The 72,089-nt window shown below is 38.6% G+C and overlaps 1 protein-coding gene across 1 annotated transcript; it reads right to left on the reverse strand.

Moving 5' to 3' along the window:
• Positions 1 to 45,188: 45,188 nt before the first annotated feature.
• LOC149159374 (putative leucine-rich repeat receptor-like serine/threonine-protein kinase At2g19230) lies at positions 45,189 to 54,721 on the reverse strand. The gene is made up of 6 exons (XM_089434279.1): positions 54,600 to 54,721; positions 53,183 to 53,667; positions 52,892 to 53,018; positions 52,722 to 52,793; positions 45,595 to 45,666; positions 45,189 to 45,471 (listed from the first exon to the last, which is right to left on the reverse strand). The coding sequence occupies exons 1-6, from the start codon at positions 54,719 to 54,721 to the stop codon at positions 45,189 to 45,191; spliced, it is 1,161 nt and encodes a 386-aa protein (XP_089290405.1).
• Positions 54,722 to 72,089: the final 17,368 nt, after the last annotated feature.

The following is a 72,089-nucleotide window of genomic DNA, read 5'->3' on the forward strand; positions in this document are numbered from 1 at the left end:
TTATCTTTAATAGTGAGCTTGTTGAGCTCCCTATAATTCGGACACATGCGCCATGATCCATCCTTCTTGTGCACCAATACTACTGGAGCAGAGAAAGAACTTTGACTCGGTTGAATTATACCAGCCTCTAGCATTTCTGCAACCATACGTTCAATTTCACTCTTTTGGGCATAGGGATATCTGTACGGCCTGATGTTTGGAGGAACACTTCCTGGAATCAGATGAATAGCATGATCATGATCACGAATAGGTGGGAGACCTTTGGGAGTCTCAAATACCTTGGAATGATTGTCCAAGACTTTTTGGAGATCTGGAGAAATAGATGATTCCAATGTGGAAACATCTAGCGAACATAATTGTGCAATTACACCTCTTTGTTCCTTTTTTAGAAGCTTTGTCATACCGTTAGAGCTGATTATCTTTCCCGGTTTCCCTGCAATACCCCTTAATTCAACTTCCTTTCCTTCCACAAAAATTTCATGAAAATTTCTTGAAAATTAAAAGCTATTGTACCCAAGGATTGTAGCCATTGGACTCCTAGTACAACATCAGCACCTCCCATTGGAATGGAAAGCATTGGGCTAGTCAATACATATTCTCCCATGGATAGCTTGATATTATGGCACTTTCCAGAGCAATTTATTGTTCCTCCATTTGCAACCATCACTTGACACTCTGGTGCTGGATATAAGAAGCAATTCAATTCTTTTGCTACCTTACAATGAATAAAATTGTGGGTACTTCCTGAATCAATCAACACTATTACCTTTTTCTTCTTGATTTGTCCTTCTATCTTGATGGTTTGAGGAGTGGTAATTCCCGCCAATGCATTACAAGATATGGTCGGATTCATTTCTTCTTTATCTAGGCTTTGTTCCTGGAGTATATCCTCTTCTTTTGACCTTTCTTGCTCCTTTCTTCTTCCTCTTCACAATCTATGTAGAATAATTTCTTCTCAGCACACTTATGACCTTTAGTGTATTTGCTATCACAACTGTAACAAAGCCCTTTTGCTCTTTTTTCTTCCAATTGTTTTGGTGTCAACCTTATAGGTTGTGGAAGACTAGGGGCAACAACACTTCCATCTTTATAGTTGTGAGTGGTATGCTTCCTGGTTGCCATAATTTTGCTTTCCATTTTTCTTGCTAACCTGAATGCCTTCTCTAATGAATCAGGTTCCCAAAGGCGAACATCATGTTGGATATTATCCTTTAAAGTCCCTATGAACACATCAATCCTATGCTCCTCTGGAATATTTTTTACCCTTATGTTCAATTTTTGGAACTCCTCAATGTGCTCCATTATTGAACCCTTTTGTTTGAGACTTATCAATTGGCTAAAAAAAGTGTTTCTTTTTGTATCCTCATAATGTGCTGTCAATTCTTCCGTAAAAATTGCCCAAGTGATAATTTGTTTACGAGAGCAAAGCCATTGATACCATACAAACTGATTTGGTTCCAAATATAAAGTTGCAATACGTACCTTTTGTGTGTTTTGCACATTATTGAGATCGAAAAATTGCTCCATCTGTAATATCCATGTTGCGGGATCCTTGCCATCAAACTTCCTCATATCGATTTTTGGAATATGGTGTGTCTTTGATCCAACATTAGAGTCTATGGAATCATGATTAACATTTCTTTTTTTCTCATCATGAGTTTCCTTTACTACCCTTTCACCATTAGTGACCATTTCTTGTAGCAGCTTATTCATATTTATCTTCAATTCTTCCATCTTATCATCCATGCCATCAATTTTAGCGTCCATGCCATTCATCTTAGCTTCCATGCCATCCATCTTAGCTTCTACGCCTTTCTTTAAACAATCCATCTTAGCTTCTACACCTTTCTTTAAACCATCCATCTTAGCTTCTATATCTTTCCTTAAACCATCCATCTTAGATTTTGTTGCTTTTTGTGCAAGTGACACTTGTTGCACTTGGTCTCGTAATTTTGATATATCATGTTGCATTTCTTCCTCTTCTTCATGAGTCATGCTAGAGATTTCAGGTTGCTTACTAGGTGTTTGCATTTTCTTTCCTCGGGGCACCAATTACCGATTCAAACTAATTTTTAAAACCAAGCTTATGCAAAAATTTTAAAAAAACTACACACCTTTTTTCACTTTGTAGAAGCTTGATATTGAATTTGATGTATCTCTGCAGTTTCGGATCATCTAGTTCTGAAATTGTGACCTGTAGTAGCCCTCTATGTCCTCTTTCTAATGCCACTAGTCAGATCCAAATTGGATTCTCCAAGGAAAAGTTATGCACAATCTCCCAAGATGACCTGATTATAGACTGGTTCAGTAGAGCGAACTTGTACGACGTGCCACGAGTCACTGTTTCGACCTTTGGCTTGAAAAATATATAAAAGAAACTACAATCTGTCCTCTTTCTATACCTTCTTACGAAATTTCAATCCGATGCTCAGAGAGAAAGTTATGACAATTTTCCCCAGGTCACCTGTTTGGAATGTAATTCAGGAGTCTGCGAAAAGACCAACTTCCTTAGATCATATCTCCGCAAATATAGTGCTAAAAGCTCTGAAATTCGGACCCGAGATTCAGCACGATTTCTTCTCAAATGTGCTTTTTTTTAGCTTCTGAAACATCACAGAAAAAAGTTATAGCGAATATTCCACGATGACCTGTTTGGAGCAGCGAAACCTTAGAATCCAAAGCTCTGATACCAAATGTTATGAAACCAACTCACAAAAAGATAGAAAAGAGAGATCAACGCCTTAGAATTTAGCCTCTTTGATGGGGCAACCTCCTTTACATTACACAAATGAACAATTATTCCATGATTCAAATGACAAAACCTCCTTTCTATATATAGGAGTCTAAGGAGTCACAATATAACCCAGCCGACCTAACAATAATAATATAAAGCCAAAAAAATAACAATAGAGGGATTCTATGGGGCACAGTAATAACAATAGGGGCACAACAATATTAATAAGGGATATAACTACAATAGTAATGGGTAATCACTAGTATTATAGGGACCCAACAAGGTCCCTCATCCCTTATACTTGGAAGATGGTCCTGATGAACAATCGTCAAATACACAAGAGATGCAGGGAAATATATATGTTGGTTTTGCTGAAGAAGAACATGAGAATATGGCTCACCAGGAGGCCAGTCATCATAGAGAAGCAACAACAGAGGAGGAAGATATGGATTATTATTGCAAACAATTTTAAAAATTCATGCAAACACAACCACAACATAAGTATAATATGAGATCTTCAAAGAAGAGGATGAGAGAACCAGAATAGCAAGGGGAAGTATCTACCAAAGTGGTTCCTCCAGCACCAGACAAAGGGAAAGGTAAGATCCATCCTGACCCACCCAAGACAGGAGTCTCTGCAACTAAGGAGAGAAATGCTCCTAAGGGGCACACAAAAAATGAGGCACATGTTCTGCTAACAACTGCCAGTGGGAAGGGAGAAAGAACAGAGCCAAGAGATATAGAAAATGCCCAAAATAAATTCAATCTCCAGAAGAAGCTACAAAAGGTAAAATTTCTTGTTCCTCTGATTGAGCTTCTAAAGTAGCCTCATTGCAAGGATCGAGTCTCTCAATTCATGCATGCAGCCACCTCTACACCATCCCATGACAGTTTGAGCCTTCAAGAGGAGAGGCCCATGATTGTTTTCAAGCTGCATGTGGAAGAGTTGGATGCTTCTACTGCACCTTTCTATGTGAATTTGGTGATCCATGACCTTTTGTTGCATAATTTCATGCTGGATTTCAAGGCCTCACTGAATCTCATGCCATTATATGTAATGGAACAACCGAGTTTAGAGATCACTAGACCATACAAGGACCTGTACTCCTTTGACTCCAAGAGAGTCAAGTGCTTAGGCATGATAAAGGATCTAGTGGTAAACCCGGTCCAGATCCTGGTGAAGAGTGTGGTAATACATATGGTGGTGGCCGATATACCTCCTTGCTTTGGAATGCTCTTATCCAAATCTTGGGGTTCCAAGGTGCGTGGCTCTATCAAGCTAGATCTGACTTATGCCACCATTCCCACTTTTGGAGGTAAGCAAAGGAGGCTATATAGAGAATCTTGGTTTGTGAAAACTGTGACCCCATCTAAAGGCTCAGAAAACTTGCCAGTGCATGGGAAGGATAGCGACATCTCATGTCTGTTCCTAGAATAGGAAGAGACCTTATTAGAGGGAACATCAGTACACCTGACATGGCAGTCAAAGCACTTGCGAGCAAATGAAAATGAAGTATGGAAATTATACTTCGATGGAGCAAACTCAAAATATGGGAATGGAGTTGTAATATTGTTGGTATCTCCGGAAGGTAGCATGATACCCCTCTCATTCAAGCTCGAATTTGAGGTGACCAACAATATAGCGGAGTACGAAGCATTGCTCCTGGGGTTACAAATGACAAGAAATATGAACATTGAATGCCTATTGGTCTATGGAGACTTTGAGATAGTTGTAGGGAAGATCCGAGACCAATGCCAAGCTAAACACCCCAGGATGAGGATGTACCGAAATGAAGTGTGGGACTTGATCGAAAATTTCTTCCTGGCCTTTAACATCCAGTTTTTGCCCAGGGAAGAAAATAGGATGACTAACTCTGTTGCGGTAGCTGCAAGAACTTTCAGGCCCCAACAAAATCCACTCCTCAGATATGAGATAGAAGTCAGGCACATGCCTTCAATACCTGATAATGTCAAACACTGGCAGGTATTCAAATATGATGAGCAGGAGAAAAGATTCATAGAAGTCGTTGGGAATTTTTCCCACTCCACCATCGATCAAGAATAAGAAGAAGCATAACAAGAAGCCACTTTGTGGAAAGACACAGTGGCTTGGCAAAAAAAATTGCAACTAAAATGGAACACCATCCCTCATGGACTTGTTCCACTAGAAAGTCTTTTCAATAAAGACGAAATAGATTCTGAACAAATGGCCCCATAGAAGGATGAGCAAGTTGAAGACTGCAACATCATATGAGAGGAGGAACCCCAAATGATCAGGCTATCTAAAGGAATCCCCTGGCAATACAAACAAAGGTATTTAGATCTATTCAAAACTTACAAAGATGTCTTTGCTTGGTCTTATGATGATTTGAAATCATTCGATACTAATATCATTCAGCATAAGATTCCTCTAAAGAGTAGGATAAATCCATGCAAACAAAAACTCAGACAAATAAATCCACTCTTACTCCCCTCCATTAAAAAGGAGGTAAGGAAGTTGTTGTAGGCCAAGATCATAGTACCTTTAAGATACTCTGAGTGGGTGGCTAATTTGGTCCTGGTCCAGAAAAAGAACAGAGAGATAAGGCTATGTGTGGACTTCTGGAATTTAAACAGGGCGTCTCTAAAAGATAACTACCCTCTGCCCAAGATGGATAATATATTGCAGAAGGTAGTGGGTGCAACTAGAATGTCCATGATGGACAGATTCTATGGATATAACCAAGTGGCAGTCCACCCTAAGGACCAGAAAAATACTTCTTTCACCACCTCGTGGGGAACATTCATGTACGCTTGCATGCCATTCGGGTTGATAAATGCAGAGGCCACATTTCAGAGAGCTATGGACATAGTTGTCGTAGGCGAGGAAGATAAATTTGTGGTAGTCTACTTAGACGACATCACAGTCTTTTCTAAGACTAATGAAGAGCATCTCCTCCATTTAAAGCTCACCTTCGAGAAGTGCAGGAGGTATGGCCTCTCTCTGAATCCTAAGAAATCTCAGTTTTCCCTGAGTGAGGGGAAGCTGCTTGGACACATAGTAGTGCAGGAAGGAGTAAAGATTGATCCTGAACGAGTCAAAGCCATCAGCCTTATTCCCTTGCCCAGAAACAAGAAAGAAGTCCAAGACTTTTTGGGGAGGATAAATTTCTTAAGGCGATTCATACCAAACTATGATGAGATAGTCAAAGCTATCATATACATGGTTAAGAAGGAGAATGAATTTAAGTGGATCTCTGTCCCCTGTGATTCCTTCACTAGGATCAAAGAAGCTTTAGCTGAGGCCCCAGTGCTAGTCAACCCCGACTATTATGTGCCTTTATACATCGTTTCGTTCACCTCTCCACATACCATTGTTGTTGTGCTGTTACAAAAGAATAAAGAAGGTTATGAGTAGCCCATTGCCTTTTTTACCCAAGTCCTAAGGGATGCCAAGCTGAAGTATAATATATTGGATAAATAGGCATATGCACTGGTCAAGGCGCTGAAGTCATTTCGTATGTATGTTCTACAATCGAGAATCACATTGTTCGTCCCAACGCCTGTAGTCAAGGAAATTCTGGTGCAGGGAGACAATGAAGGAAGGAAGGGTAGGTGGATAGCTAAAATACAAGAATATGAGCTATAGATAAAGCCTACCAAGCTCATCAAAGGCCAGGGGTTGGCCAAGATTTTATCTGAATCCAACTACCAAGCTATAGGGATAAACCTGATCACAGAGGAAGGCAGACCAGAGGATCACCATAGCGGAATTAAAACAGATGAGCAGAAGATCTATGCCAAATATGAGGGATCACCTAGGTATAATAACATTGTTCATTCCTAAGACGCCTGTTGAGATTTGATAGATCTAAATATTGGAGTCTGAGATTGCAAGCACAAAAATACATTATATCCAACGGACTGCTCTACTGGAAGGACCCGGTGGGGGTACTACTGCTATGTTTGGTTGAGGGAGAAACCCATGAAGTGATCGAAGATTTCCATGGGGGATTCTGTGAAGGACACTATAGTTGGAAGGTAACAACACACAAAATCCTCAAGGCAGGATTTTACTGGCCCGCACTGTTTGGAGAGGTTTATTCTCAGGTCAGGGCATGCTAGAAATGCCAATCATTTGCTGAAAGACAGAAGTTTTCTTCTCTACCCCTGATTCCTGTGCACACAGAGCATCCTTTTAGACAGTGGGGATTAGACTTCACTGGAGAAATAAACCCACCATCTAGTGGCCAACACAAATGGATTTTAACAGCCACTGACTATTTCACCAAGTGGGTAGAGGATATCCCAGCTAGAAATGTTTTTGACTCAATGGTGATAAAATTCATGGAACAGAACATACTATCTCGTTTTGGGTGTCCTTTTAAAATCGTCAACAGGTCTTCAAATCTACCAAGTTCACAAACTTTTGTCATAAATTCAATATCATTATTGGACAATCCACTACATACTACCCTCAAGGGAATGGCTTAGCTAAGTCTCTTTCTCATTGTAAATATCTGGTGTGTGTGTTGAAATTGTTATTTGAATTTTTCATTTTATTATAAAAAAGGAAGAAGTCAATTTCATAGAATTATATTTTGTTTAAGAATAACTCCATGCCCAATGGAAGGAAATGCTATTGGTCTGCAGGTCCTCAACACCTTGCCAACAAGGCACCATCCCTAGTTGGAGCCAATGTTGTCACTCACTGCATTGTGGGTTTCATTTGGTAAAGGTTTCCCAAGAGAAGTGAAGTTTGGAGCCACTTTCCCAAGCCACAGAAGATCTTAGAGCTTGATCAAACCCCTTCAGTGCCTAGTGCTTAGAAAGAGCTTTCCAATGGTATATAGAAGTATAAAACATGACTCCTAGATCAAAAGTTAGAGCCTATTGAAGTTTGCCTTGGAAAGCCTTGAAAACCTAGAAAATTGCTAAGTATGAGGGCAATCCCACATCCCACAAATCGGTTGTCACAACATTCCTGTAGTCGCAGAAAAATCCAAAACTTGTGGGGGCCGATCTTGCGATATAATGTGAAATCCCCAGGGGAGGGCCAAAAAAGGTTAACAAAGGAAAGCATGAAAAAACCAAGGCAAGTGGCTCTCTCTCTCTATCCTCCACGTGGCACAATCCCACATCCTGGCAACCCCGGAGTCCCACAACTTGTCATATCGGTGGATTTGCGAGTTCTAAACTTAAAAGACCTTGCAGGGGTCAATTCTACAGTATAATGTAACATTGTCGAGGGAAGCAGAAAATGTTTAACAGAGGGAACGATGAACAAACCAAGAGTGGGCTGACCCCCTTCTCTCTCCTCCACGTGGTGCAACCCCGCAGTCTCGTAGTCACAGCAAACTCCAAAGACTGTGCGGGGGCCGATTTGCGATATATTGTTGCATCATCAGGGAAGGGTTGAAAATATTTAACAAAGGAAAGCTTGGAAAAAAAAAGGTCAGGCCGATCCCCTTCTCTCTCCTCCACGTGTCATAATCCTTCACTCCCACCATCCCACATCCCTCAATATCTACGGATCAGCAGGGTTTTCATTCCAAAACCATGCGGGGGCCGATTCTGCGATATAGTGTAAAAGTTCCGGGAAAGGTCGAAATTCATTAACAAAGGAAATGCCTACCAAACGAAGGTGGACGACCCCCTTTCTCTCTCCTCTACATGGCAATACAGAGGGTGATGTGGCTATACGAGAGACACATGTCACTCAGTTTCAGTGTTTTCAGGGGTGAAATGGGGCCATTCCCGGGTGCCACATGTCACCACTCACACGGTGACACGTGGTAGTGATGACGTAACCCCGCAGATCGGCAATCACAGTTGTTAAGGGGAAAAGCTAAAGGTAAAAGGCCATCAAGCTTTGGGATATGGGATTCTAAGTAACAAAGGGAAAAGCCCCCCCCAGATGCGATAAGTTATTACTGCATCATCTATAAGGATCTCGTGTCCAGACTGTCTATTCACGCTAAGGAAAAAGGTAATGGGTCCCCCCAGCCCGATCCCATAGATCAGCGATTGCAAGTGTCTACGGAAGAAGCTTAAGGCAAAAGAATGGTAAAGAACCGATGTGCGGGATTTGCGATACAAAGGAAAAGGCTCCCAGACATGGGTCTAAAGGCCTTAAGGCATGAGGGCTAAGCCCTTGGTTTGAGCCCCTAGTCATATGAGGAAAGCCACATGAGGGGCTATAATAAAGGGGGCTAAGGGGGAAATAAAAAATGCCCATTTCACCTGTTTTAGAGGAAAAAAGCCCGCGCCTGTGAGACTGCGCTATTACACTGGAATGTATATCACCCACTACATGAAGGCACCAATAGTGCAGATGGGCCGAAAGATAAAAGACTTAAATGGAGAATGGCACAGCATTGGAGCAGTACATGGGACTCAGGAAGATTAATGGCTCAACATGGAGCCCCATCCCTCTACACAAAAAAAGACCGCATGATGGTTTTCGGTCCATGGTATTAGATGCTTTGGGAGGTATATATATGTATTGTAACATTGAAAGGAACATAATGAACAATCAATTTGGTAGTCCTGGTTTTGGGATCCAGGGGAAAATCTCTGTGTATATTTGTTTTATGTGTTATTCTCTCACTATTGTTTATTTTTTTTGTTTTAGAATTCTTATGCAGGTAATTTTTGTATGGGGTTAAAACCTACATTTGGTATCAGATTTGTTTTGGCTTCAAGGGGATGCCTTTGTTGCTGAGGGGTTTCACTCGGGCTTGTGGTAGACCCTGTTCAGTGGGAGATCTACAGGATCGATTCTAGTGGTGAAATAAGATGGCGAGCAGTGGAAAGATAAAGATCGAGAAATTTAATTGTTAGAGTTTTGAGTTATAGAAACTCAAGATGGAGGATCTGTTGGTGGATAAAGATAAGTGGATCACGGTAAATCTGGGTACTAAACCAACGGGAGTGTCCGATGAAGAATGGAAGAAGTTGGATCAGAAGGCAAAGAGCACAATACAATTGTGTGTCTCAGATTCAATATTGCTGAATGTATCAGGGGAAGCTACGGCTAAGGCTTTGTGGGACAAGTTAAGGACTTTGTACTAATCTAAGTCTCTAGTGAATAAACTATTCCTACGGAAAAAGTTGTAAAACCTGAGGATGAAATATGGAGAGTCGGTGACAGAGCATCTAAACGCATTTAATATTGTGGTAAGTCAGTTGTTATCTATTGATATTAAAATTTCATATGAAGATAAGTGCATCATTTTGTTGTGTTCTCTACCAGATTCGTGGGATAGTCTGGTTATTGCAATAGGTAGCAGTGCAACTGCCTTGTAGTTTGATGAGATAGTCTCATCCTTGCTAATGGAGGAGATGAAATGGAAAAATATGGAGAGCCAGAATGGTGATGCCTTGTCTGTACAAGGAAGGTCCCAAAACAGAAACAAAAATAAATCATCGAGTGGGAGATCTAAATCTAGAGGAAGATCTAAATCTCTAGGAAAAACTGTAAAGGTGTGATGGAAATGTGGAAAGGAAGGGCACTACAAAAGGGATTGTAAATATAAAGCTCCTGACAAAGGAAAGGGATCTGATGATGCTCCTTCTGCAAAGGTGAAAACCACCTTAGATGAAGGTGGGGATGTGTACTTGGCTTCTTCAAGTACACATGTAGATCATGAGGCATGGTTGATTGACTTAGGTGCATCCTTTCACTTCACTCCCCATAGAGAGTGGTTCGAGCATGAGAAATATGATGGTGGTGATGTCTTCTTCGGGGATGACGAGAAGGATAAAATCGTTGGTCGCAGAAAAGTTAAGTTCAATTTGCAAGGTGGAAGGATTAGAACACTTTCGGGTGTTCTGCATATTGCTGCATTGGCCAGAAATTTGATTTCTGTAAGCAAGTTGGATGATGTAGGTGTAAAAACAATGTTTTAGAAGGATACCTGCAAGATGGTTCAGGGAGCACTGGTATTGGTGCAGGGAGTTCGGATTGGAACTATGTACAAGCTGCAAGGTAGCATTGTTGTTGATAGGTGCAACAATTCTGTGGTTCCTGAAAGTGGAGCAGAAAATCTAGTGGTCTTTGAGAAAAGACCATGCTATGGCATCAAAGGCTTGGACATATTGGAGAGAAGGGCCTTTGAATACTTCATGGTAAAGGTACTGTAGAAGGTATGAATAATAGCTCTCTAGATTTTGATTTCTGCGAAAATTGTGTATATGGGAAGCATAATCGGGTGAGTTTTCCCTCTGGTGGTAAGAGGGAAAAACATATATTAGAGCTTGTGCACAATGATGTGTTTGGACCTATGAAGGTTCCATCACTGGGTAAGTTTTTGTACTATGTATCATTTATATATGACTTCTCAAGGAATACGTGGGTATATTTCCTTAAGGAGAAATATGAAGTCTTTGACAAGTTTAAAGAATTTAAGGCTCTAGTGGAAAACCAGACAAAGAAGAAGATAAAGGTGCTGAGGACAGATAATGGTGAAGAGTTTTGCAAGAAGGAATTTGAAGAATTCTGTAAGAAGTGTGGTATAGCACAGCAGAAGACTATTCCATACACACCTCAGAAAAATGGAGTTGAAGAAAGAATGAACAAGATGTTGACGGAAAGAGCAAGAAGCATGCTCAGTGGTGTTGGGTTAGGACAAGAATTCTGGATAGAGGCAGTGGAGACTACATGTTACCTGGTCAACAGATCACCTTCATCAGCGTTGGAGGATAAGAGTCCACAAGAGGTATGGACTGGTAGGAAACCCTCTCTTTCACATATGAGGGTATTTGGATGTGATGCATATGTACATGTTCCAAAGGAGAAAAGAACAAAGTTGGATAGTAAATCTGAAAAGTGCATATTTATTGGGTATAAGGATGGTTTAAAGGGTTATAAACTTTGGAACCCAGTAACAAGGAAGGTTGTGTACAGCCGAGATGTGGTCTTTAGAGAGGTGAAAGATGTTATTAATCATGAAGTCCATCCAAAGGAACCTGAGAAGATAGAGCTTGAATTAAAGGAGGAAGAATCAGACTCTACAGCAAAAGAGGAATTAGAAGATGAAGAGCCACAAACTTCGGGTGTGAGAAGATCAGTTCGAGAAAGAAGGTAGCCAGAAAGGTATAGTCCATCTAACTTCCATTCAAATTTTTCTTCATCTATTACTGAAGATGATTCCAGAACTGTGAAGGAAGCAGTAGATTCAGAGGATGGAAAACTCTGGAAAGAGGCCATGGTTGATGAAATGGCATCTTTGCACAAAAATGAGGCTTGGGATCTGGTGTATTTGCCGGCTGGAAGGAAACCCATTGGCAACAAATGGGTGTTCAAGAAGAAGACAAATGAAAAAGGAAAGGTGGAGAAATACAAAGCTTGGTTGGTAGAAAAAGGTTATTCCCAAGCGTTGGGAATTGATTTTGGTGATATTTTTTCTCTGGTTGTCAAGGTAGCTTCTATTAGATTACTTTTATCTATTGCTGTTGCTTTTGATTTTGAGGTAGAACATATGGATGTGAAGACAAAATTTCTTCATGGGGATCTCGAAGAAGAGATCTACATGAAGCAACCTGAAGGCTTTGCGGTGAAGGGTAAGAAAGAACTGGTATGTAAGTTAAAGAAGTCTTTGTATGGGTTAAAACAGACACAAAGGATGTGGTATCAGAAATTTGATACATTTATATGGGGACTTGGCTTCACCAGAAGCAAAGCAGATCACTGTGTGTATTTTAAATTAATTGTTGACCATGTTATTTATCTGGTCTTGTATGTGGATGATATGTTGCTGGTTGGAAATGACAAAGAAATTATCCAGGATTTGAAGACCCAATTGTCATCCAAATTCAACATGAAAGATCTTGGTGCTGCAAACTGTATTTTGGGCATGGAAATTAAAAGAGATCGACCAAAGAGGAAGCTCTGGTTAAACCAGAGGAAGTATGTCGAGACAATACTACAGAGGTTTAATATGCAGGATAGTAAACCGGTGAAGGTTCCTATTCCTTTAGGTGTAAAGTTATTTGTTGAACATTTTCCCAAGACACAAGAAGAGGAAGAGAACATGTCCTGTGTTCCATATGCAAGTGTAGTTGGTAGCCTGATATATGTGATGGTCTGTACTAGACCAGACATTGCACATGCAGTGGGAGTATTGAGCAAGTTTATGTCAAAACTAGGGAAGGAGCATTGGATAGCAGTGAAGTGAGTCTTCAAGTATTTGCGTGGCACTAGTGAGTATGGTTTGTGCTACCAAGGAAGACCAAGATTGGACAAAGTGTTGCATATTCATGGCTTTGTTGATGCAGACTGGGCTGGAGATCTGGATCAGAGAAGATCTACAAGTGGGTATCTATTTAACCTATTTGGAGGTGCAGTCAGTTGGATGAGTAAGAAACAATCTGTAGTGGCACTATCAACTACAGAGGTAGAATACATGGCAGCGACTCATGCAAATAAGGAAGCTGTTTGGTTGTAGAGATTGTGTTCAAGTATGGGGTTAGTACAGGGAGCTATAAGGATAGATCATGACAGCCAAAGTGCAATTTTCTTGGCAAAGAACCATGCTTATCATTCAAAGACAAAGCACATTGATGTTTAGTATCACTTTGTGAGGGATATGATAGAAGACAAAAAGGTGTTGCTGGTAAAGGTGGACACTTTGAAGAATACTGCAGATACATTGGTAAAATATGTGAGCTATGAGAAGTTCTCTTGGTGTAGAGAAACAATGGGCATTGCAGGGCTGGATAAATGACTAAGCTCTCCTGTGGCCCCCTATCAAAAGAAAACAACAAGTGGGAGAATGTTGGGTTGTGTTATATTCTTTCCATGACTAGCTACCCTAGTTAACTAGGGGGTTAGGTAAGGGGGGGGGGGGGGCAGAGCCCCCCCTTCTTTGTGTCGATTGTGCAGCGAGGGTTTAAGGGGGGGTGGTTAGCCCCCCTCTACGAGGTCCGGGGCAGTGCCTCGGCGATTTTTTTTTTTTTGACCTTATATTAGGTGCGCGTATCTACCTATGGTTTTGTGCATGGTTTTTCACACATGGTTTTGGGTGCGATGGTTTTTAGTCCTTGGTATTGGATGCTTCGACATGTATATATATGTATTGTAACATTGAAAGGAACATAATGAAAAATCAATCTGGTATTCCTGGTTTTGGGATCCAGGGGAAATCTTTGTGTATATTTGTTTTATGTGTTATGCTATTGCTATTGTTTATTTTCTATGTTTTAGAATTCGTATGCAAGTAATTTATGTACGGGGTTAAAATCTACAATGAATACAGGCACTTATAGTTGACCCAACCTCCACTTCATAGGAAAAGGCATCCTAGCAGTAAAGGAAGAAGTGACGGGGTCGGTTGAGCAGCATAGGAGGCCATACGGTGAACAAATTACAGCCAGAGGCAGAGGCGATCACAGGAGGGAAACAAAGACTTTCATTTACTTTTTTGTCTGGTTATTTACTTATTTTTTTCCTGTAAAATTCCTTCCTTCCAAGGAGGCATTTAATTCTGTAATATTTTTGGGCCAAAGAGACATTCATGACTGATACGTCTAGTCGACTTGACAGCTGAAACTAGACCACATATATTTTTGTTGTAATGTATGTTATTGCTCCCCTCTCGAGATAAATAGGGTAAAGTAAGACTTAGAAAAGGTTCAGAAATTCTATAGAAAATACTACATGCTATTTTCAGACTATATCTCTTTGTAATACATATTTTTTTTCAGAATATTAAGGAAATAATGGTGATTCCCCCTTCAATTAATATAGTTGATCCGAATTGGGTCCATGAAAAGTATCAAAGTTCTATGACTGTATCAAATTAGGACAGCCTTCAAAAACTTGTGAACAAAGAGCTATCAGGAAGACCTCTAGATAGTGGTAGTTTGTAGCCAGCAAGGAATGACGAGGACCTTCGTCAAAGCACACTGACCGAGGCCCATGGAGACCGTGCAGGACGCAAACTAGCAGTTAGGAAGTCTGGATTAGAAAACGGAGGCCGTTTTTGATGCACATAGTTGGGCAAAACCCCTTGAAATGAAAAGGCCCCGAGCACTCGGTCACAAGGGAAGCCGAAAACTGTGGGAAAAGCGCTAAACCAAAAGGCGGGTCTTGTGCTCCAAAACCGATGGAATATCAGAGGCGTGTTGGGTGGTAAGTGGAATTGTCAGGAGAACAAGCGATTCCACACATTGCATGACGCGTGTCCGGCAAATGAGAGAGAAAACCGCTCTCATCGATGGCTAACGTCCACGCAAGTCAACCGTGTGATAAACGCAAACACCGTAGGATATGGGGGCTCCAGATATAATGGCGGAGATTGTGCCCAATGGAAAACTAGATTTGGAGGGAGAATTAAGTTGCGGTGTATAAAATTCTGAAGTCCAATTTGACCACTGAGTTGGTAGATGAATCATTTCGCGGTGTAACTGAAATACCAAACTGTTTGAGGAAGAGCTGGCGCAGTTTGTGAGAGGAAAAGTGGCCACTTCCTTGTGAGACGTTACACAGTGGCAATGACGCAAAGGCAGGGAACTCCAAGTGAACAGCAGCAGGCGATCCGAAGAGATGGAAGAGGAAGCAAACCGTCAAAGGATGGATTGGCTTTAAGCCATGAACGAACAAACAAAGATAGGAGAGCGAGAGAGCGAGAAATCAAACAGTGAAGAAGAAAGAAAGACAGAAGAGACAGAAGCAGAGAACAAAGAGCTGGGTTGACCTAAGGCAGCATCAAGCAGACAGAAGGCTTGAGAGTTTCAAGCAATCCCTGAGAGGATATCTATCGAGAACTGAGTACCAAATTGGACTCACCCCATCAAGACCAGTTGAGGTTGACACTTGGTAAGGAAGAATCTGTGCACTCTAGTGGCTTGGGGAATCCAAGAACCACCCTACTAAGCATTATATGTTTCAGGAGACTCAAATTGAGCTCCTCATTGTAAAAACTCTGTTTTAGAGACACAATAAAAGAAGGCCACCACTGAAAGCTGGACCGGAGACGTAGCCCAAGAGGATTGGGTGAACTCCTTATTAATTTGTTGTGTCCTTGCATTTGCTTACTGTGTTTCTCTTACTGTTTTCCATTTTCCAGTGTTTGTGTATTTTTCAATCTGACCGATCTGTTGCTTAAGATAACATAGACACACACCAGCACATGAGTCTATAATACCTTCATTCATTAATTAATTAATTGAGATCGCTCACGAGTGATTTTTAGATCAATAGTACATGTTCTCTTTGTCATACTCATTTTTATGTTCATGCTTCTTCCTTGAATTCATATAATTATAGTTGATAGAAATATTTCAAGCTCCCTCACAGATTCATTAGTATTTACATGTTAATGCAAATGCCTGTATTTGTTTCACAGATTCATTTGTCTCAACATTCTTCATGAATATGCCTATGTGTACTATTGAAATTATATCTTTAATATGAAACACATGAATCATAGCTTTCAGCTCCTCCTTCATCTATTATTTCTACTTGTAACTCAAATAAGTATAGAAATTCTTAATGCCTCAAGCTCTATGTGTTAAGTGTAGAACGTTTGAAGCCTTATTCTCTATGTGATGAGTTTCTCCTTCTCTTTGTCCTCTCTCATTGGATCTAAAAAAATCTTATTAATATGTAAGACCTTGAAACACTCGACCTCTGTTATTTTTATGCTTATTTCTGAGATTTGAACCCGTGAAGAAGTACTAGAAATCCATGTCTTATTTCTTTGGATAAACCAACCTATCCATCTCCTATATATATAGGTATCTATAGAACATAAGTGATGTCTCCAGTTTCCTATAAATCATTTGAGACACCAATATAGATGTGGCCAAGCACTGGTCTTGTAAGCAATCCAAGGTTGTCTATGGGAGCTACAACTAGAGGGAAGAGAGAGAGAGAGAAAGAGACAGAGACAGAGACAAAGACTGAGAGAGACTGAGAGATGAGGGGGAGATATAGAGGGAGGCAAAAGAGAAACGGACATAGAGGAAGGAAGAGAGTGAGGATGTGAGTGAGAGGAGAGAGGAAGGGAGAGAAAGAGTGAGGTAAGAAGAAAGAAACAGAAAGAGAAAGGTGGAGAGAGAGAGGGAGAGAAGAGAGCAGGAGGGAAGAGAGATAGAAAAGGGGAGATAGGAAGAGAAGGAGGAGAGAGAGAGAGAGGGAGGAAGAGATAGATAATTATGGAGAAAGAGTGCATATGTTTTGGGGGTGATATAGAGAGACAAAAGAGAGAGAGAGAGAGAGAGAGAGAGAGAGAGAGAGAGAGAGAGAGACGCACACACACACACAGATATATATATATAAGGTGAGGAGAGAGAAGAAGAGAGAGAAAGAGAGAGGGAGAGATAAATAGATATGGGGAGATAAAACATGTGTGTTTGCGTGGGGGGGTTTTGAGATAGAGGGAGATATAGATATAGAAAGAAGGAGGTAAGAAGAAAGACACAGAGAGAGAAAGGTGGAGAGAGAGAGGGAGTGATAAGGGAGATGGAGAGAGAGGGAGATAGGAGAGCAAGAGGGAAGAGAGATAGAAGTGGGGAGAGAGGGAGAGAAGGGGAAGATAGAGAGATAGAGAGGAAGAGGAATAAGGAGGGAGAGATAGATAAATATGGAGAAAGAGTATGTATGTTTTGGGGCTAATATAGAGAGACAAAATAGAGACAAAGAGAGATAGATATATAGATGGAAGGTGAAGAGAGGGAAGAAGAGAGAGATAGAGAGAGGGAGAGATAGATAGACATGGAGAGAGAAAGCATGTGCGTTTGGGGGTGGGGGGGTGTGTGCTTCCAATTATCTTTATCACTGCCCTCTCCAACTTTATATTGTTTTCCAAGCATTCCATGCATTCTTTAGTAATTCTAAGTGTAGTGAGCTTTCATATGCAAGGAAGATGACAACTTTGGATTACTCTTTCAATTACGTCCCATAGAATATGACATTCATTAAAAGAATCCTCAATATTCTTCTATAATTTTGTAGACGTTGATTTCTAATTTGCTAGACCTAGAACGTTACATTCAATATCATTATTGTTCAACCTTGTAATATCTATAGGTGCTTGTATTTCTTCTTGTTTCCATCTTCTGATTTTTTTCTAGGACCATTCATACTCCTTCCCATTGTACTCTTTAATCTTTCACTTTATTTAAAAAGGTAAAAAATTGTGAATAATAAATCTGTAAATCCTACAATATTTTGTACAATAGCTTTTGATCCACATTTAACTCATCCTACACTTTCATTGCACATGCATTGTACTCAATGAGATTGGTTGTTTCTACTTTGTGATATTTATCTTAGTTCTCTAACATTTTTATTTTCCTTTTAGATTCTTCCAGCTCTTCAACCACATAGATTACATTTGATTCAGTTGCCTAGAAGCAAATGATACCTATCAAAACTATTACTATCGAATTTGAGTATGTGCCTTTAATAAAATGGGTCTTGTAGTAACAAGTAATTCTTCATTCGTTGAAATATCGAGTCTCTCATGAGTCCACCTTATTACCCGTCTCTTTTTCCTATAAAAAAAAAATGAATCAAGGATAGACATTTGTTCTATGTTTGCCTATGAACCCTAGCATGTGTTTAGCTCCCGAAAAGGAATGTGACCTCCTATTATTGTCTAGATCGTAAGCATTTTTGTTACCTCTAGAGGCACTAACTCTCGCATATTTGATATTCCTTCTTAAGTCTAATTTGTCACATTTCTTTGGTCCTCAACTCTATTTTTGTGATCTTCTTCATATCTTCTAATAGCCTTTGCAATCGTTATTTCCTTATTCTTTAGTGTTTTACCTTCAATTTAATATTTTCTTGTAACCAATATATATACACCAAAAATTGATAGTATCAAACATAAGAGAATTAAAGGGCATATACACAACTAGGAGTGGATTACATTTGTGAACCTGATGTATCCATGGAGGTATTGGGCCCCCTAACAAAATGGTTGATTGGTTGGGGGATAAGTATGTGTGTTTGCTTGGCCTTCCCCATCATTCTCAGTGCAACGTGTTACGTGGGTGCGTGAATGTGATACACAAACAATGAATAATAATAAATTAATAAAGAGTCAAATGCATCATATTTGGAATAGTTCCTATGAATTTAAAATCTCCTATCCTCTTGTGCATTATTAATATTAGTTGTAATCTCTAGTTTGTGTCATCATGTAATTCCTAACGTACACTAATAGATTTATGTCAATGTAAATGTCCATAAAGGTAGTGGCCCTCCTAAAAACATGATGGCTGCTTGGTTGATAGATGGACATGCATGCTTGCTCAACCTCTCCCTCCTCCAATGTGGAATGTGTCACCCTTTCCTTTGTGGGTGGGGGGTTTTTCACTTATGTGTGTGTGATCATAAAACATGAATAAAAAACAATCAAACATGCCATGTTTCATGCTTTTATACAATGTGTTTCATGTCTTGAAATAGTTTAAAATTATTAATAAATTTGAGGTCTAGATAAATCTACGCTTGAGAATATAAAAGTACTACAACCTACATAATGTAGTATAATTGATTTGACCATTGTCAATTTGATTTTTCTTTATGGAAGGCATCATTGGTGCTATGTCACAAGACAATGAAAAATTTTCCTTGCTTCAATGGAGTCATGAATTTAGCGGTTGAGATTGCATAATTTGAGTGACAAATATATTCAAGTAAATAGAAAAACACTACAACCTACACAACTTTGTCTAAACAATTTAATCCTTTTTAATTGGTGCTATTTCAGAACACTGTGACAAATTTTGTTTGTTCAAATGGAGTCATAAAGTTAGGAGTTGAGATTGCATAATTTGGTTGAAAATTCTAGTTTCATAAAGAGAAAAACACTATAACCTACACAAAATTTTCTAAAAAATTTAATCATTTTCTATTCAAAGTTCATAAAAAATATTACCAATATTTTTCATCAAAAATTCTTTACAAATGACATTATTAACATTTTTCATGTTCTTTTAGCACTTTATTTTTTTATTGCCAACCTAGATCCATCTAACTTTATATCTATCATGCGCCGAGAGGGATCAAATCCCTCGAGGTGCGAGCCTTCTTTTTGGAGTGAATAATTTGAGGAAATGTTTGCACCTCGATGGATTTGATCCCTCTCGGCGCATGATAGATCCAAAGTTAGATGGATCTAGGCCGGTTCCTGCTGAGGGCAACAATGACACATTTTTAGATTATCATTATTATGTATTAGTTTGAGATAAACTTCATACTTTGAAATTTACATTATGTTTTCTTTGTTTGACATGTCTACATCATTCTCTTCTTTAATTTTGTTTTTGTTTCTTGCCTTGAATGGTTTGTACGTCTGTGCTTGGCCGCTTTGAGTGGTTTGTATGTTTATGTGTTTGGATTTGAATGGTAATGTTTGTGAATGTTACAATTGTTGTGATATATTTCCATATGTGTATGTAATTGTCTGTCAGTAGTTAGTTGGTTATGAACAAGGGAGACAATCTTGTCAGTAATTTGCAAGAGGATTGATACTACATATTTATTCCATTTAATTTTAGGTATCAAAACTTTTGACAATGTATTATTAAATATATCTTGAAGAGTAGTTTTAATAATTTACTGCATCAAGATTACTCTTGAAATAATTTGTTTCATTGCTAATGTTTGAAATAATTTATTTCCTTCAAAATAATTTCATGATTTTTTTAATCTATAGTTTTTTTTTTGCAAAAGTCAAGAAATAATGTAATTTTGGATTTTATTTAATGAGTGGCCAGATTTACAAATTATTTACATTATTTGTTAATTTTTCCATCTTTTCATATCGATTATATGAAAAAGATAGTCGAGATCATAAACCATTTAATTCTTTAACTCAAACTATTGTAGTAAACATCATACCTTGTCTCTCTCGTTCTCCAATATTAATATGTTGAATTACTATAACATAAAAATCAATGAACATTGTCAATCACTTTTTTGTGCTTACACTAAAATCTAATGCATATTGTTAATCCAATCACTTTAAGTTAATGTACCATCATACATTGAGTTACAACAAATCAAAAATCATCATCTACACTGAAATCAATGCATCTAATGCACACAATCAAATAAGATTAGAAAACATCTACACTAAAATCAATGCATCTAGTGCAGACATTCAAATAAGATTAGAAATCAACATCTATACTAAAATCAATGCATCTAGTGCAAGCAATCAAATAATATTAGAAATCAACATCTGCACTAAAATCAATGCATCTAGTGAAAACAATCAAATATGATTATAAATGAACATCTACACTAAAATTAATGCATCTAGTGCAAGTGATCCGGATTTAAACAAGAACGCAACAAATTATGGATATAACCATAAATACAAGGATGCAGTAGAAATAACATTTCATTTCATTAATATCAAATACTTAAATATGCTTACAAATAGAATGGAAATAAGACTATCTCGGGCAATGGTAGCTTATCTCTGAGAAGAGATGTGGCGGCTACATGCCTCTGAACTGTGTTACAATGAGGCTCAAAGGCCTATTTATTATTGAGAAACAATGGAAAACCCTAAACATCCAAAAACTTAACCCTAAGAGATGAAACACCAAACTATGGGCCCCGTTTGGTTAAATTGGTACATCAACTTCCCGGGGTCGTAACTTTGGCATACGATCTCCGTTTGATGCACACAATACCTCGTTAGAAATATCTATCTAAGGAACACAACTTGTGAATGACCAACATCGGTCAATGACCCATGTTAGTCCAAGTTTTCCTAAAAAACGTCGTTTAGGGCTTCAAAACGGCTCTGGAAGTTTAGGACCCAAAAAAATGCCAAAAATAGTAAATTATGCTACAAATAAGGAAACTGAAAAACTGAAAGAAACAATGGTGGGGGTCCAAGTGGAATAGGCGGGTGGCCACCAATATCCACTTGGATCATTCCTCCCCCCTTAGGAAGCAATGGTCCCCATTGCATTGAGTTCCTCCATGAGATGAGGAAACTTCTGCTGAACTTGGTCCCTGGTGAGCCACTTGCCCTGGTGAAGGAGTTGGCCTACTTTGACAACTCGATATAGTTCGATCCTTTGCTATCGGGTGTTCTTGATTTGTGTGTCCATGATCCGATCAGTTGTGGCTTGTTCCATGCAATCTGGATTTAACTCTATAGGTGTGAGTTGTTCTGTAATGTTTGATGTGTCTAACAATGGTGGGAAGTATGGTCAAAGGTGGTCCACATTGAACATTGGGTGCAAGCCAAGGAATGGGGGAATGCTGAGCTCAAATGCATTGTCTCCCACAACCTTGGTAATGGTATAAGGACCATATTGGAGTGGTCTAAGTTTCCAATAGACTCTGGTAAGGCATTCCTTTTGCAAATGCAACCAGATTTTGTCGCCCACTTGAAACTTATGTGGCACTCGATGTTGATCATGTTGCTACTTGTACTTGGCATTTGATTTCTCCATAATGGCATGGACCTATTGGCAGATATGTTGGATGTGCTCAATGAAGTTGTTTGCCTTATCGGCTTCGAACTGGACATGAGCTGAATCTGCCTGAGTAGCTGCAAATGACATGGCCACATCAATGGGACATAGTGGCTGGAATCCAAAGCCCACCTGAAAAGGGTTGTGTCCAGTGGAGCTGTGGAGAGCCCAGTTATAGTTGTGTTGGACAAAGGGGAGGCTCTCATCCCATGTGTGTGGATGCTTTAAGTTGTACATGCGTAGAATGTGTATGATCATCCTATTAACGACCTCTATATGGCCATCAGTTTGGGGTGAGCATGGTGTCCAACATCGACCAGAGACTAGACAAAAATGTACTGAGGAATTTGTTGTCCCAAACTGAGATGATAGACTGTGGGATCCCAAAGTGTACCCACACTCATTCAAAGAATAGTTTACCAGTGGCTTTTGTTGTGATCTTATTCTTGTAGGCCACCATAATGGCCATCTTCGAGAATCTGTCGATGACCACAAAAACACAGTCGTTGCCATGCTTAGTAGAAGGAAGGCCCGACATGTAATCCATGGAGATGGATTACCGAGGTTGACTAGGGGTAGGAAACGGAGTATAGAGGCCTTTCTTCTTGATGGTCGTTTTGGCAATGGCATAGGCAATGCAGGATCTAATTTACTTCCCGACATCATGTCGAAGATTCGGCCAATAGAAGTAATTTTGCAGTACTGCCATTGTTTTCTTGACCTCGAAATGCCCAGTGGCTCGACTGTAGTGCGCTTCCCAAATCATCTTGGCACGCTCACTTGAAGGAACATAAAGGTGTCCCAGGTGGCATAACAGGGCATCCTGGAGGTGAAAATATGGAATTTGTTGACCCTCCAAGAGCGTCTGGTATTTGGGGCCGAATTCTGGGTTTCTTTTGTAGAGAAGTGGCCAATCAGAAGTCTCGTGGCCACAAGAGTTGAGCACGGTGGTTAATGCCATGATCGGTGGTTGGCTGAGGTAGTCTGCAACATTATTAGTGCTTCCCTTATACTTGATATTCAAATGGAATTGTTGCAGGTATGTGAACCACTTATAATGGTGATCATTTTGCAACATCCCTTGCATCTGTATGAACTGTAGGGGCCAGTGGTATGTGTGGATGACCGTTTCCTTCCCCAGAATTTAATGCTTGCATTGTCAGCAGGCATGCATAATGGAATACATCTGTTTGTCATAAGTGGGATACTTTTGAACCATGTCTGAAAGTGTCTCCCTGTGATATGCCACTGGATGCCCCTGTTGAGTAAGGATTGCCCTAATAACATAGTCTGAGGCATCTGTCTCGATCTCAAATGGTTGTTGCAAGTCTGGTAATATGAGCACTGGTGCAGCCCAGAGGCGATGTTTTAACTCTACAAATGCCTTCTGTTGAGATTCAAACCAAAAGAATTTTGCTTTCGCTCTTCCCTTGGTGACTTGACTCAAGGGCCAAGTGATATGAGAGAATCCCAACACGAACCTACAGTAGAAATTGGAAAGAACTAGAAAGATGTGGAGCTTTGTCAGAGTGGTTGGGGCTGGCCAATCCCAAATGACTTGGATCTTTGTTGGATCCACATGCACCCTCCGTTCATCAATAATGTATCCTAGATACTGAACCTGGGTCATGCCAAAAGTGCATTTCTCCAAATTGGCACACAATTTGTGTTGTCGCAGTGTTTGGAGAACCTGTCGGATGTGGTGGAAGTACTCTTCCCAACTTTGGCTGAAGACTAGGATGTCATCCAATTATAACACTACAAATGAGTTGGTGAATGGCCGCAAGATGTCATCCATCAACCTCATGAAGTTTTCAGGAGTATTCATCAACCCGAAAGGCATAACCAACCATTCGAAAAGGCCCTCCTTGGCTTTGAAGGCAGTCTTCCACACATCAAAGGGTTTGATTGGTACCTGGTGATATCCAGGATTCAAGTCAATCTTGCTGAAATATTTTGCCCCCTTGAGTTGGTCCAGAAGGTCATCAATCTATGGGATCGGGTACCTATTCCAAATAGTGATCTTGTTCAGTGCCCAATATTCAATACATAGTCTCCAAGTCCCATCCTTCTTCTAGACCAACACGATCAGGCTTCCACAGGGTGATAAAATCGTCTGAATGTGACCTTTCTTAGCAGCTCCTAAATCTACCTCTTGATTTCGTCGTTCTTCAGAACGGAGCACCGATAGATTGGTCCATTGGGCAATGATGCACCTGGGGTCAGGTCGATGGAGTGCTTGAACTGACAGTGCATAGGAACCCCTGCAGGGGAGGTGAAGATGTCCTCGTACTCCTCCACAACCTTGTCCATCTGTTGTTGTCATGCGAAGGGGCCCTGTCTAGAGGTCTTGGCCACCACCTTCTTCTTTCATGAGGGTGTATCATCAGGAAAACAAATTTCCCGGTTTTGGAAATGAGCTTACTGCATGGTTTTGCAGTAATCAAAGAGATGGCAGTAGGCAGTGCTATCTCTAGTATCCTGTACAACTTATTTCCTAAAGTAACAATAAAAGCACGAGGCCTTGACTCATACACATCATGTCGCTTCCACAAGTATGGTTGGCATAATAACACATCACAAACATCAAGGGGAGCAACGTCACATAATACCTCATCGGTGAAGGGCTTGATGCTATATTGAAGGTGACACTACTGGCTCATGTGAAGATCCTGTCCTTGGTGAAGCCACCCAATGGTGTACGGTTGTGGGTGTGCTATGGTCGGTAAGCTCAGTCGCTTCACGGCCTCTGTTGGAATGAGGTTCTTTTGGCTCCCGCTATCAACAATGAACTGTAGCGGGGAACCCTTTACCCACATGTGGGAGTGGAAGAGGCACTCCTCCTCCTCTGGATCTTCAGGTTCCTCCTTCTGGATCTTCATGATGGAAACGGTGGCGTTGGGATCCGCATCGATAATCTACTTCCCTTTTTCATTCCCCTTGTCAGGTTTTGACTCAAAGTCGAAACATGCATCTCATTCTGAAGCCTTTAGCTCAACCACCAGTGACTGCTTGGCCTGACACTCACTTGTGTTGTGAGTAGAGCTCTTATGGAACTCATACTACTTGTTGTGTCCTTCCTTGGCTTCGTGGTGTTGTTCGTTGCTTGCGGCTTTGGTGGGTTGTCATGGGCCGCCCTACCTTGGCTTTGTCCTTTGTTCTATGGTTTGGGGGCACCTTTCCCTTGCTTCAGATTCGCAGATCCAAAGTCTCACTTCGTCTGTTTAAAAATTTTCTCGATCTTGATGGCATATCGATATGCCATGCCGAGTGAGGAGATGTCCAAGAACTCCATCTCGTCCTAGATGTAACTGTGTAGGCAGACGCAGTACTTAAGTACCAAATGTTTCTCAAAATCCTTGATACCCAACTTCGTGTGAAGGGTATGAAAAACATTGGTAAACTCCGACACATCTCGGTCCCTTCTCTGTCACAGCATTGTCCACTTTATTTATTTATCCTCATAGCTCCTGATAGGGGAGTACTGCTCCTTGATGACAATCTGAATGAGTTCCAAGTGGGTGCGGCTGAAAACAGTGAGGTCGTACTTTCATCCTTCTTCTCACAGAAGGTTTCCCACTAGTCCTTAACATGGGGGGCAGCTTTGAGAAGAGCAAAAGTAATATTTTCTCGGCTGGAAAAATCATGAATAGAAAAATATCCTTCTAGCAGATTTAACCATTTATCTACGGCGTCTACATCTATTTGGCCCTCAAATATGGGAATGTCAAAGTTTACTTGTACCTTAAAAGGAGTGGAGCCTCCAGAGTGGCTGCTGGATGTGGATGCACCACCGATGGGCAACTGTTGAAGGATCTGGGCAAAGTTATCCATCATCGCATTCCTTTGTTTCTCGAGGGCCTCCTCGAGAAATATTTTGATAGGATCTTCTTCCCCCTCATCTTTCTTTTCTTCCCCCATGGGCGGCCGTTGGGGTTTGCTAGGCTGATCTTGCAAAGGTTCAACCAGATTGAGCCCTAGCTCCTTATATCCCAACCTCATTGGGGACACGCAAAGAAAAATAGAGAAAGAAAAGACCGCTCTGATACTACTGATCCGGATTTAAACATGAACACAATAAATTACAGATATAACCACAAATACAAAGATGCAGTAGAAATAACACTTCATTTCATTAATATCAAAAACTGAAATATGCTTACAAACATAATGGAAATAAGATTAGCTCAGGCGATGGTAGTTTATCTCTGAGAAGAGATGTGGTGGCTACATGCCACTAAACTGTGTTACAATGAGGCTCAAAGGCCTATTTATTATTGAGAAACAATGGAAAACCCTAAACATCCAAAAACCTAATCCTAGGAGATGAAGTGCCAAACTATGGGCCCCGTTTGGGTAAATTGGTACATCAACTTCCCGAGGTCGTAACTTTGGCATACGATCTCCATTTGACGCACATAATACCTTGTTAGAAAGATATATTCGAGGACTACAACTTTGAAATGACCAACATTGTACAACACCCATGTTGGTCATAGTTTTCCCAAAAAACATCGTTTAGGTCCACAAAATGACTCCGAAAGTTTAGGACCTGAAAAACTGTCAAAAATAATAAATTGTGCTACAAATAAGGAAACTGAAAATTTGAAAAAACAATGGTGGAGGTTTAAGTGGAATAGGTAGGTGGCCACCAATGTCCACCTGGATCAACAAGCAATCAAATAGGATTAGAAATCAACATATACACTAAAATTAATGCATCTAATGCAAGTAATCAAATAGGATTAGAAATTACCATCTACGCTAAAATCAATGCATCTAATGCAAACAATCAAATAGGATTAGAAATCGCCATCTACATTAAAATCAATGCATCTAGTGTAAGAAATCAAATAGAATTTGAAATCACCATCTACACTGAAATCAATGCATATAGTACAAGAAATCAAATAGAATTATAAATCACCATCTACACTAAAATCAATCTATTTAGTGCAAGAAATCAAATAGAATAGAAAAAATATACATTGAAATTAATGCATCTAGTGCAAGCAATCAAATAGGATTAAAAATCAACATCTACACTGAAATCATGCATCTAGTGTAAGAAATCAAATATCATTAGAAATCAACATCTATGTTGAAATCAATGCATCTAGTGCAAACAATCAAACAGGATTAGAAATCACCATCTACCATGAATTCAATGCATTTAATGCAAGAAATATTCTTTCCTCTTTCCCCCCTCCATCTATATCTGTATTTCCCTCCATCTCTCCTTATTTATTTCTCTATCTCACCGCCAAACATACACACTCTCTCTCCGTCTCTTCCTTTTCTCTCTCTCTCTCTCTCTCTCTCTCTCTCTCTCTCTCTCTCTCTCTCTCTCTCTCTCCACTTTTCTCTCTGTACATCTTTATTCTTGCCTCCCTCTCTCCCCTTCCAAATCCATCTCTTCTTCCTCCCTCTCTCCTCTTCTCTCTCTCTCCCCTCCTCCTCTCTCAAGTCCTCTCCCCCCCCCCCCATCTCTCTCTCTCTTCCTTCCAACCTTGTCACTATCTCCCTCCCTCTCTCATTCTCTCTCTCCCCCCTCCATCTTTGTGTCCCCCTCTCTCTCTCTCTTACCCTCTTTTCCCCCTCTCACTCCTCTCCTTCTCTCTCTCTTCATTTCTCCTCTTCCCTCTCCTTCATTTTATCTCCTTCAATGAAAGCAATCAAATAGGATTATAAATCACCATCTACACTGAAATCAATGCATCTAGTCTAAGTACTATTTTCCCTCTCTTCCCCCCTCCATCTATAACTATATCTCCCTCCATCTCTCCTTTATCTCTCTATCTCACCCCCCCAAACAGACATGATTTCTATCTCCATATCTATCTATCTCTCCCCCTCTTTATCTCTCTATTCTTCCCTCTCTTCACCTTCCATCTATATATCTATCTCTCTCTGTCTCTCTTTTGTCTATCCATATAAGCCCCAAAACATACACACTCTTTCTCCATATTTATCTATCTCTTCCTCCCTATTCCTCTCCCGCTCTTTCTCTCTCTTCCCCTTCTCTCCCTCTCCCCCACTTCTATCTCTCTTCCATTTTTCTCTTCTCTCCCCCTCTTTCTCCATCTCTCTTATTACTCCCTCTCTCTCTCCACCTTTATCTCCTTGTGTCTTTTGTCTTACTTCCCTCTTTCTATATCTATATGTCCCTCCATCTCTCCTTCTTTGTCTCTCTATCTCACCCCCCAGCAAACACACATGTTTTCTCTCTCCATATCTATCTATCTCTCCATCTCTCCATCTCTCTCTTCTTCCCTCTTCACTTTCCATCTATATATCTATCTCTCTTTGTCTTTCGTTTTTCTCTTTATATCACCCCCAAAACATACACACCATTTCTCCATATTTATCTATCTCTCCCTCCCTCTTCATCTCCCTCTGTCTCTCTCTCTCTTCCCCTTCTTTCCCTCTCCCCCCCATATCTTTCTTCCATTCTGATCTCCTCTTTCCCTGTCTCCCTCCATCTACCTTATAACTCCCTCTCTCTCTCTCCACCTTTCTCTCTTTGTGACTTTCTTCTTACCTCCCTCCTTCTCTCCCTTCCTCTCTCCTTCTCTCTCTCACATCCTCACTCTCTTCCTTCCTCTCTCTCCCTTCCTCTCTCTCCCTTCCTCTCCCACCTCCATCTATCTCTCCCCCTCATCTCTCTGTCTCTGTCTCTGTCTCTGTCTCTCTCTCTCTTCGCCTTCCAACTCTGTCACTATCTCTCCTTCTCTCGCCCTCTTCTCTTTATCTCTCCTTATTTATCTCTCCATTTCACCCCCACACATATACACTCTCTCCATCTCTCCCTTGTCACTCCCCCCCTCTCTCTCTCCACTTTTCTCTCTCTATTTGATTCTTCTTCCCTCCCTCTCTTTCCTTCCAATTCCATTTCTCTATCCCTCCCTCTCTCCTCCTCTCTCTCAAGTCCACTCTCATCCTTCATCTCTCTCCCTTCCTCTCACGCTCTTTATCTCTCCACCTGTATCACTTTATGTCTTTGTTCTTCCTTCCTATATATATCTAGAGTTAATATATATTATAATATAACAAATTTAATATTGTATTAATATTAAGTTATTAAATTATAATATTTATATTTATATTAATATCTATATCTATATTACAATATATTAATATTAATATTATAATATATTAATATCGATATTATAATATATTAATATTAATATTAGATTTAATGATATGGTTTTACATGACATGATAACAAAATTTTCAAATATTACAAAAAAAATATTTGTCTTTAAATATTTTAATATATCCATATGATATGATTTTCCTTTTAAAAATTCATTCTACAAATATTTAATTAAAATATTTTAGAGCAAGATTTTCATGTTAAATTAACATTTTTAGTTTATTTTAAGAAATGGTATTAATTTTAGTAAAGAGTAAAGATGTTTAAAATTGTACCTAATTTGAAATTTCAATGTGGTAAATTTTTTTGTTGAAGGTAAAGTTGTGATCCATTCAAATTCAAAGTATATGATAAAATATAACTGGCGTTATGCTTTTAAAAGTTATATTTTATTAAATATGTTGAATTTGAATAACTATATAAAACATTTAAATTCATTATTTTTATGCTTTTAAAAGTTATATTTTATTAAATATGTTGAATTTGAATAACTATATAAAACATTTAAATTCATTATTTTTATTTATTTTTAGATTTTTTATTTTGGCCAACATAAACAAAATTTCAACTTTGATGAGGGACGGATGCCCTTACACATCATACCGGAAAGACCTTCTCAACAATAAAGTACTAGAAATAAAAACAAAACATAGTCATTATATTTTAGTTGATAAATAGAATGAATAAATTAAAGAATAATAGGAAAGTGATCACAAAGATTAGGAATTTCAAATTTGAAACACTGGGTTTGATGATTTTAACAAAGAACATTAACGGGCGAGCACATTTTCTAGCTGATCACAACCTTTGGTAAATTCCAATCCTAATCACAACCCTTGGTCTCTATTTCCAAATTGCAAAGTCTAAAGAATCCACAGATTAACATGGAAAATAATGGAAAATCCTGGAAGATTATGACAAAATCCGGCAGAAATTTTTGAAAATTTGACTTTTTGTTGTCAAATTTCAAGATTTGAATGCCCAAAAAATTTTAATGGTGTTGAACCCATTTCTACCTTAAAAAAAACCATATTCAAACACTCAAACATTATAATTTTTATTTTTTTTTAATTAAAGCAAGAACGAGGCCTTTCCAAATTTCAAGATTGAGAGGCGATGAATAACAAACGAGCTACCTATCTTAACATTTGGATCTCACCAAAATTACGGTTAAGATTTTTCGGTGGTTTTTATATCAACCATAAGCCGCCTTCGGATCTCTCTGCACACCTTCGGGGCTGGCAGAGGAAAGGTTAATCCCTATGGAGATCGGTGCAGTTCCAAGCCTTACTATATGGGATTCCCTTATGGGGTAGAGGTTTTCCATTGCACACCGTGTCAAGAGCCTGTTCTGTCGGGTCATTACCCTTGAGGTAACACATGCTCTTCGGATGATTGAACACTGGATCCCTTCTTCGCATTGACAGAGTTCACATATGCTACACTATTGTATGGACGGTTACATATTGCACTTTATGGAAGCCTAGGGGTCTGCACAATGAGAAAATGCTTATATGGTATTGGTTTCTTTTTAGCTGTTAGGTGTTTGAGTGGATAACTGGATTCAGCCCTGCAAAACACCTGAGACATTTGTGCAGAATCGACACATCAGATTTATATTTCCAACTAAATTTCAAGAAAAATATACCAGAAAAACCTCTTAATCCTTGAACAATTAGAATATTGCAGGTTCTTTGCTCTTGTAGGGACAATGAAATTTGCAGGGGCCTTAAAGATAGTGTGTATTTAACTAGAGTAATATAGCCACTCAAACATTGATCTGTAGATTTTATAATGAATAGGTTTGTTACTTAACATTGATCTGTAGATTTTATAATGAATAGGTTTGTTTCTTGCTTGCCAGAACCATTAATAGTTTGATTTTGCTAACTCTTCGATGAATACATGCCCTCAATTTATCCTCGTTGAACTCTCCACAGTAATTAATTATTTCTTATCCTGATTGAATTCTCCACAGTAATTGATTTTGTGGCACGATTTCTTGATGAATGATATCGTGTCAAAGGCCATTGGGTGATCCTGGTTGTATCTGGGCAGGAGATCATCTTGATACAATTTCAGTTTACAATATGCAATTCATGTAAAAATCTTAACTTACAGCCCAAAGATTATCAATACCAAATATTTCACTGACAAACTTAATATGATCTTTGTTTAAGATGACATACCTTGATTAACAGCGGAAGAAGTAATGGCTGCCATCTTCTGTCTTCTGTCTTCTGTCTTCTGTCTTCAGAATTCGGTTTCTCTCCTCTTGCCCTCACTTCCTTATGTGTTTCTTGATGGAGAAGAATACAACCCTTGTGGGGAGAGAGAGGACCCAATCCTTTATATTTTTAACTTTAAATCTGGTACGTCCATCATATACCAATTCAACGCTTTAATGCTTTAATCCTTTAATGCTTTAATGCTTTAATGCTTTAATGCTTTTAATTATGGAATGACTTAATTAGTTGGGTCACATTAAGATTTAGAAACTTCCATTTAATTTCTAACATTCTCCCACTTGACCCGACTATTCATAATATTAAGCGTTGAACATCATACTATGATAAATTGCTGAGAGTTATGGCGGTTGTGCACTATTAATTCAATGCATTCCCTTCCATATACTACAATACCAGCAATCCATCAATTCATACTCATAATTTATATAAAACAGCATAATGGTCCACATAATGTCTTATATCATAATGATTAAACATAATATCTTTATAAGACTCTTTCTTGTTTAAAATTACATAAAATACGTACTACTTCATTAAAACAAGAGACACATAATTGTATATCAGAAACACATAAAAGAGCTCAGAATGTCACACATCAATTATCATTAATACAACCAAGACCCATTCTTTGAACATGTTCCTTAAATTGTCTTGGTTGTAACCCTTTCGTCAAAGGGTCTGTAATCATAAGTTCTGTCCTGATGTGCATGATTGACACTCTTTGTTTCTGAACCTCATCTTTCACAACAAGATACTTCAGTTCTATATGTTTGGCACCTTTAGAGTACTTGTCGTTCTTTGAGAAAAATACTGCTGCAGAGTTATCACAATAAATTTTCAGCGGCTTGCTAATGGTGTCGACAACCGCAAGTCCTGAAATAAAGTTCCGCAACCATAATGCATGAATTGTGGCTTCATAACATGCCACAAATTCTGCCTCCATAGTGGATGAAGCAACGATAGTCTGTTTCGCACTTTTCCATGATATGGCACCTTGAGCAAACATAAACAGGTAACCAAAAGTCGATTTTCTAGTATCGATGCATCCAGCAAAATCTGAATCGCTATATCCAATCACATAGGATGCCTCTCCCATATCTTTCATTTCAAAGTTCATCGAGAGAAATTCCTTAGTCTCATGCAATATACTTAAATTATTTGCAGCAAGCAAGATGTCATTAACATAAAGGACCAGAAAAATAAACTTGCTCCCACTGATCTTTTGGTATATACAGTGATCAACCGTATTTTCCTTAAAACCAAAAGATGTAATAATGGTATTGAACTTAATATACCATTGCCGGGATGCTTGTTTAAGCCCATATATTGACTTCTTAAGTTTACACACCAATTGTTCTTTACCTTCTACAGAAAAACCCTCAGGTTGATCCATATAAACATCCTCATCAAGATCTCCATTCAGAAACTCCTTGTAATCAACAATTCCAATATCATAATCTGATTCTTGCATATAAACCACATAATCATTAGAAATAGCTGACCTACGATTTCTTTGAGGTCTTCTTAATGCTACTTGTTGTGGTTCATGCATATCAGCATTATGTAAGTCATTTCCTTCAGGAAGTACTTCTTCATTTATATGTTGTTCATTATCATCATGCTGTTCTACAACAGCTGGAACAACATTTGGAGTAATAGTAGATGGAGGAACTATTCTAGGCAATGTAACATTTACCCTTGTTTCCTTTATTTCTATTATTTTTCTTCTAGTACTCCCACTGACTTCACCATTCTCAATGAATCTTGTATTACCAGTTTCTAATTGCATCTCAACTTCCTTTACAAACGTCTCAAGGACATTCACAGATTGAGATTTTTTCATGAAGCAAATAGACATAACCATAACAGGAAAAATCGTCAATAAAAGTGGTGAAATACTTTTCTCCATTAAAGGCTGGAGTGTCCATAGGTCCGCAAATATCAGTGTGTATTAGTTCAAGAAGCTGGCTGCTTCTAGTGGCTCCTTTCTTATTATGTTTGGTTTGTTTACCTTTAATACAATCCACACATAATTCTAGATCACTAAAGTCCAAATTTGACAAAATTTCATTACTTACTAATCTCATCATTCTTTCTTTGGATATATGACCTAGTCGTTTATGCCACAAGAAAGCAGAATTTTCATTCAACATGCTACGTTTACATCCAACATTATTTACTACATTCAACAAGGAATTCGCATAAGTGTCATTCAGTTTCAATTTATATAAACCATCAATTAGAATACCAGAACCAACATTATCAGTATTCTTATATAAATCAAAACAACCAGATCCAATCATACATCTAAAACCAGAAATATCCAATTTACTAGCAGAAATAAGGTTTCTAGATAATGAAGGTACATAAAGGGTACTGTATAAGTTTAATACATATCCACTTTCTAGAATTAGACAATAAGTCCCAATGCCTTCAATTGAAGATTTCATTCCGTTTCCCATAAAGAGAAAACTTTCTTCATTTGGATTTATGGTTTGGATCGTAAGAAATCCCTCTCTTTTCGAACCAAGCTTTCCTTTTCGGACAGTCACTTTGATAATGTCCTTTCTTTTTACAGAAATGACATTGAACATCCTTTAGTTCCTTCTTTTCCTCATCCTGCCCATTCTTAGCAGGTGCCTTTTTCTTCTTGAAATGACTTGATTTTCCTTTCTTTTCTTTACCAGCTTTATTACTCACAAAACTTACTGAGTGATTCACTTGATTTTTCAAACGTCCTTCTTCCTGAACAAGTCTACTGGCCAATTCATTAACATTCCACTTATCCTTTATAGTGTTTATAGTTAATCTGAAATGGTCCATATTCAGAAGGTAGCGAGTTCAGGATGAACTGGACAAGAAAAGAATCCTCTACTGTAAGTCCCAGGGAGTTTAACCTTGCTGCAATATTAGTCATCTCTATAATGTGCTCTTGCATAGTTCGCGACCCATCAAACTTCATGGTCGTGAGTTCTGCCATAAGAGTACCAGCGAGTGACTTATCAGCTGAACAAAAACGCTCTTCCACAGACTGCATATATTCCTTAGCACTTTCTGTTTGTGGAATTGTTGACTTGATGTTGTTAGCAACAGTCATCTTAATAAACATAAGGCTCAATCTGTTACTGCGTTCCCATGCTTTATGGTGTGATTTTTCTGCCTCAGTACTATCTCTTGTAAGAGCAGCAGGCTTATCCACAAGGAGTGCCAAGTCAAGATCCTGAATACCTAAATGGAAATTGACTTGTTCTTTCCATTCAGAAAAATTAACACCAGTGAACAATGTAACAGAAGAAGCATGTGTATTCATGGTAACTCCTGCAAATTAAAAATGAAATAACTATAAGCTCATAACTAACGCGATTCAAATGTAGACATAATAGTATAATATAGCACTCCTTTGGGTAGATACTATCTTATACTTAACATAATTAAATACCAAAACATAAGCAGGTAATAAATATATTCAATCAAATAGAACTGACATCTTTGGATGATCAATATTTATTTAATCAAAATATCTATTAAACCTCATCATGTCAACTAGTTATAGAACAAGACTTTCCTTTGGGTAAGTTCTCAGGTTCTATCATTAGTGACGCCAGTTCTTAATTGGTATTATTATAACTGGCAATTTCTATCAATAATCATTATGTCACTTATGCACTAAATGATTATTCTGATTTTGACCACTTTGGTGATTAACAAAATCATAACTCTCATGTGCATAAACACATACCTTATGCAAAACAACATTCTGATTTTGACCACTTTGGTGATTAACAAAATCATAAATCTCATGTGCATAAATAATTTATAACACATACTTGATGCGAAACAATCAGTCACAGAACAATTACTATAGAGATCCATCATTATATGGATCCATCATTATATGGCAAAACATCAAACGTCAATAACTTCTATTATCAACGCAGTTACTCTGTGGAAAAAATAAATTTCCAACACATTATTCTATAGAGCATGTTCTTGTACAAAATATATAATGGATTATATCAAGATATTTATATGCTGTTATTGATTCCACTATGGGCCAAAATCTTACGCCTCAAGCTAGCAGCAACCAAAACCTTGATTTTTACCACTCAACCACCACGGAACAACTTAGAGTTTCACAGATTCCATTACAGCAAATACAAAATGATGGAAAAATCACAATACGGCGGTTGAGACAGGACGACAAGTAATAGCGATGGTCACGATGAATTTATTCACCACAAGCTAGCAGCAACCAAAACCTTGATTTTTACCACTCAACCACCACGGAACAACTTAGAGTTTCGCAGATTCCATTACAGCAAATACAAAATGATGGAAAAATCACAATACGGCGGTTGAGACAGGACGGCAAGTAATAGCGATGGTCACGATGAATTTATTCACCATATCGGCCCCATATCGCATTACTTTAGCTTTAGTATTATTGTTTGGGTGGGCATAAAATTCAATACAGTCAATACCCTTATGTGATTATAGTATACATTTCGATATTGAGGGGATTCATAGTTATTCTCCAGAGAAGCCCAAATTTCAAACAATGCCAAAAGTGCATAAATCTTGCCCTTAAAATCCAAAAAACGTTCTAAGAATTCAGTCTTGGGTTATACAAATACTGATATTTAAATATCATACAATATGACGCATTCAAAACAGAATTAATCCAATAAGGAAAGACGTCACTCCAAACTATATGCCCAGGCACAGAATGTATGATTCGAAGCTGGCAATGCGATGAACTTTTGACAGCGCTGGAAAATTCAGTGGTAGCCTGAGTTTCTCGTGAGCATACCTATCATTCTCAGGAGCTGTCAAAACAGGAGGGGTCGGATTTGATTCTTAGTACAGAGGCCGAGCATATTTTTCAGAATTAAAAGCCGGTGGCTGCAGAAGGACGTATTCAAAAGGGCTGACTACTATTTTTCTTCTCAAGTCGAATAGCCAGTGTGGGGATTCGAACCTTCAGTTTGAGGCTATTCTTCAGATCAACGGTTTCATGTTGTCACAGTACCCACCAGCAATGAAATCGATCTTTCCAAGGGAGGATGGACTCGTCATTGCCATTTTCATAAATGATATTTGGGATTTCCCAAAACTTAATGGATGATCGCAGGGCATATAAAACGCTAGGAAATATTCATATGAAATATTCAGTTATTGATTTGGCTCCGATACCAAATGTAAAAATCTTAACTTACAGCCCAAAGATTATCAATACCAAATATTTCACTGACAAACTTAATATGATCTTTGTTTAAGATGACATACCTTGATTAACAGCGGAAGAAGTAATGGCTGCCATCTTCTGTCTTCTGTCTTCTGTCTTCAGAATTCGGTTTCTCTCCTCTTGCCCTCACTTCCTTATGTGTTTCTTGATGGAGAAGAATACAACCCTTGTGGGGAGAGAGAGGACCCAATCCTTTATATTTTTTAACTTTAAATCTGGTACATCCATCATATACCAATTCAACGTTTTAATGCTTTAATCCTTTAATGCTTTAATGCTTTTAATTATGGAATGACTTAATTAGTTGGGTCACATTAAGATTTAGAAACTTCCATTTAATTTCTAACAATTCAAATTAGTCAACTAATTAGTGCTTTACTGAAATTATTTGTGGTAGTACTCTTTGATTAAGGATATCATGTCAAGGCCAGGAGATGACCCTGATTGTATCCAGATAAAATCATTTTATGCAGATCTGATTTATCATTTGACCCTTTTGGTAGAATTTCAGTCTTTAATATGCAATTCCAACTATTCAATTGCTTAGTTTTTACTTAAATGGTTTTCCTTAAATTTTGAGAGGTTTTGTTTAAAATTGGATTACAAAACACTTAGATGTATTAAGGTTGACGTGACACACCTAGAAAACTTGGTTAGGAGACGCCATGGTTTCCGATTATTATCACAGCTAACCTTAGATTTAATTTAAGATTTTGGATGTTTGCTCTATGGTATCGTGGTGAAAATTTAGCTAAATTGGTTCTACATAGGAGCTAGTATTCTGCATTATGTGTGCATGCTAATTTTGGTGTTGGTGAAAATTTACCTAAATTTGTTCTACATAGAAGCGGGTATTCTGCATCATGTGCGCGCGCTAATTTTGGATTTTCTGTTTTTAATTAGTTAGTATTTTCACTGGTTACATTGTTTTTAGAGCTTTGCAGTTTGACGAAAGGATAATGGAATCTGTAGTATAGTACCTCATGAGACCTTTGAAATTAAAACAATCCATACTACTTTGGATTGCTTTCTAGTGAGTGGATATCAAACTATTTGCACATCAAACTTGGCAGATAGATAGTATTATTTTTTATGCATGTTTAGAAACTACTATACATGTATGGTTTTGTAATCGGATAACAACTGATCTCCTTTCCATCCAGATCCAGAATGTTGCGACCTTAAGGAATTACACATCCTCAAGTTTAATAGCCTCCCCCAGCTCTGCAATTACTTCACTGATTCTCGGCCTGCAAAACGATTCAGCCTTAACACATCTGATGGCTACATTGGCAACACGTGTGATGGACATTATGTTGTATTTTTCACTCAACTTTTTGTCAATAATCCCTTCTATTTTTCTAGGAATTGCGTCCATCTCCACAAAAGGTGTAGCCTGTAAATAGAAACATCAATATTATCATTAGTTTTTATGCATCACAAAACAGCTTTAATACTGTTAAAGAATAATGATCAGTTTCCTCACCCATTGAATGATGTTTAGTTTGTCTAAAGATAGCTTTGCATCTATAGGTTGTCTACCGCATATGATCTCTAACAAAACTACTCCAAAACTATATACGTCACTCTTCTCCGTCAACCTTTGAGTGCTAAAATACCTGTTAAACAGAAGCGCAAGAAAATCTAAGCTATGAATGGCAAGAAAAATGAAAGAGTGAGATTCTAAAACAAATACAATTCCTTCACCATCACTAATATTGTAAAGAGAGTACAAGTTATGTGTGTGATATACTCTGGATCAAGGTATCCTGCAGTTCCTTTCACCATAGTGGTAACATGAGAAGGCTCCCCATCCTCCTCGTCAATCCATATCTTTGAAAGACCAAAGTCACCAAGTTTTCCTTTTAAATTGCCGTCTAGAAGAATGTTCGCTGTTTTCACATCCCTGTGAATAATTTTGGGGGAGCAAGCTACGTGCATGTATTCCAATCCTTTGAATAGAAATGGAGATATTGTTATGCATTAATAGAATGGAGATCTTATTATGCATTAATTGCCTTTAAGAGATAAAAATATATATCTACATAAGACATCTACCGGTGTTTAAATTTTTATAAAGTACATCACAGAAAAGGGGACATGAAAAAACTACCCTGTGCTGCATCTAAAGCTATTTTCACCCTCGTTTTCCAATTTAATTCCGAAGCTGCGTTAGGACCTGGGAAATGAAAATAAGAGCTAAATGAGAATCGTTACCTTTGGACACCATCATATTTACGAGAAAGTTATATATTTACCATAAAGGCGATCTCTTAAGGACCCTCCGGACATGTGCTCGTAGATAATCATAAGTTCTTTGGATTCATTACAATAACCCAGTAAAGTCACTAAGTTCTCGTGATAAACTCTGGAAAGAACATCAATCTGTTCATCAAATGAACGCAGAGTCATAAATTTTGCTCTACATGGTTAGTTGGGAATATGTTTAAAGACACTACAAGATTGCAGCTAGACATTGAAGTGTGATACTATGTCTTGTTTGGTATTTTTCAGTGGGAAAATACCAAAACCACACAAACAAACATCACAGAGCCAATGCTCTGTTTCCTTTGTTCACAGGACCTTTTGCACAGGGAAGCTTTAAATCAAATATACTCATAACATCCCATTACACAGCCATAAAAATATTTCTATTGATTAAAATATAAAGCCTGAAACAACATTCATCCTCTTTGGTGAGAGGGATTCACCAAAATTACTTTCACCCATCAAAACTCTGTTTTCACCTGAGAAATTACTGTGCTGGGTTTACTGCAGTAAAACCCATTTTTACATTTGCTGATGTAAAATTATTTTTACACATACTGCTGTAAAAATATTTTACACATACAGTAAACTTTACATTGCATTCACAATCTCAAAAAAAATATCTGAGTGCTCTTTTCATTTGCCTTTCAATGCAAATCCAACCTATAAAAAAAAACTTACTTAAAACACATGCGCTCCACTTCGTTTTTCATTTATGGATAGCACTGCTGTGCATCACCATTCTTTTCGCTCCACTCTGCTCTCAAAAAAAATCAACACATATGTATAAAACATATAACCCACGCTCACTGGTATTTTGTTGCTGCGCTCTTACATATCTCCATGTGTGAAGACACACACACTATACGCTGCTGCCGCAACCACACTACACCTCAACAAAAAAAACACATCACCAATTTTTGCACGCAGGCACATTACTATATATTCCCACAGCCACAATACACCATAAAAAAAACTCCTTACCTCACACTCTCTTACATAGCATATATAAAAAATATATATCGTATGTGCCCATAACCATTTAAGAGGGCCACCAAAAAATTACGTAAAGCATTAAAAACATTAACTCCTCCATTCTCGGCGGTCAACCAAAACTCACACACCACGCAATGCATTGAATTGACGCAGGCCCGTGCACCTTCAAGGATCGACGGCTAACAACACGCAAGGAGATCGGACGGCGGAGGTTGATATCGGAAACCATACAACTGCTGAAGTTTACCTCCCGAGAACGTGACGTTGCGTTACGTCAGGTCAGAAACACGTGGCGGCTCCAAATTTTCTCGGGTTGAAGAGTACGGAGATTCCCTTCGCCGGAAACTGGCCCGAGAACTCTCCGGCGGGTTTGCCCGACGGTTTCTGGCGTCTGCGTTGAAATTACGATTTCAACACTCCCCTTTAATTTCAACAGCTGGGCATTCAATCTTACCCAAACACTTCCTCACATAGAGGGATTCACCAACTGCTTCTGATGCAGTTCCACAAACAAACAAAGTTGTCTTCCTCTTAATAGAGGGATTAACCTGACACTGTGCTTAAGAGCACCTTCCTCATGACAGAGGGATTCACCTGTGACTATGCTGAAAAGCATCATCCTCTTGATAGAGGGATTTACCATGTGTATGCTAAAAAGCATCTTCCTCTTGACAGAGGGATTCACTAATGACAATGTGCTGAAAAGCACCTTCCTCTTTAATAGAGGGTTTCACCAAATGACTGCTTCAAATGCAGTTCCAAAACAAACAATCATTGCACTGCTGTGTGTGCAAACTCATTACATTGTTCTTTTACGCTGCTGCATGTTCTCTGCTGCACTGTTGTGCCATCTTCTTTGCTGCTTCTACCCCACACTGCTGTGTCTACACTTGCCCTGCTTGTGCACTTTTCAAAGACAAAATACTCTGTCTTTTCTGGAACAATTACACTGTCCCAATTTACAAATTTACACTGCTGTGTGTAAACATTTCTTACATTCACTGCTTTCATTTCTTCAACAAAACTTCATGCTGCTGCATTTTCTTATTTGCATTGCTGTGTGCTTCTCCTTCTTGCCGTCATGCTACTATCCATAACTTCTTGCTGCTGCATTTTTCATATTCACTGCTGTCCATACTCATAACCATAAACTCTGTCATCCCTGGGTTTTTATTTGCTACTGCGTTGCCTCTCCAATTTTCACTGTCGCTGCCTTTTGTTTCATCATACTGATGTGTGCCCATACTCTTGGCACTTCATTCTCCACAAAAAAATAACACAGGCTGCTTCTTTTTCTCATGCACCCTTGCTTCACACAATCTTAGTCTTCATTTTTTTTAATTACACAATGCACTGCTGTGCAATTCCTTTGGCTTTCTGCTGCCACACACATTCTTATACATCCAGTGTGCATTAAAAATCTGCTGTCCCTGTTTTTCTTTATGCATTTCTTTGCATGCTGCATTGCAAAAAAAAATTACATTTTTTTTTACTGCTGTGTGAAAGAATTTCATTGCATTCTCAGCCACTGGGCATTTATGCTCTGCTGCGTTTTGCCTTCTCATTTTCTTCTCATTGCTTTGCTTTTTCATTCCCAATAGAAAACATTTCAATCTGCTGTGTATTATACTCACTCTGTTGTGAGTATGTTCTCTCATATTACATAGAAGGGAAACTACCTTCCATTGCTATGCATTTCAATGCATGTGCACCACAAAAAAAATTTCAAACTGCTGTTCATTCTAATCCATGTGCTCCACAAAAAAATTCCAAATTGCTGTTTTATATTCTGTCTTCCCACTGCTGTGAGGGTTTCCAAGCTTTGCATTTTTCTCTTATCTCGCTGCTGCTCTTTACATTTCAGCGCTGCCATCTTTTCTTCTTTATGCATTCTTGTGCATATTGCATAAACACAAAGCAAAAACATTGCTGATTTCATCACTGCTGCATATTACCTTTTAGAGGGATTAACAAAGATTTCATTTGCAACTGCTGCGCTGCAATACATCCTCCATCAACAAATGACTGTTAATACAGTTCAGCAAACAACAAAAAAAATCAAGCTCCCCTTTAGTGTATGCTGGTCTTCTTTTGGCAGACTCTTCTCAAAATAAATTTAGATCCACTTGGGAGTTCAAGGGGTTTTCAGGTTGCCTTTCCTTCCTTCTCCATACTTGTGTAACTTTCTTCTTTTCTGTGGGTCTAGCTTGTGTAAGAGCCCATGTCAAGTTACAATCTCGTGCCATATGCCCAATGTTATGACACTTAAAGCATTCTACATTGTTCATGAATAAGATCTCATGATTTCTTCTTGCAAAATTATTTCTTGGAGATTGTCTGACACCATAACATCTATCTCTATGAAATGCTCTACAGTCTTTTGCCATATGACCAAAGTTTGAGCAAGCATTACAATAACCATAAAATGAACTTTGGTACCTGTGAGATGGAGGTTTTCTTGATGCACTTCTGAAGCCTTGCTGCCTTGAGATCCTTTGATGATCCCCATCTCTTTCTGGCTTCTTCACATCTCCCTTGCTTAAAGCATCCTCATCCTTGTTTGAGGGTTCAGCTACATACCCAAGTCCTGATTTATCAGATGGAGCTCTGTGATAGCTGAGCATGTCATCCAAAGCTTGAGAGCTCTTCATTATTTTGTTCAGCCCTTCAACCTTCTTCTTGAGGAGGACAACCTCTTCTTACAACTTTTCACATTCATTATTTTTCTTTGCTAGTTGTCCCTCAGTTTCTTCCTTGCTACGAGTAGCTTCAGCTGGTACTATTTTGAAGGAGATAATATCTGTCTTCATTTTGGAGATTTCTTCATCTTTTGCTTGACTGCTCTTCATTTTCTTTTCAGCTTCTTGTGCCTGCTTCCTGGCTTCTTGTAGTTCAGACTTAAAGGAGGAGACCTCTACCTTGTACTGTCCAATCTCTTCCACAAGCTTATTCACTCTCATGTGCCTTTGTTCAAGTTGACTTGTCAAGGCATCTGCTTGCTTCTTTGCTTCATTCAGCTGATTTGTCATGGATATGACTTCTTCATGATGTTTCCTCTTGCATTGATCAAGCTCCTTCTTGAGCTTGGTAAGCTCTTCATCCCTTTCCTTTACTTGAAGCTTGATGAGGTCAAGCTTTTCATTCTCAGCTTCTATGATGGGTTCTTCTTGACTCATTGTCATGGTCAGTGCTCCCTTTGCATGAAGGTCATGCAGTCTGTCCCATATATCTTTTGCTGATGTATATTTTCCTAGATTCTTCTTTACTGAATCAGGGAGTCCATCCAAGATTAGTTTTGCTGCTTGTGCATCATACTCCATGGATTCTTTATCCATCTTGCTGTCATCAATCACTGACTCCCAGACTTCAATCCCCTCAGACATTAGGAAAGCCCTCATCATTATTTCCCATACATCAAAGTTTCCATCAAACTTTGGGGTTTCAAATAGAATGTATTCTAACGGATTGCCTTCTAGTTTAGTAGAGGGGGGAGACACATTTTTAGCAGGCCTGGAGGCTTTCTTCTTTGACCTTGCCATTCTTATCTAGGCTTTAAATACTTGACTGTGTTTTCTTTTAAATCACTGACTGTTCCTTTAACAGTAACACAAAAACTTTGAGAAATACCTGAATCCCTTTGGCTGAAACTTCACACTGCTGGAGAGGTTTGACCGCTGCAACAACACCTTCCTTCAGCTTCTTTGAGTCTTCAAAGAGCCTGTACTAGCTCTGATACCACTGTTTGGTATTTTTCAGTGGGAAAATACCAAAACCACACAAACAAACATCATAGAGCCAATGCTCTGTTTCTTTTGTTCACAGGACCTTTTGCACAGGGAAGCTTTAAATCAAATATACTCATAACAGCCCATTACACAGCCATAAAAATATTTCTATTGATTAAAATATAAAGCCTGAAACAACATTCATCCTCTTTGCTGAGAGGGATTCACCAAAATTACTTTCACCCATCAAAACTCTGTTTTCACCTGAGAAATTACTGTGCTGGGTTTACTGCAGTAAAACCCATTTTTACATTTGCTGATGTAAAATTATTTTTACACATACTGCTGTAAAAATATTTTACACATACTGTAAACTTTACATTGCATTCACAATCTCAAAAAAATATCTGAGTGCTCTTTTCATTTGCCTTTCAATGCAACTCCAACCTATAAAAAAAAACTTACTTAAAACACATGCGCTCCACTTCGTTTTTCATTTATGGATAGCACTGCTGTGCATCACCATTCTTTTCGCTCCACTCTGCTCTCAAAAAAAATCAACACATATGTATAAAACATATAACCCACGCTCACTGGTCTTTTGCTGCTGCGCTCTTACATATCTCCATGTGTGAAGACACACACACTATACGCTGCTGCCGCAGCCACACTACACCTCAACAAAAAAAAACATCACACATTTTTGCACGCAGGCACATTACTATATATTCCCACAGCCACAATACACCATAAAAAAAACTCCTTACCTCACACTCTCTTACATAGCATATATAAAAAATATATATCGTATGTGCCCATAACCATTTAAGAGGGCCACCAAAAAATTACGTAAAGCATTAAAAACATTAACTCCTCCATTCTCGGCGGTCAACCAAAACTCACACACCACGCAATGCATTGAATTGACGCAGGCCCGTGCACCTTCAAGGATCGACGGCTGACAACACGCAAGGAGATCGGACGGCGGAGGTTGATATCGGAAACCATACAACTGCTGAAGTTTACCTCCCGAGAACGTGACGTTGCGTTACGTCAGGTCAGAAACACGTGGCGGCTCCAAATTTTCTCGGGTTGAAGAGTACGGAGATTCCCTTCGCCGGAAACTGGCCCGAGAACTCTCCGGCGGGTTTGCCCGACAGTTTCTGGTGTCTGCGTTGAAATTACGATTTCAACATGTCCAAATGGAAAAATAGAATCTCAGAATTACCTCATTTAAGAACTGGTGAACTCCTTGCTTGGAGAACAAGGAGAGAACTTTTACGGCAATAGCCTTTCCTTCCGGCAATTTACCAAAGAACACAGAGCCAAAGCCCCCTTTGCCGATTTTCGCACTAAATTTTTGTGTGGCAGTCATCATCTAATCGAGAGTGAAGGCATAGGACTTTCCTGAATTTGGTACCATATTCGTTGCATCAATCCATTCATTGGGGGTAAAGTGCACAACATTTTCCACCCCATTGCTTTCAGTTGCTTTCTTTTTCCTATACAGAACAATACCCGCTATCAACAATAGTCCGATGATTGGAACTCCACTGAGTGTTATTCCGAGGGCAAGTTGTTCCCTCAATTTCTTGTTTCTAGGATTCGGAGGTTTATGTTCCATTGAATCAAGAATGGATAGGTGGGGGTTTCCAGAGTATCTGGTACAGATGAAAGAAAGAGATTTTCAGTCAGATTAATTTGAATTTCAACTGGATTAATAGTAATTGTCAATGGCATTCAAAATGTTGGATGTATATACTATAAAATAGATACTCGATTACTTGAGTGTTAATGAAGGGTTGTGCAGAAGTTGCGGAGGAATTTCACCGCTGAAATTGTTATTCTCTACAAACCTGTAATATTCAGATAAAGGTTAAAAATCGATATAAAGTAGAATTTGCCTAAGAAAATAGAAGGGAAAAGAAGCCTTACAACTCTTTAAGGTTTTTAAGTTCAGATAGCCAGTCCGGAAGACTCCCGTTGAGGTTGTTGTTTTGTAAATGTCAGGCCAGGCTAGCTCAGAAATTAATGAGCGCAAAACTGAACTGTGTTATTATTCATTCAACTATTATTATTTATACAAATACAAAAACGGATCAGTTCATCTTCTAGATGACTGTCCGGCTTCACCTCATCCGTTTCGGATTAGGTGTCAACATTCCCCCCCTTAATCTGAAGGGATGTTGGTGAGTCCAAGCATCGTTCTGAATCTTTCAAGCTTTTCTCTTCCAAGCGCTTTGGTGAAGATGTCTGCAATTTGCTCGTTTGTGGAACAATGACGGAGATGGATTGTTTTGGCCTCAACATGATGTCGGATCAGACGATATTTAGTATTGATGTGCTTAGTGCGATCATGGAACTTTGGGTTCTTGGCCAACTTTATTGCAGATGTGTTATCAATCATGAGTGGAGTTGATTGTATTTGTTTTACCTGCAAATCTTCAAGAATTTTCCTGAGCCACACAATTTCTTTCGTTGCTTCAGCTGCTGCCACATATTCTGCTTCTGTTGTGGAATCTGCTGGTACTGATTGTTTGCGTGATCTCCAGGAGACAGCTCCTGATCCAAGACTCATAGCATATCCTGAAGTAGATACCCCAGTTTCTTTGTCTCCATCGAAGTCTGAATCAGAGTATCCAATCAAGTTGAAGTCGTCCACCTGTGTATACTTGATTCCAAGGTCTTGAGTTCCCTTCAAGTACCTTAGAACTCTTTTTGCAGCAGACCAATGTCCCTCACAAGGCCTTTGCATAAACCTGGAGAGGATTCCAACAGCAAATGAAATGTCTGGTCTGGTAGTAGTGAGGTAGATGAGACTTCCTACAAGTTGTCTATACTTTGTTGCATCCTCAAATTCCTTTCCTTCAGTAGATGTGAGCTTCAAGTTTTGTTCCATTGGAGTAGAGAGGGGATTGCACTCTGTCATGCCAAATCTGTATAACAAATCTCCAATGTATTTCTTTTGAGAAAGAAATATGGACTTTGGATGTTGGGTTACTTCAATGCCAAGATAGTAATGAACATAGCCCAAATCAGTCATTTCAAAGATTTTTCCTAATTCTTTCTTTATGGATGCAATATAGCTTTCATTGTTCCCTGTCATTAAAAGATCATCTACATATACCACAAGATATACAACTGTTTTGCCAACTTTCTTGACAAATAAAGTTGCATCATCAAGATCAAAATGATTGAAGTTGAGTTTCAGAAGATGCTCAGTTAGTTTTTCATACCAGGCTCGTGGTGCTTGTTTGAGGCCATACAAGGACTTCACAAGTTTGCATACTTTGTGTTCATGTCCTTTCACAGCAAATCCTTCAGGCTGGGACATAAAAACATTCTCTTTTAGATCTCCATTCAAGAATGCAGTTTTTACATCCATTTGATGGACTTTCCAACCGTTCTGAGCAGCTAGTGCAAAGAGTGTCCGGATGGTGGCCCATTTTGCTGTGGGAGCAAAAGTTTCCTCATAATCGACCCCTTCCTTCTGTGCAAAACCTTTTGCCACAAGCCTAGCTTTGTGCTTGTCAAGTGAGCCATCAGCTTTGTACTTGTTCTTGTAGACCCACTTGCAGCCAATTGGTTTGGTTCCAAATGGAGGATCAACCAGCTTCCAAGTGCCATTCTTTATGAGGGCATCATACTCCTTCTGCATCGCTTCTTTCCATTCATCATGAGAAGCAGCTTCTTTGAAGGAAGTTGGTTCAAAATCTGTAGACAAGTTCAATTCACAATCATAAGTAACATCCATATCAACAGGTGAATTAGAGTTATCTACATCACCTCCATCTTGTCGGTTTGAATTTCGGGTTCCTGTTTTTCCAATTTCATCAGGATGAACACTTTCAAGTGTCTTTGTCAGCCACTTTGGGGGACCTTTCTGAGATGGTCCAGGCTGTTCTGTTGATTGAGTTGGGTCTGAATCAAGATTGAGTCTCCCAATTCTATCAATTACATCACTTAAAGCATCATCCGTTGTTGGAGTGTCATGCAGGGGAGATTGTTCTTCAGAAGAAGATTCCACATGTTGATCTAGTATAGGAATCTCCCCTTCAAGATGTGGAATCTGATTATCAAACTCTTGAAATGATTTCTGTTTTGTGAATCTATCCAAGCGATCAAGTTGTCGCTCAACAACATTGTCAGATTTGGATGATTAAAGAAAAATGACATCTCTAGATAAAACAAACTTTTTATTTACTTCATCATAAAGGCGGTATGCTTTAGATGTATTTGAATACCCCAGGAAGATACACTTACGACTTCTAGCACCAAGTTTGTTTCTATGTACCTTTGGTATTAAAGCATAACAGGTGGAACCAAATATCCTGAGATGTTTTACCGAAGGAACATGTCCATACCACAATTCATAAGGAGTCTTATTTCTTATAGCACTAGATGGACATCTATTCTTTATATATGCAGCACATAGAACAGCATCAGCCCAAAACATTGTCTTTACATTTTTGAAGAAAAGCATGGATCGTACCATATTCAAAATTGTTCTGTTCATTCTTTCAGCTACACCATTCTGTTGAGGATTATAAGGCACAGTTGTTTGATGTTTAATCCCATGTTGGCGAAGATAGTGTTCAAATTCATTTGATGTATATTCTTTTCCATTATCAGTGCGAATAGACCCAATATGAGATTGTGCATCATTTTCAATCCACTTATGAAAATTCTTAAATGTTTGGAAAGCATCAGATTTGTTCTTCAATAAGTAAACCCAACACATTCTAGTGTAATCATCAATAAATGTCATGATATATTTATTTCCATTTGCAGAAGGAACAGGCATTGGACCACATAAATCTGAATGAATAAGTTCAAGCTTCTTATGTGCTCTTGAATGTGAATCATGAAAAGACTGTTTGCTATGCTTTCCTAGAATGCAAGCATCACATTGTTTATGTTTTCTAGGAATTGTAGGCAAACCAGCAACACCATTTTTCTTCAACAAGCAGAGACTATCATAGTTTAAATGCCCAAATCTAGCATGCCATAATAAACTTGATGGAAGTGTACATTCTTCATGATGAGAAATATATGAGAAATGCTGTGCATGAGCAGAGGTTCCTTGCAGTTTAAGGAGTCTTTCTTCTTCTATACCCCTCATGACAAGTGAGTGGTCAGATGCCTTTCTTACCTCAAGCTTGCCATCAAACATGTGAATGGAGTGACCTTGCTGGCGGATGTGGACCAGGGACAGCAAGTTTCTCTTCAGCTGTGGGAGATATAGAACATGATCCAGAAGAAAGTCTGGAAGACCAAGCAGTTTAAGCCTGATTGTGCCAAGCCCTGATGGCTTGATTTTTGACTGATCTGCAAAGTATACTGCTCCATCAACATTGTTAGTGAAATCTTCAAAGAAATCTCTCCTATGAGTCATATGACAGGTTGCTCCTGAATCAAGCAACCAGTCATTTTTCGAAGAAGCAAGTGAAGCATTAAACAAATCTTCATTTACTCCAATATTACATTGTGCCTCAATATAGTGTGCAGATTCGGGTGCTTTACCTTTGTCTGAGTCATCAGTTTTACCTTTCTACTGATTTCTTCTCTGCTCAACTTTGTCCCATGGTAGCTTGCATGTAGAAGCATCATGTGATCCATTTCGTTTGCAGCGAATGCAATGCAGATCTGCCTTTTCTGCTTGAGAATGTCTGCCCCCCCTGCCTCTGAAGTATCTTCCTCTTCCTCTTCGTCCACCTCTTCCTCTTGCAGAATCTTGAGCAGGATGCTTTTCTTTGTGAGCAAGGCAAACAGTCTCTTCAGAAGATTCAGGGACTGTTTTCTTTCCAAAGGCTTTCTCTCTTTCAGCAAACTTTTTCACAAGAGAGTCAAAGGTTATATCTTTAAGGTTTCCATTTGCTTGTAAAGACTCAAGATAATTGGAGTAGGTAGGATAGAGTGCTTTGAGAAAGGCAATAAGAGAGATATCCAGCTCAACCTTAGTGGATTTTATATCATGCATTATAGACTTTATTTCAGATGCAAGAGCAAGAGGATCATTATTTTTCAGTTCAAGAGTGAAGAGTTTAATCATGAGCTGAACAACTTCAAGTGCAGAATGTGTATCATAGAGTTCTTTCAGCTTTTGTATAGCTTCAAAAGCAGTGGAATAGCAGGAAATATGACGACTTACTTCCTCATTGACAGATGCTGCAATCAATGCAAAGGCTTTTCTGTTCTTGTTTTCCCAAATGGCGAGTTCTTTGTCTGATGTGGGCTGCACAGGGTCTCTGTCTTCTTCTCCGACACACACACCTTTCCACAGCTCATTGTAGATAAGGGTGTGTTTCACCATCCGAGACCATTCAGAATAATTCTCCTTGCCAGTGAGAACTATTCCGACCATTGAAATGATTGAATGCATTCTGTAAAAAAAAATTATCTCTGCCAAAAAACACTTCTGTTGAGAGAAAAAAAATCCTTATATGATAGCCTTATGCATTATTTTCTTCTAACTTATCATCAGCATATCATGAGCATTTCTTATATCACCATCACTTCCATAATATTATGTGCATTTCTTATATCACCATCACTTCCATAATATTATGTTTTTAAGAAAAAAAAACTGCTCAACATATATCACATACCACTGCTCAACATATATCACTGTTCAAAAAGAGGGCGCTCAAATATATATCACTGCTCAATATATATATTAATGCAAAAACTGTTCAAGGCATTTGTATTTGTTTAACAAAAAACTCTGCTCCAAGTATACTATAAACTCTGCTGCCAGACTTCAAATAAAAACGCAGTCTATAGTACTGAAGTGGGAAACGTAGTCCACAGCATTTAAATGTACCCACGGCTTCAAATAAAAAATTGCAGTCACAGCATTTAAATGTATGTCCACAGCTACAAATAAAATAGGCAGTCCACAGCATTTATATACCCACGGCTTCAAAAAACGCAGTCTCAAAAAAAAATGCAGTCGGCTTGGAACTTCGGCTTCCTGCCAACTGACGGAAAGGAGCAGCATCAACCTGAATAATGGCACTCTTTACCAAAGTTATACCACGTATTTTCTTGCAATACCAGAGTGTTTACAAAGAAACAACGCGGTCACCATATACTAGGCCCAGTAGGCAAGAGACAGCAGCGTTAATAGAAAACACAGCGTTAATAGAAAACGCAGTCACCATAAGGAGGATCTGTGACAGCAGCGTTAATAGACCAGCGTTAATAGAAAACGCAGTCACCATACCAAGGCAACAACCGATGCAGCTTCAAAAAACGGCAGTCAAATATACCATAATATTAAAAGGCCATGACTTCAATACGTTAAAGGATTCTCACCACCGTTAAACTCAGGTCTTCAATACGTTAAAGCAGCACCGTTAACATCAACCACAAACGCATTCATCAATTCATTAAACGCAGTCTTCGATACCTATTCTTCCTTGAACGGACGTCAACGCAGCTTATGCAGCGATGTCAGAAGGGATGTCAGAGAGCGTATGCAGCGCTGGTGCGCCAGGGAGCAGAGGCAGCAGAGGAGTTACGCTATTTCTGGAACCTGGGAACCTGGGCTCTGATACCATGTCAGGCCAGGCTAGCTCAGAAATTAATGAGCGGAAAACTGAACTGTGTTATTATTCATTCAACTATTATTATTTATACAAATACAAAAACAGATCAGTTCATCTTCTAGATGACTGTCCGGCTTCACCTCATCCGTTTCGGATTAGGTGTCAACAGTAAATGTCTGCTTCACAAAGAAAATGATTGATAACTAATCTTTAGTAAAAATGCTTGGGGAAAGTCTCGGGAAAGTCTGCACAAGTGTCACTGCGAAAAATCTATATCGACAACCAACTTACAATGTCTCCAGCTTGGTTAAATTCGAAAAGTCTGGCAAAGATCCCGTGAGCTTATTATTGTCGAGTGACCTGGTTAAATGGGTCATTGACAATCTTTTTTATATGCTTACGCAGTCTAATTTTATTTAAAAATAAAAACAAAGAACTGAAAAACAATACAATAAAATTAAATTTAAAGATACAACTGTCTCTTCTTAACAACCACCAGCGTGAGATAGATTATATCAAATGGACTTGAGATTTCTTTCTAACTCACAAATTGAAGTGCATAAATCTCAGTTGAGTTCTATATAGTCTGGTTAATATACAGGGTGGTATTTTACCCAAGAGACGTTATAAGTGGATAATAGTTTTTCGAAATAATGTTATCTTAAACTCATATTATAATGTTATTTTTTTTTAAAGGGCCTGATAAATTAAATATTCACTTAAACGTGAATTAAAGATTAAAATTAATTTATATATATATATATATATTTTAAATTTTAAATTAATTTTTATTTTATTCCTTAGTTAATTATTATCATTATTATTTTAAATATATTACTTTCAAGTAATTCGAATTTTAAGATGTAAATATTTTAAAAGCGGAAAAATTATTTAAAACATTAACATAAATTATATTTTAAATTTTAAATTAATTTTTATTTTATTCATTAGTTAATTATTATCATTATTATTTTAAATATATTACTTTCAAGTAATTCGAATTTTAAGATGTAAAAATTTTAAAACCGAAAAAATTATTTAAAACATTAACATAAATTATAGGCTTTTGTTTTAGATTAAATTGGGTTGTAAAATATTTAATCGTGGTTATGTGTTTAAGTTCTTTTTAATTGCTATTGAAACATAGGTAAATAAATATTGTTTTTATTATAATTTTGTTTTAGAAATAATTAAATCAACGTTTCCAATATGAATAATTTTATTTATTTTTATAAACAGAAGAATACTTTTTTAATATATAAATTAACTCCTTTAATTTTTATAATTTTTTATAAATATTTCATAATTTTTATATTAAAATTAAAAATAATGTTAATACAGAATTATAAAACGATACTTACATTTTAAGTAACGCAGTCAGTTGTCCAATTTGCTCAGGAATCAATCCATTCAGATTCATCGTAGACAAATTACTGGCAACAATAGGACATTCGGATATTCTTGAAATATTACGATCTTACCATTCCATATAAAAGCAAAGAACGGTAGAAAACCCAAAATTGAAACTTACATTTCGGAAATTCTTATTACAGAAGCGCTGTTATCGCAGCGAATCCCATTCCACTCGATCAGAAAGCAAGGATCAGAAATCCAATTTCTCATGTCAAACATTTCTTTGATAGCTTCGAGAGCTTCAACTGTAGTTTAACAACTATTCTGTTAGGTATTCAATTATTGCACTTCACTATAACCATATAAAACGAGTCAATGTAAACGCATGATAAACAACAATTGGAAATGTGCAATAGAAACGTTGTGCAAATCATAAATTTTGTATTAGAAGATTAGTGAGGGCACTTACTATCTTGGAGATTTGTCGCGGGTTGGGTATCAAACACGGTGTAGTACTCAAAAGCGTTGATTATTGGAGGTAAGGTGGAGTAAGTGGCCGTCACTAGGGCGAATTTGAAGTCATCTGTTTGATTGGATGGGATTGTAAGCTCCAGAGCAGAATAATTTCGTGGCACAGTAATGGTATCAGGCCATTTTTCACGATTTATCGTGATGTAAATAGATCTGGAATGAGAGATATCTAGCATCTGGACCTCTGCAAAATACAAAATTAGTAATGATCTTTTCCCTCCTGGGAATGATCCTAGAGAGAACTGAGCCGGTTCTGAGCTGCTTAAAAGCCACGCTGTTTGCATGACAACAGTTGGAGGAAGGTTTTTAGTATTGTTTATTGATATCGCCTCGTTAAAACTTACAAGTTTCGGCTCGACCAAATTTAAATTATTTGAAGGGACGCGTGGTATCCATATGCGGTCAAAGTTGTCGTAAGGATACCTGCACAATGAACCATACAAAGCCATTAAATTCAAGCCATACGAAAAAATATTGCAACGAGCCGCACTGCATTCAAATTGGCTCTCGCATATAAACGTTCTCTTGAGCAGATGGTTTGGATGGCATAAAGATATATATATCTTCTGCTATAAATTTAGTGCTATAAACTCATTGCAATGAATGTGAATAACAATGGGCAGAGAATTATGAGGGGTAAATATATAAAGTTCAAAATGTTCACCTAATCTTCGAATTTCTTCCACCAAAATCAGTTCTCCATATGGTTTTCAATATTGTTCCTGGCTTAGGCTGTCCATACATGCCATTTTGGAGCTTCCTCAATTCGATAGCAGAGATAAAAGGATCATCAGACTCCAAGGTTCTGACCAAGCAAATGTATAGCACTGTGCCAGAACTAGCCAATATCCTTTCAGCATAACTTTCTCCTAGGTTGACTAGTGTTAGGTTTCTCATATACAACGTACCTTTTGTTTCAATAGAGAAAGCGAAGCTTAGCGTTGTTTGGAGCGCACTGTTCTTTCGAAAAATGAGCGGCCACAATGGCGAAAACGATAACCTTATGAGGTAAGGTAGGTGAGGTTCCACAGGGAAATGATAGCAAGACTTATTGAGAGGATTTGGAAATAAGCGTAGACCAGTCACGTAAGAACCATGGGATTCTTCAGTGACATTCCCTATTAAAGTGGCATTCCCTATGTTTGCTCTCTGACCGAGGTGGTCTATGTAATTGTCATCAGTGATCCATCTTATATTGTTTATGTCACTGTAATTTGTTCTACTTCCACAATCAATACTCAGAAATCCTGTTATACGTCGGTACATTAATCAGTAAAACAATATCTTATTAACCGAATAGCAAAACAAATAAACAATGAGCTCAATAATAATACAATGTATTCAAGTAAAATTACTCCGTCTCTTCAATATAGAATGTTGAATGACCTGGTTGAGCAGTAGTTGCAGCCACGAAACACAGAAGCACGCCTAGTGGTGCTGTCCAACCACCCCATTTACCATAGCCAATTTTATCCATCGTCTCACGTACTGTGATAGAAAGGTGCTTTGCAGTTAATCACACGCAGAGCACTTATATGTGCAGAAGGATCCCCACAATTTTGCGAAATCTTGCACCCTTTCTTATCGAAGTTTTTTTCCGTTTATTTAACGGTGATAGAAGTCGGCCTGGTGGGAGGCAGCTGTGGGAAAGTTTCTTGCAATTGCGCTCATGATCTCCGAAGTGATCGGCGAAATATTTGAGGTGTCCGTTCCCATGACTTGAAAGTCGTCGATGAAGTTGGATTATTTTCACTCATTTTGCTTGATGCGTAACGACAATTTTTTTCCTAAGGGATTGCGTACGGTTCAAAGCGAGAGTCTCAATATTTCCCTTGACTTCTTATAAAGCGCCCTGCCTCGGGACCCAGGCCAACTTGAGAGTCGTCAATGGCGCGCGATAAGCGTAATTCATTATTCCACCCTTCATGCAATCTGATGAGCAGAGTTGACCAAATTTCCACAAGGTTTCCAAAATGGGCCTGCCCTCTCCCTCTGCCTGTTAGATCAACGACGAATACACTGGAGCCCCCGCGCTCACGTCGTCGATAGCGTTTGGTGAGGATCATTTGTATCCTGATCTTCAAAATTAAACAAAGCATCCCCAAGTGACCGGATCTTTGAATTTACCGATATAATCAAAATTGCAAACCTGGCAATCGGGCATGTTCAATTCGCGTCACTAAGTCTCCAGACCACTCACCTAAAAATAAGGCGATAAAAGTGCTCCCTAGGGAACGTCCTGGTCGATCCGTCCTGTAAAGTGTGGATTGTTGAACATAAGTATCATTAATTTAAAATTATTTAATTTCAACTATATACTAAACATTAAAAATTAATATACATAAAGATTGATGTTATATCTAATAAGCAGAGTTGACGCTTAGCACACCTCTTATGCAAAAATTGCTCCGTGCATTTCTTATGCAATAATTAGCAATTGCACTAAAAATTCAATTGTTTAGGCCTTCTCGTGTGGATTTTGCTTGTTATTCATGAATCATTACTATAAACATTGTAATCGAGATTGATTAGATGGGTGCTCTTGCTTTTTGTTTGCAATTTGTTTGTGATTAAGACAGTTGTGATGTATTGATGTAGAGTATTTGAGTAGGTTTGATCTTCTGAAAATAGTGAGTAGAGTAGAGTAACATGTTGGAAGTTTTGGTTATCAATATGCTTCATGTCCAATTTTGTTTCCTTTTATTGTTTGATTAGGTGGTGTGGCTGATCGAATTGGAGTGACAATGAAGAACTATATCGCAACTATCTAAATAATGGTTTGTTTGATTGTTATGTTGGGAATAATGGGAGGTAGCCATGGTAATGAGAATGGAGGCATTGTAGTTATGGAAACTAAACTAACATCCACATTGAACACAACCCCAACACCAGCACCAACATTGGCACCGGCCTGTTGTGTCACTCAACAATCCCCATTATAATTAGATAAGTTAACTTAGCCATAATGGGGACCCTTTAAAAAATTTAGTATAGAGTATTTTAATAATTAAATAAAACAAGATTCCTAAAAAAACCAAAAAAATATGTTATCCACACTTAGGCTTTAAATCTATTTGAATTCAAATGACTAAAGCAAAAAGTTAATAGGACCCTTCACATATCGCATATCAGCAATCACATAGGTTAGAGCAAAGTAGGCCTTTAAGCAAAAAACACGATGCGATTTGCCCAAGACTCAATGAATTAACGATAGGTCATATATAACTTTAATAAAGAAAAAACCCTCTATGCATACAAAGGTTAGAATCGGTCCCTCAAGCCAGCCACGTCACCATCACAAATAGAACAATGAATAAGTTATATCGGCATTTTACATTTGTTACCACAACTCCGACCTCCCGATAAAACTTTCTTCGATATCACTAGCAATACTCCATCGCAGTTTCCTTGTCGCAATACTCATATCACATCACAAAACATAAGACGAGTCTTTGCAAGGGAACTTCCAATGCAATAATTCTCACTACAAGCCTTTGCCGCATATCTAAAAGGTTAGTCCATTGCATATTGACAAAAGGAAGATTTAGTGAATTAGATAATATGCGTGACATAGAAACTTACAATGCGAAATAAGCCAACAGAGCGCTGACCTGTACAAAGAACACGTGAACCCATGATTTTTCATTTATGGTTAGTTATAATGGTATTGATGGTTCTCGGTAATGTAAATGATTTGAATGATCATATTTAGTGTTTCAAGATTTTGTGTTAATTTCCTATTCTCATGTTATTTCGCCATTCTCTCCTTAAGTTTCTAATTCTAAATTTTGCTCCTTATTTTCCGCGTTCTCTCTGTTGCAGGCTAGTCCCAATAAACCAAACTCAGACAAAATGTCAAGAGTCACTAAGAAGAACAAGAAACCAATGATGTCGCCACAACTGGCTCCACCTACTGCATAGGTTACTGAGATGTCTCCATTTTTCTCTGATACAACATGCACTACAGACTCCAGGTGTTCTTCTTGGGAAGCAATATATAAACTATTTGAAGAAGAAGAACCCAGAGTAGTTACGAGACAAGTCACAACGCCAAATGACTCTACATCGACTTCAGAAACCACCTAGGCAGACGTCACCAATTCCCATCTCCATCGAATTACGGCTTAGCAAAACATTATGCCATACACTGATTTGGTCAAATGGATTATTGACGATGTGAACATCACATATAGAACCTTCATAACCTTGAGGACACGGACACTAATTGGGTCATTTAAAGTTGAAGATTTAAGAAGGATGTATCATCTGCCAGAGCCACAGAAAATCTATAATGCACAGTTTCTTCAGAATTTTTCCACAGAAAATGAAGTTCAGTCAGACCCGATAAGGCAGTGGAGGCGCGAGCTGAGCAAGCATAAACATGAAGACAAGGGTATGTATTCTCTAGCCTCCCTTGTTGGTCCTCATTGTCACATTGTTGCTATGATGTGTATATTGTTCGGGCAACCTAATACACAAAAGTTCACAATAGAATGGGTTCCCCTAATGGAGGCTGCCTCTGAAGCCTATATTATGGATTAGGCCACTATCCTATCTAACAATCTAGTCTCCCAGATCCTAGCCTACTGAAGCAAGCACAAAATTACTACGAGGACCATGCCACCTTTCTACATGAGTGCTTCTATTATTGACGCAATGTGTTTCACCTCTAACTTTCCATCTATGGGATGGAAATGGACCCTTGAAAACCTTACCTCGATCCATAATTACCATAAAATCCTTTGGGAGTCCAATTACTAGCCCCATTTTTATCAAATCTGCCATGGAATGATGTTACCCTTGTACCAAGTCATTTTTTATGAAATGCCTCCTAGGTTTTCAAGAGAAGCTCTGGATGACCTTACACCTATAGGCAAATGGTTTGGAGAGGAATTATTCACCTATGTTAGGATTTATGGAAGCCTAGCCGCACCTAAATTAAAGCTAAGGGATCAAAGTGATAAAAAGTCGTACATATACAAATTAACATATTGTAGAATTTAATATTCACATTCATTGCATTTTCAGTACCATCGTGAGCCATCACGCTCATATTATATTTTCGTGATCCGTCATGCTCATATTATGTTTTTGAACATTCGTGATAAAACTCTAGCACAGTGTTGTGTTATTGTATTTGATTATATGTCGACGTTGTTTAATTTATGTCTCATCTTTCGGTTTTGTGCCACTTTTTGAAAAGTGCCTTTCACAAGCCCGCCTACAATTTTATCAGCCATCTACAAAACATCTATGCCTCATAAAATTTAACATAACCATCACCACAAGTTCAACAAAATAAAAGAATAAACTAAAACACTCTTTCTGTATTTTGTATTTCACCTGTTGAAACTCTTTAGTAACCATGGACCATGTAGTCATGACTTCACAGATTATCCGGGGACCCATTCCAATGGTACTCCATTTCCTCATTGTACATAGCAAAAACTCTCAATTATCAAACCCCAACGAAACTTCTGTAGAAATTTTGAATAATATGACACTTATTCACAGAGATTATCCCGATTATACACTATTGCGGAATACATGCATAATACATAACCTCCTCTACGTTGATCATTAATTTAGTAGCATAAAAAACAATGAAACATCAATAGCATGCACACATTAACACAGTATGTAACCCGGGGAAATCTTACAGCCACACTATCTGTATATTAATGATTGAGAACATGTAACATTACATAGTACAATACTCCTCACAAGTATCCAGCACTATCTCCACCTGTTACACACAATACAGCTCAGATCTGATCTCCAAATCTCCCCCGTTGCTTTGCCTGCCTCCACTACACAATCCTGCAAGAGAATGAATGAATCCAAACTCGTTCCAAGTTATATTTACCTTGGAGAATCACTCACACTGGAAATCACGTGAGCACAGGCTATATCACTCGGCATATGCAATTCTCATGGGCATACTCAATCCTTTGATTGTACAAATTCTCATGCACAACTATAGTCACAACTGATAGCAATCTCAACCTCTAACACTTGTCTCCACTGAACTATACATGCACTGAGTTAACTGATGTATTCTTCAGTTGCATTATGAGTTAATTATTAGTGAATTAATTAATAACTAATTCACACAACTCATCACTTAGTCTATTGGCCAGTTAGACTAAATACAACTAGTTCAACTAAGTCAAACTGAACACAACTCCATTAACTGCTCATCCAACTCCATAGAACTCACATGCATGAGTTCTAACTGATGTCCTACATGCAATAGCTCAACTGACTCATAAGAAAAGCGTATTTCCTTCTGACAGCTGCATGTGCCACATCTGTGGCTCAAACTGAAGTGCTCCAAGAGGATAAGATAAAGTTTATAGTCTAAATATTATTATGAGACAATAATATTTGACTTTTCTATTTTTGACTAGCAGTCTAAAAATAGACTCTGATCACTCCTGCTGTGATCCAAAAATAGAAGTCCATCTATTTTTTCCAACATGACCAATCATCCATAAACAACATCTTGCAACTCATAGACCATGATCCATATGTCTAAAAATAGACATAGTCTAAAAATAGACTTTGCGCCAAAACTTGCCTAAGGGACCACTTAGTGAAGGTGACTCCTTTCCACTAAGCTCCATCATCTTGTTGCATTCTCAACAAGCATTTCTTGTTGCACACTTTTCAACACTCCCTCTCAACAGGAAAGGCTTCCTCTCAAACCCATTTCCTGTAACTCTGGAATGTTCTGCATGCAACACATCTGCCCGGTCCACTTTGCTCCAACAACACTTGGAACAAAAACACTCCCAACTGACCACTCTATTGGGCTAGGAACATACTCTGATGCTGAAGCTCTACCTGCTGCTGACAAGTGCTCCCTCTCTGACATCTGCGCTACTGCAACATCTCCATGCATCTCACACCATTGCACACCTCGTTGTGCCACCTAGCACTATGCAAAACACTTGTACCTCTCGCATTGCTGTAGCCTGCATGCTATGCGTTGTCCTGGGATTCCCTGCACTGTCGCTCTCTCTGCACTCCATCCGCATCTATCTCTACCCAATCAGCCAGTTCCTGCTACTCCACATAGGGGCTCCTATAGCAAGGTCTCATCCAAGAGGTTGGGTACCTCAAGGATCCTGCCCCTCCTCCTTAGGACGATCAATCCACATCACCCCACCTCCTGCCTGGAGGTATGGTTGCATGCGATCCCTCTGCCCACCTGGCTCGAAGTTTTTCCCTACTGGAGGTCTCTGCATGAGTAGATGTCTCTACTCGATCTCCTCTCAGCTTCCCTTGTTGTGGCTGCTCCACAACCTCCTGAAGCTGCTGCACCAATCGTGGCTCCTCCATAATCATCTGAGACTTCTTCTGGCTCTGCATGTTGAGCGGTAATATACGCTCCCTCTCAACCACCAAGTCTCCATCAGTCGCCTTGCTGCTCAAGGCTTTGCATGCATCTTGAACCTCACGAGCATACAGGTTCTTGACCCGTGAACCAATCTGCTTCACCTGTCTAATGATGATGTGTCTAAGGAAAACCTTTCCCTTACTGAAGACTACATCATAGCCTCTGTCTTCCAGCATTGCAATCGACACCAAGTTTCTCTTCAGTCCTGGTACATACTTGACATCGGTCAAGGTAAGGCGAGCTCCATGCTCCCTCTGAAAAATAATCGTGCCTACACCTGAGACACTATACTTCTCATCATTACCCATCCCTATGAGTATCTGGAGATCTTTCTCCTCTAAAGTACTGAACAAACCCTTGTCACCAGTCATGTGGAAAGAAGCTCCACTATCAAGAAACCAACCACTTCCCACCATGGATGAAACCATGCATGCGAAGAGTGTGAAGTCCAACTCAAACTGTGAAGCAAGTGAGGCTGCCTCACCTTCAGATCCTTCCTCGGATCCCTTCTTGGACTTCTTCTTTGGGCAATTAGTAGCATAATGGCCCAACTCATGACAACGAAAGCATCGTACCTTCGACTTGTCAACCTTCTTCCCATCATTGGAAGAACTGGATTCGGAAAGAGAAACCTTCCCCTTCCCCTTCTTCGCCTTACTCGCTAAGGCACAGTTCTTCTCATCATGCATAGATGAAGAACTGTCTCTGGTGTGCCGTCTAATCTCCTCTTACACAAGATCCGACCAAAGTCTCTCCCATCCTGGCAATTTCTCCCTTCCATTCACCGAGTCCTGGTAGCTATGCCAACTCTTAGGAAGGCCAAGGAGTTCTAGACTCACCATATCCTCATCCTAAACAGTTACCCCCACACTTCCCAGCTCATCCCAGCATTGGGTGAACTTCGTGAGATACTGGGGCATACTGTCTCCATTCTCACACCTAATGTTTCTGAGTTTATCCTTGAGCACCAACTTCCTCTGGTCGCTCTTGCTTTGGAATAATTCTGTCAACGTTTTCCACATCAAATATGGAGAAGCCTTTCCATGGAGGCTGGACACAATGTGATCCCTCACGCCCTCCAACAAAATCCTTCGACACTTTGCTGTCTTCTTTTGCCAATCCCCGACTTGAGCAACATCAGTAGGTTTTGGGACATCCGCATCTATGAACTCCTTCAACCCATTATCATCTAACACCGCCTCCATCCTGTCCTTCCATGCAATATAGTTCGAGCTGCCCTCAAGGGCATACTCCAATCGCAATCCGTTGAAATACATTTCAACTTTGACACCAAGAAAACACTGCTGCAAATTCAAATTCCACCGGCTCAAAAACTCAACCGCTTCTGATCTAAAATTCGTGAGAACAAAGTATTTCTCGTACAGAGATTGACTGTATGGGCATTCACCGGATATCTCACCTTCCAAAAGAAGGATGAATCTAGAGGCTACCTGGCCCGATTACAGACTCTGCCTGAAGAAATAAAATGTAAACACTTTCTGAATAATAGATCTGATGATCAATCCTCGCTTTGATATCCTGTAGAACTTTTTCTATAAATCAACCAGCTTTGATACCGTGTAGAAATTTTGAATAATATGACACTTATTCACAGAGATTATCCCAATTATACACTATTGCGGAATAATATGTTTCTCTATCTAGTTATGGTGAAATCCTTCATAATTTCCTTTTGGACACTGGAGGCAGCCATAACCCAATGCCTAAGGCTGTCATGGATGAGCTCGGTCTTGACATGACCAAGCCTTATTAGTTGGCCTCTACGCAGCTTAAAAAACTAGTTTTCCAGATCACAGAGGAGGAAGACCCACAGATTTTGGACATGATCTTTGATGGGGCTTGCTCTGAGGAAGCTGTAGGAACAGGTGAAGTCCTTGTGTCCCCCACAGAGGAATACATTGATTCATCTTTTATATTAACTTTTCAGGTCACAAATGACACAACAGAGTATGGAGCAGACCTTATCATTCAGTAGGTAAATAAAACCTTCCAAGCAAAACATCCAAGGCTGAAAGCATACAGAGAGGAGGTGAAATATAGAACATCTCTGCCTAATAATACCAAATGCTGGAAAGTTGTTGAAGTAGATGATCAAAGCAATAGGCTTTTGCAAGTCTTTGATGAATTTGCTGATATGCACATTGACCAAGGCAAAGAAACCTTTGATAGAAATGTAAAAAGGGTCAATTTTCAGTTTGGTGATTGTTTTATCAAAAGGGATGCATCAAAGGAAGGAGGAGATGTTTTTGATGGCCCAGTCAATGGGTTGTTCTTCAATCTTTATTTTAGTTAAGGCTTTTAAGCCTTGGTCTTGTAAATATGTTGTTTTCAAGTTTTATTTCATGCTAAATAAACTCCATGCCCAATGCAACACTAGGAGGAAGATTTGATCTTGTTTTTTATAAGAAAGGAATTATTCTGTAGTTCTTGAAACCTCACAGGAAGGCTTTCATCCCCAGAAGGAGCCAGTGTTAGCTTTGTTGGCGTTTGGCCCCAGAATGGATTCAAAACACTCCCAAAGTCTCCAAAGTTTGCTTAAAATCATGCAATGGATCCAAATTTTCTCTTAAAATTTTCAAAATATTCACTAAGATCATCCAAAGAGCAAAGCCATCACATGTCGAGAGCCCATGGAAGGGCATAAATGCATGATCGGGAGGCTAAAATACTTCAAAATCATCATGTATCAGAGGCCTAGACTCAAGAACGCACAACTGCTGTTAGATCTGGCCGATCAACGGCCCAGATCTAAGTGGCTAAATCGGTGGTCGCAGGCAGTGGCAATCGTCGTTGGACACCACCGATCAGCAATCGCCGATGATCAGATCGGCGGGTCGCAATCGACAGAGGCGAGTCGGCGTTATCGGCACAAACCAGGGGGAAGTTGCGACTGCGATCGGCGATTAAACGTGGACCGTCAATTGTGCGCGCAGATCGACGGCCCACGTTACATCGCCAGATTGCTATCGGTGGGAACCAAAGGGGTGGGGCCTATGGCTATACATATGGGTGACTTGATGGCCAGACCCGATAACATTATATATGAGAATTCATAAATGTTGAAGTCCGCGCCAAAGCCATTTTTAATGAATTTTCCATGTATTTCGTTATATAATGAAATACAAAGGGAAACAGGTGAAGTGCGATAACGATGGAACCCAGACCCGATGGGTTTCCTGAATGAAAATATATAATCTTTGAAGTCCACGGAAGACCCATTTTCAATGTTTTTTCGCAGTTTTTGTGTGTTTTCATTGTTTAAACGAAATACAAAGGAACCTTTGGCCAATGCCGATTGCGATGAAGCCCGGAATCGAAAGGGTCCAGGAAGTGGAATATATAATATTTGGAGTCCGCCAAAGCCATTTTTCATACATTTTTAGTGTTTTTCGCATATTTAATAATACGAGGAAAATACACAGGAGCAGGCTTTTTGCGAGTTGCGATGGCAAAAAGGGCGGACCGGAGAGATTAATAAACTATTTTTGAGGACTTTGAAGTCCAAAATACATAGAGAAGGCAGGATTTATTAGTGATTGTTGTGTTTTCTATTTAAAACAGAAATATACATTGTTTTCAACAGAGGTCCACACTAGGGCAGCGTTGTTCTGCTTTAAACAGAAAGCATACATTGTTAAAACATAGAAAGAGCCACAACACGCGCAGCTCCTCCCCAAACCGACATAGAGGCCAAGAATAGATAGCGCAACACAACCACAACAACAACTGATCATGGAGCATCAACAGTCCTACCAGCACAGCCAAAATATTTGAATACAGTTACTCTGCTGTCAGAAGAATAATCCTCCAAGCCCATGCTTTCCTAGTCAGGGCATCAAATGGTTAAAGGGACAGAGAGGATAGATTAATACTTCGAGCCTCGGTAGGCTCAGAATCATTGTAAAAGGCCTATAAAAGGCTGAAAGCTAAATGTAACAAGGCTTCAACTTCTGGAGATTGTTCCTCCTCTGTTCCTTCAAACTTCTCATCTTCATTCTAGCAATATAAGTTTCTTTTGCTAATATATGTTCAATGACCATCCTCTTTGCTATTCTATGCTTGCACTTGAATAGTTTATTCAAGTTTTCTGCTGTTTCTAATGCCAGATAACTGCCATATTATCTCCGCATTGATAAATTAGATTTGCAAGTCTTATTTACTTCTTGTAGCTAGTCATTCATATGTGTTTATGTATGCAATCTGTTGGTACAATCAGTATTCTCCATATGTCCATTGAATCTATAAATTATTGAGCATTAGTGGTCTAAAGCCTTGTATTGGTGAGAGTGTTCATGCATGTTTTGAGTGAGAATAGAGCTGAAATAGTTATCTAAATTGATCCAAACCATCATCCATTCCAATAGTTCTGAGAACAATATTGAAGATTATATGTTACTAGGCATCTCCGCGCTGCAATCTAGGAGAGTTTCCTGGAGTGATAACAGTACCCAAGGGAATAATGTAGTAATGGGATGGGCCATATTTAATAAATAAAGTGGTTAACCCACATCATGTAAGGGACCACAAGTAGTTAGCAATAATGTAATAAGCCCATTGTATTAGATATATGGCATTGAGAGAACCATGGCAATGACCCATGGTATTATATGTATGAGGCTTATATAGAGGCTAGAGACTCCCCATGGAGAGATGTCAAGGATTATTGTATTAGCAAGCATCTGGCTTGTGGAGTGTTCTGCTTCCTTAAAGAGTGATTATATGGTGTTACCCTACCTTAAGGGTTTTCATATTAATAAAAATTTGAAGTTTATCTATTTTTCTCTTGTATTGTCTCTTGGGTTTATTTATAGTTATTGGGTATATTGGCATCGCTTCATATATTTTCAGGTCAGATCTACTACAAGTGGTATCAGAGCACTTTCTTGGGCAAGTGGAGAGATATTTTTTATTTTATTTTTTTTGCAGGAAATTTTTTTGGTGGCAAGTTGCAGATAAGTTCTGGATTATTTGTGGAAAAATACCCAATTAAAAAAAAATAAAAAAATCGGCCGAATCAGTGTCCAGATGAGGGAGATATCGCGGATTTAAAAATCAATTGTGTTGTAGAAATTGTTTTTGACGAAAATTCGTGGACGATAGAGCTCCAGATAATTTTTGTTGTTTTTGTGGGGGAGTTTTTATAAAATAATTGCAGATCTGAGATCCTCTTGAAAAATTACCCAATTTCAAAAAAAAAAAAGGTCAAATCAGAGTCCGGATGAGGGAGATATCTCTGATTTAAAATCAGCTCTTTTTTCAAAAAAAATTGTGACGGCGGGAGAGTTGTAACGCAAATCTGAAATTCCAGAGTGCCTAGATCAGGATTTCTATCACACTGGAAGATGCAGAATGGTAGTTCCATTTATGAGAACAGGTCATAATAAGGATTCTGAGCAATATTGACCGAACTATGGCCATTTTAAATTTTCGCCGAGTAAGTGATTTTTTCAAAACCCTCTTCGTGGCTTCTAGAAAGATTTTTTTTACAGGAAAAGATGATAGCCCTACTATTGAAGAATTCATAAGAAGTCAAAAGTTAGCATATGGGAAAAATTAGAAAGTTTTATTATGCCTTGGGTTGACAGATGAGGCTGCCGTATGGTGGAGATCACTTGACAACAAGAAGTTGTACAAACTTTCCCATGAAGAATTTGAAAAAATCATTTTAAACAAATGGTCTCATGCTGGAAAACAAGATAATGAGAAACATATGGGGTTATTTTCGACTGGTATCTCCTTATTACAAGTTCATAGATATATTCATAAGGAGAAGATCAGTGTGTCTATAAATCCTAGTTGCGAGCAAAATCTTATAAATGTTAATTTGGCAAAAAAATTGCAAGTTTCAACAAAACACATGGAAAACACACAGGTTGATAATGTGGATGTTCAAGTTTATAAAGATTTGAAGATTTCTATGGATAAGTATGCATTGCATCTTAATTTTTATGCTTTAGATATGGCTAATGTGGATGTTGTTTTGGGAAACCCTTGGATGGAATTTGTTGGTACTATCACTATTAATGTGCAGAAGAAATTCCTGAAGCTCTCATATAAAAAGAAGAAAATTACATTACAGGATATTTCCATCAATAAACATGTAGAGTCCAAGGAGGCTGAAGCAGAAAATGTTACAAGTACTGATACATCAAATGAGGAATCTGTGGTTGAAGTAATATTGGAAGATAAGCAACAACAACAGGCACCACAACATGTCCCAGATACCAATTAGGCTCCATTAGGTAGTGATTTAAAGAAAGATACACCGTTGGTTAAAACTTCAACATATCACCACCCACATCACCCCACAAGAAAACAACCAACATAATGGAAACAAATTAGCCACGAGGACAACAAACCCCGCATGAGAGATAGAGAGGGGCGACGATCCACCCATAACACATCAACACAGAAGAGACATCAAGGTCAACTTCCATCTCAAGCGAGCAAGGCACCATCTAGATCGAGGGTTCACCTTTCTCTTGGATGGCTAGATGCACGTGCATGGTACCAGTGGACTACTCTTTTGAGTAGATCTTATTATTGTGTTCTTCTTATGTTTCGGGGATGAAACATGTTTAAGGGGGGTGGAATGTAGTATACCTAGGGGGGATAGTATGGGGTACAGAGGCAGGTACCCAAGGGAAAAATGTAATAATGGGATGGGCCATATTTAATAAATAAAGTGGTTAACCTGCATCATGTAAGGGACCACAAGTAGTTAGCAATAATGTAATAAGCCCATTGTATTAGATATATGGTATTGAGAGAACCATGGTACTGTATGTATGAGGCCTATATAGAGGCTAGAGACTCCCCATGGAGAGATGTCAAGGATTATTGTATTAGAAAGCATATGGCTTACAGAGTGTTCTCCTTCCTTAAGGAGTGATTGTATGGTGTTACCCTACCTTAAGGGTTTTCATATTAATAAAGATCTAAAGTTTATCTATTTTTCTCTTGTATTGGCTCTTGGGTTATTTACAGTTATTGGGTATATTGGCATCACTTCATATATTTGCAGGTCAGATCTACTACACTTTCAACGTCAATAATCTTTCATCCTCCACTCCTATAATAATGAACATGTTCTTGAAAGTCTTCCTTATTTTAGATTTTACATCAAAGATATGAATACAGTGGCTTTGGTATCAAATGTGCACAACATATAGCAAGTTCCTTTGTGCTAGTTTTCGGAGGTTTTAGAATTATTCATTTATAAGATAAATTGTACCATCTACATTATCATTTAAATCTTCAAAGAAGTCTCTCCATAAGGTCATGTGGCATGTTGCACCTATGTCAAGCAGGCATGCATCTGTTTAAGAAATAAATGAAGTGTGAAATAAATCTTCATTTACTTCAATATAATCAATAGATTTAGATGGTTTACATTTCACTAGATCTTATGCTTTACCTTTTCTTTTTTCTAATCCTACTTGTCTTTGATCTTCTCCCATGTGATTTTGCGAGTCTTTGCCTCATGTCCATTCTTGTCATAAGATACATAATGAAGATTAGAACTCTCAACATGATTGTTCCTACCTTGTACCTCTGAAATTATTTCTTCCACATCCCCTTTTATTACCTTTTCCTCGAGAATAATCATGTGATTGATTCTTCCTTTTTTGATAAATGCACATAACATCTCTAATGGGGTGATTTCCTTCTTTCCAAAAGGTTTCTCATGTTATCAAATTTTTCCACTAGAGTCATATGTGACAAACTTCATATGGCCACTAGCGTATAGGGATTGAAGGTAGTAATAATATGTAGGATAGAGGGCCTTCATGAAGCTTGTGAGATGAATTCCTATCTTTAATATATTGGTATGGATATCATGCATGATGGCTTTGATCATAGAAGCTAAAGGCATGGGATCATCATCCTTTAAATCTAGCTTGAATAGCTACGCCAACAATTCTATGAATTCCAATTGTAAGTGTGAGTCATACAAATATTTCATTTTTTTAAAGCATCATAAGAATCTTTAATAGAAATAATGTTACAATTAACTTCTTCACTTATCCTCACAACAATCAAGGAATATGTTTTCTTGTCTTTTCTCTTCTATATCGCAAGCTCTATATTTTCTATATGTTTGATAGGTACATTTTCATCATCTCATTAACAAACGCCATCCCACACATTGTTAAAAATTGGAGCTTCGATAGGTACATTGTCATCATCTCATTAACAAATGCCATCCCACACATTGTTAAAAATTTGTTATGTAACCAACTCACAAAATAGAAGAAAAGATAAATCAACGACTTCAAAATCAACATCTTCGAGGGGGAAACCTCCTTTACATTACACAAATGAATAATTCTTGGATGATACAAATGAAAAAACATCCTTTCTACATATAGGAGTCTAAGGGGTCACAATATAATCAAAGCCGACATAACAATAATAATATAAGGGCACAACAATAACAATAGTGGGCTTCTATGGGGCACAATAATAACAATATGGGGACAATAGGGGCACAACTATAACAATAAGGGCTACAATGAGGGGAATCACTAGTAATATATGGACCTAACAAAATCGGAGCATGTTTAATATTTTACTATTCTGGGGAAAAAAAAAATTGATGCACCATGCTAACAATGGAAATGAGAGAATGCATTTTTAAATAGAGTTTTGAGTTGAACCCTTCCCCATGGATAGGACTAACAAGTTAAGTGTCTGGCATAGGAAGGAGATTCCTTTGTTGAGTAACCTATAAGTTTTACAATCTTCTAGAAATTTGAGTTTCAAAGTTGCACCATATATATCCTCCATGCCATGCTCTTCAACCTTTGGAAATATAAATCTTATGTTAAGGATTGATTCTACACCAAAAGTTATAAGAAAGGTAGGGGACCTATTTCAAAGAAGAAACTCACACATTGACCTTTCACCGGGATTATTATGAGGGAGCAGATTCCATCTTTTATTAGAGTGACCTTGTTGACACCTAATCCGAAACGGATGAGGTGAAGCCGGACAGTCATCTAGAAGATGAACTGATCCGTCTCTTTTGTATATAAATAATTGTTATCTAATGTGAAATATCAAGTTGTCTTGCGTTCATCAATAGCTGGAGTTACCCTGGCCTGACATGGTATCAGAGCACAGGTCCCAGGCTTCAGAAATAGCGTAACTCCTCTGCTGCCATTGCTCCCTGGCGCACCAGCGCTGCATAAGCTCTCTGAATGGCCTGACATCTGCTCCCTTCTGACAGCCCTGCATACGCTGCCTTGAGGACCGTTCAAGAAAATGAAGACCTGCGTTTATGGTTTTGAAGACACTGTGACTGCGTTTTTTGCAAGGTATTGAGACCTGCGTTTGCTGCCTTTAATGTTATACCTTTAACGTTTTGAAGTCTGCGTTTATGGTTGAGTGTGTCTATGGTATCAAAGACCTGCCCTGAAACGTATGGAAGCCAGCGTTTAACGTATGGAAGACCTGATGGTATATTGAGACTGCGTCTTGTGTATTGAGACTGCGTGTTTTGCAAACCTGCGTTTTTTTTTGAAGCTTTGGTGAATGCCGGATGGTATATAGAACTGTGGTGACTGCGCCTTTTATGCCTTTATTGTATTGAAGCCAGCGTTTTATGCGCATCGAAACCTGGTCGGTATTGAAGCTTGTTTATGTCTTTAATGTATTTGAGTGCTGGAATATGTTAATCACTGGTTCGACCTGCCATGTACAATGTACATAATCGAGGAGAGACCTCCTTTTGCGACCCGTATCTGCGTGATATACTGTGTAAAATCCCTCGAGTAATGCGTTAAAAGTCTGCGTAGTCAATTTTCTGTGCATCGAGTTCTATGCTGTGAGTGGTCAATACAATGTTGAAGCATTGATTGAATGGAGCTTCGTAGAAACTCCTGGTATGCGAATTAAAACTCTTGTGAGTTATAAGGTTCGAACGCCGATCAAATCAGTATTGGAACGGTATAATATTCGATTGAACTTTGGTATATATATTTTGAATATTGGTAACGGCATAAACAGTGATATATATATATAGCGCTCATTGATTTATAGCGCTCATTGTATACATTGATATAGGTGAGAAGTGATTTGTATATGAGCCCCATTTTTATTGAACAGTGATATATGAACAGTTGTAAGCGGTGAGCACCATCATTAAACAGTGATATATATAACAGTGATATATATGTGAGCAGCAATATATATATGCTATGGAATGCTAGAAGGAAAATAAATGCATAAGGCTATTACATAAAGTTTTTTTTTTTTCAGCAGAAGTCTTGCTGTAACATAAGATTTTTTTTTCCCAGCAGAAGTTTTCTATCAACAGAAGTTTTTGGCAGAGATAATCTTTTTTTTACAGAATGCATTCAATCATTTCTATGGTCGGAATAGTTCTCACTGGCAAGGAGAACTATTCTGAATGGTCTCGGATGGTAAAACACACCCTCATCTACAATGAGCTGTGGAAAGGTGTGTGTGTCGGAGAAGAAGACAGAGACCCTGTGCAGCCCACATCAGACAAAGAACTCGCCATTTGGGAAAACAAGAACAGCAAAGCCTTTGCATTGATCGCAGCATCTGTAAATGAGGAAGTAAGTCGTCATATTTCATCCTATTCCACTGCCTTTGAAGCTTTACAAAAGCTGAAAGAACTCTATGATACACATTCTGCACTTGAAGTTGTTCAGCTCATGATTAAACTCTTCACTCTTGAACTGAAAAATAATGATCCTCTTACTCTTGCTTCTGAAATAAAATCTATAGTGCATGACATTAAATCCACTAAGGTTGAGCTGGATATCTCTCTTATTGCCTTTCTCAAAGCACTCTATCCTACCTACTCTAACTATCTTGAGTCTTTACAAGCAAATGGAAATCTTAAAGATATAACCTTTGACACTCTTGTGAAAAAGTTTGCTGAAAGAGAGAAAGCCTTTGGAAAGAAAACAGTCCCTGAATCTTCTGAAGAGACTGTTTGCCTTGCTCATAAAGAAAAGCAGCCTGCTCAAGATTCTACAAGAGGAAGAGGTGGACGAAGAGGAAGAGGAAGATACTTCAGAGGCAGGGGGGGCAGACATCCTCAAGCAGAAAAGGCAGATCTGCATTGCATTCGCTGCAAACGAAATGGATCACATGATGCCTCTACATGCAAGCTACCATGGGACAAAGTTGAGCAGAGAAGAAATCAGCAGAAAGGTAAAACTGATGACTCAGACAAAGGTAAAGCACCCGAATCTGCACACTATATTGAGGCACAATGTAATATTGGAGTAAATGAAGATTTGTTTAATGCTTCACTTGCTTCTTCGAAAAATGACTGGTTGCTTGATTCAGGAGCAACCTGTCATATGACTCATAGAAGAGATTTCTTTGAAGATTTCACTAACAATGTTGATGGAGCAGTATACTTTGCAGATCAGTCAAAAAT

This window comes from Pinus tabuliformis, chromosome 5_2, assembly GCF_031772625.1.
Source record: "Pinus tabuliformis cultivar Carrire ecotype Pingquan chromosome 5_2, CPIR1, whole genome shotgun sequence".
NCBI classification, from domain to species: Eukaryota; Viridiplantae; Streptophyta; class Pinopsida; order Pinales; family Pinaceae; genus Pinus; species Pinus tabuliformis.

Bases quoted from the DNA above. Each gene is read 5' to 3' on its own strand.
- LOC149159374 (XM_089434279.1), bottom strand. From the start codon at position 54,721: ATGGATAAAATTGGCTATGGTAAATGGGGTGGTTGGACAGCACCACTA. The intron at 53,019-53,182 runs GTAAGTGCCCTC...GTTAAACTACAG, and splicing joins CGCGACAAATCTCCAAGATA to TTGAAGCTCTCGAAGCTATC. The intron at 45,667-52,721 runs GTAAGTATCGTT...TGAATATTACAG, and splicing joins CTGACTGCGTTACTTAAAAT to GTTTGTAGAGAATAACAATT.